Consider the following 72,089-nt stretch of genomic DNA (forward strand, 5'->3'; position numbering starts at 1 on the left):
TGGAGACATCATACACTGGATGTTTTGAACTTCCATAAAAGAATACTTTCCAGGCTTAGAATCAGATGTAATAACAATGCAATAGTTTTTTAAAAGCTTCAAATCTAATTTAATTGAGCTAAGTCCTGACATAATAAAGTTTCCCAGGTTCCTGTGTAGAAATAGAATGCCTTGATGTGGTTCACACTTTCATCTTTCAGAAGTTCTTCCATTCCAGCTTACCATGGCCTCAGTTTCTCTAATAGTAATCTGTCTTAGACATTCTCTGAAGGAAGATTTTAAGACAAAAGTTTCCATGTAGGTACTTGATCCATGGGTCACTGTAAAGCATGAAGCAAGTGATTCCAGAAAGCAAGAAGTGATGGATGGTTGGACAGGAAGGAGGAAAAGGCAATACAGGCACTGAGTTGGCCACAGTCAGTTCTGTGGTCCCTTCTGAAGAGCCTTCTGGTGTGTGTTTCAGAATTAACCAGCTGAATATCAAAAGGAACATCTATTCCTTAGCTTCTACCCTGCATTGGTCAAGGGAAGCCTTATTGATCCTCCCCTGCACTTTAGAATGACACATAAGTATTTACAGACATCCCAAGAAGGTGCAATGAAATCAACAAAATTTAAAACAAAAACCCAGGCAGGGATTGAGAGATATTAACACAGACCTGAGTCAAGTGCTGTCAGGTTGTACTGGTGGGAAGCTGGTTGAAACCTTCAAAGGATGGGCCAACACTGCAATTCTGGAATAGGATGTGGAGAGGATTTGAGGCAGAGCCCAAGAGGTATCTTTCATTCCCTTTAGAGTGCCCCTTTCAAGGTAGTGGCCAAACTTGCAAGGATTTACTGGGCACTTACCCTGAGGAAAACATAATTCAAAAAGACATATGTACTCCATTGTTCATTGCAGCACTGTATTATAATAGCCAGGACATGGAAGCAACCTAAATGTCCATCAACAGAGGATTGGATAAAGCAGATGTGGTACATATATACAATGCAGTATTACTCACCCACAACAAAGAATGAAATTGCATTATTTGTAGAAATGTAGATGGACCTAGAGATTGCCATACAGAGTGAAGTAAGTCAGAAAGAGAAAACCAAGTATGGGATAGAAACACATATATGTGGAATCGAGAAAAGTGGTATAGATGATTTTATTTGCAAAACAGAAATAGAGAAACAGATGTAGAGGACAAACATATGGACATCAAGAGGGGAAGAGGGAGTGAGATGAATTGGGAGATTGAGACTGACATATATACACTATTGATACTATGTATAAAATATATAACTAATGAGAATCTACTATATAGCTCAAGGAACCCTACTCAGTGCTCTGTGTTGACTTAAATGGGAAGGAAATCCAATAAAGAAGGGATACGTATACACATATAGCTGATTCATTTTGCTGTATGGCAGAAACTAACTCAGTATTGTAGGACAACTATATTCCAATAAAAGTTAATTTTAAAAAAGAGAATTAGCTGAGCGAGCTGCAGGCTTTACTTTTATAACTAGTTCTAAAGCCATAATGGTACTTCTTTCTCCTCTGTGATCCATTGTGAATTTCCCTTAAATTTGGTAAGACAGGCTAGTCATCTGCCTGGTGGAGTGACCCTAGACCTTTATCCTCAGGGTTCAGAGAAACAACCACATTTTGGAGGCCTATGTGCCATCCTCACAAGATGCTATGCCAATTAATACTATTATATTCTAAGTCAGCAATTCTACTCATGCCAAGTGCTTCTGAGTGATAAGGTGTGTAATAAGTCTACTGGATTCTGTGAATATGGAACCATTCTTCTATCTCTTTAGCTGTAAAATTGGTCTGTAAAAAAGATTCTTCTTTTCAAGATGAAGCCAGCAAAAGAGGGCAGCTGTGCTGTGTTTAGTCAATCAGTCATGTCCAACTCTCTGCAACCCCATGGACTGTAGCCTACCAGGCTCCTCTGTCCTTGTGGATTCTCCAGACAAGAATACCGGAGTGGGTTGCCATTCTCTTCTGCAGGGGATCTTCCTAACCCAGGGATCGAACCCAGGTATCCTTCATTGCAGGCAGATTCTTTACCATCTGAGCCACCAGGGAATATGTTAAATATATGTGCAGCTTTCTATGTAATTTAAATAATGATTTTATGGTGAATGCAACCCACAAGGGTAACAGGATTCCTTTTGCAAATCATTCAGTAAACCCAAGCTCATGTGCACATGTTATGATGGTTAATGGTGATCAAAGGTTAGGGATTTTTGGTAAGAGAGCCATTTAGACTGGCGAAGAGCTGCCTTTTGGTTATGGGAAGAACCTGGTTGATGTTGCCAAGTATGTGGGTATTGAAAGAAAAATAGAAATCCTTAGATGTTTGCTACCTTCTCCTCCCCTTCTTTCTCCCTGGAACAGCTGTCTTAGCTTCAGGAAGCTCAAGTACTGTGGGCCATTTAGAAAAAGAAATTGAAGGTTGAAATTCTGAGTTTGCAAAGTTCTGTTAAGAATAGTCATGAGTTTAAAAAGCAAACTTTTTATGGATTTCTCACCAGCTGCAAAGTGTTTTGTACCAGAAAAAAATGGGCAAGAATGCAGTATGGTACATTTTGCAACTTACAACAAAGACTACTTGAATTGTGTAAGAGAAAGAGAGAGAGCATGAGCAAAGTGTGTATACAGGCCCTGGGGCAGGCACTGCACAGCAGGTCTAGGAAACAAAAGAAGTGAGTCTGTGCGGCTACTGGAGCTCAGACATTGAGTGCTGTAGTTATTCATCAAGAATCCAAAGCAACAGCTGGTCTACAATGATCATGAAGTAGCCAAAACAGAGGCTGTATCATTCTTGATGAGAGAAAGTTTGTGCTAGGTAGTTCATGGATAGCCTCTGTCCCTGACACAGTGACCACGTCATTCATAATTCATTGCATCAGTACCACTGGGCTGAGTCAATAAAGTGATTGACACTCATGGGATGCGATGGATCATCTGGTCCAGTTGGTTACTGAGTATCTTTTTGGTGATGAACGCACATCAGTGGGCATTTATATGGGGCATAAATATTTGGATACTCTAAGGCCACTTCCATGTTCCATCTCTTCTCCAGACTTCCTCGTGTCTGAACATTGATTGCTGTGCCTTCAGGCACAGGAATCAGTGTACATTCAAACTCAAACCACTATCTTCTCCATACATGATAAGCAATAAGCTGTACTGTTCACAATTTTCAACAGAGAGAATTACTTCACCCTGGGTTTTTGGGGGGCCACCTCTGAGGAAGGCTGCAGGGTGACAGCAGTCCATGTCTTGCTAGTCTTGATGTAATACATTAAGATGTATTACATCTTCCCATCTGTGAACTGGACCCACATTCTTCCTCCTCTGTCAGTTCAGTTCAGTTCAGTCATTCAGTTATGTCGGACTATTTGCGACCCCATGGACTGCAGCACATCAGGCTTCCCTGTCCATCACCAACTCCCAGATGTTGGCAATTTAAGTTCACTCAAACTCCTGTCCATCGAGTCAGTGATGCCATCCAACCGTCTCATTCTCTGTCTTCTCCTTCTCCTCCTGTCTTCAATCTTTCCCAACATCAGGGTCTTTTCAAACGAGTCAGTTCTTCGCATCAGGTGGCCAAAGTATTGGAGTTTCAGATTCAACATCAGTCTTCGCAATGAACACCCAGGACTGATCTCCTTTAGGATGGACTGGTTGGATCTCCTTCCAGTCCAAGGGATTCTCAAGAGTCTTCTCCAACAACACAGTTCAAAAGCATCAACTCTTCAGCACTCAACTTTCTTTACAGTCCAACTCTCACATCCATACATGACTACTGGAAAAACCATAGCTTTGACTAGATGGACCTTTGTCAGCAATGCAATGTTTCTGCTTTCTGATGTACTGTCTAGGTTGGTCATAACTTTTCTTCCAAGGAATAAGCATCTTTTGATTTCATGAATGAAGTCACCACCTGCAGTGATTTTGGAGCCCCCAAAAAGAAAGTTTGCCACTTTTCCCCATCTATTTGCCATGAAGTGATGGGATCAGATGCCATTATCTTAGTTTTATGAATGTTGAGCTTTAAGCCAACTTTTTCACTCTCCTCTTTCACTTTCATCAAGAGGCTCTTTAGTTCTTCTTCACTTTCTGCCATAAGGGTGGTGTCATCTGCATATCTGAGGTTATTGATATTTCTCCCAGAAAACTTGATTCCAGCTTGTGCTTCATCCAGCCTGGCATTTCACTTGATGTTATCTGCATGTAAGTTAAATAAGCAGGTGACAATATACAGCCTTGATGTACTTCTTTTCCTATTTGGAACCAGTTTGTTGTTCCATGTCCAGTTCTGTTGCTTCATGACCTGCATACAGATTTCTCAAGAGGCAGGTCAGGTGGTCTGGTATTCCCATATCTTTCAGAATTTTCCATAGTTTATTGTGATCCACACAGTCAAAGGCTTTGGTATAGTCAATAAAGCAGAAATACATGTTTTTCTGATATTCTCTTGCTTTTTTGGTTATCCAGTGGATGTTGGCAATTTGATCTCTGGTTCCTTTGCCTTTTCTAAAACCAGCTTGAATATCTGGAAATTCATGGTTCACATCTTGTTGACACCTGGCTTGGAGAATTTTGAGCATTACTTTATTAGCATGTGGGATGAGTGCAATTGTACGGTAGTTTGAGCCTCCTCTGTCAGTTTCAGGGTGAGTTTCTCAGGATGCAGACTTTGTTAAAGGGATTTAATGTGAAGGTTTTTTTTTTTTTTTTTTTTTTTAGAATAATACCTGTGGAAGGGGAAGGTGGGAGGCAGGATTGGGCAGAGAGAGAAGGGAACTGTGATGCCCTCTCCCTCTCTGGAGTGTCTCCACCAGCCTTGCAAGAAGACTGAAGACCAGGAGACTCTTGAGAGCTGTCCTGACTGAGACAAAAGAACCAGGTCTTTAAAAAAATTTATTTTTGGCTGTGCTGGGTCTTCATTGCTGTGAGGGCTTTTCTCTAGTTATGGTGAGCGGGGGCTGCTCTTCATTGCACTGAGTGAGCTTCTCATTGGAGTGGCTTTCCTTATTGTGGAGCACGTGTTCTGGGTGCATGGGATTCAGTAGCTGCAGCTCCTAGGCTCCAAAGCACAGTCTCAATAGTTGTGGTACATGGGCTTAGTTGCTCTGTGGCATGTGGGATAAGGGATGGAACCTGTTTCTCCAGCATTGGCAGGTGGATTCTTTACCACTGAGCCACCAAGGAAGCCCCGAGAACCAGGTCTTTATATGCTTTTTCAGTGGTCACTGAAAGTAGGTGCTCAAGGAAGGGAGTGATCTTAGGAAAAGAAGCTCTGTCCAGCTAAGGCAAACTCCCAAAGGGCTGACAGCTGAGGGCTAGCTATTACAGTGTGTGATATAATGAATCCTTTATTCCTGAAGGGAGACCTGGGTGGTGAATATCAACATATACAAGAGCAGTCAACCTCTAGAAGGTATGATCTGAGGAAAGGCATTGATACAGGAAAGACAATTTTCAAGGGAGTCTGTTCTCATAATTTGCTTGTTCTTTCTGAACCTGCTCAAGTCTGAGCCCAAGTAAAACATTGTCCCCATTCATACACAGGATGGCTGCTGTGCCTAGTGGACCTTATGGCTTGGTTGATTATATAATACCCGGCTCATGGTGGGCAGCTCTGGCCCGATAGTCATCTGATGTCCTAGGGAAGGCTCCAGAACTGAATATTCACATTTTAATTTATAGGAGACAAGCAAGCTAAATCACCATTAGGAAATTTATCACATTTGTGAAGACCTTGTCCTTAGAAAACATCCGGCTCTGCTTTCAGTCTCTATGGTTTATTGATGACTATAGCAAGTCCATGGAGCACTGGGTTATTAGAACACTAGGGTACACATTAAAGTTGAAAGATACCATATGGTGGAGGAAAAAAATGATATACATGGTATAAGATATAAGATATCCTTACAAAATATCTTTGTTCTTTTGGAAACCAATATCTGAATATAGTCACAATTGAAGCTTCTTTGTTTATAATGTTTTCTTCTCAGGATGTAGTTTCATATAATCCTGAGGTTACTACAGATCTTAGTATCTTAATATCTAAATATCTTAAGGTCTAGTTAATGCCTTTATCTATAATTAAACATCTATGTTTAAAAATATTAATCCTCTAGAAGATATACCAATCTTTTAATTATCTGTTTTAATACTTGACACCTGTAAGTGGAAACTCTTAATATCTACATCTGGCCAATAGATGCAAATATTAGGAGAATTTATGTATAAATTATATATATAAAATAAGAAGGATATATATATATATATCTAATATATTATATATACCTGATATATAAATATGAAAACTTAAGAGAAAATTAATGTAAATAGCATGGACTATGTATAACTCAAGTCTGCAGGACTACGTGGTGATTTTAAGAGAAATCGTTTGAACTTCTTCCCATCAAGATTTGGGGGCTAAATTTCTCTCCCTTTGAAACTGGACCAGCTTTAGCGATTCTCTTACAATTTGGTAGAATTTAGTAGACGTGCGCTCTGTAACTTCAAGTTCAGATCAGAAAAGACTATGAAGCTTCCATCTGGCTCTCTTAGAAAACTCACTCCAAAAGTATTTAGAAACCATGTAAATATGGTTATGCTGATATCTCAATGCTGGAGAAGACAGAAGTACACACTTTAGTCAAGAGCTAGGCCTCCAGCCTATAATCACCCCCAAGTGTCAGCATTTGAGAGTCTTATTTCACAGCCAGCCTTTTCAGATGTTTTTTTGACTGAGTCTCCCAGCCAACATCTGAGAGCGTCTATATCAGAGACCCTTAGGATGAATGTCTCAGCTAAGCATTCCTCAAATTCCTAATATATAAAATGAAAAGAAAAGTGAAATTTTGATTTCTATAGTTTTTTTTCAAGAAGCATTCCATTGTATGCATGCATTAATTTGTTTTTTGTTTAATTTTTTTATCATTATTATTATTTTTTTACTTTATAATATTGTATTGGTTTTGCCATACATCAACATGTATCTGCCACGGGTGTACACGTGTTCCCCACCCTGAACCCCACTCCCACCTCCCTCCCCATACCATCCCTCTGGGTCATCCCAGTGCACCATCCTCAAGCTTCCTGTATCCTGCATCAAACCTGGTCTGGCGATTCGTTTCTTATATAATATTATACATGTTTTAATACCATTCTCCCAAATCATCCCCCGCCTCCCTCTCCTACAGAGTCCAAAAGACTGTTTTATACATCTGTGTCTCTTTTGCTGTCTCGCATACAAGGTTGTCGTTACCATCTTTCTAAATTCCATATATATACGTTAGTATACTGTATTGGTGTTTTTCTTTCTGGCTTACTTCACTCTGTATAATAGGCTCCAGTTTCATCCACCTCATTAGAACTGATTGAAATGTATTCTTTTTAATGGCTGAGTAATACTCCATTGTGTATATGCACCACAGCTTTCTTATCCATTCATCTGCTGATGGACATCTAGGTTGCTTCCATGTCCTGGCTATTATAAACAGTGCTGCGATGAACATCAGGATACACGTGTCTCTTTCAATTCTGGCTTCCTCAATGTGTGTGCCCAGCAGTGGGATTGCTGGGTCATATGACAGTTCTATGTCCAGTTTTTTAAGGAATCTCCACACTGTTCTCCATAGTGACTGTACTAGTTTGCATTCCCACCAACAGTGTAAGAGGGTTCCCTTTCTCCACATCCTCTCCGGCATTTATTGCTTGTAGACTTTTGGATCACAGCCATTTTGACTGGCGTGAAATGGTACCTCATAGTGGTTTTGATTTGCATTTCTCTGATAATGAGTGATGTTGAGCATCTTTTCATGTGTTTGTTAGCCATCTGTATGTCTTCTTTGGAGAAATGTCTATTTAGTTCTTTGGCCCATTTTTTGATTGGGTTGTTTATTTTTCTGGAATTGAGCTTAATTACTAGAGCTAATCAATGAATATAGTAAAGTTTCAGGATATAAAGTCAACACACAGAAATCCCTTGCATTCCTACACACTAACAATGAGAAAATAGAAAGAGAAATTAAGGAAACAATTCCATTCACCATTGCAATGAAAAGAATAAAATACTTAGGAATATATCTACCTAAAGAAACTAAAGACTTATATAGAAGACTATAAAACACTGGTGAAAGAAATCAAAGAGGACACTAATAGATGGAGAAATATACCATGTTCATGGATCGGAAGAATCAATGTAGTGAAAATGAGTATACTACCCAAAGCAACCTATAGATTCAATACAATGCCTATCAAGCTACCAACGGTATTTTTCACAGAGCTAGAACAAATAATTTCACAATTTGTATGGAAATACAAAAAAACCTCGAATAGCCAAAGCGATCTTGAGAAAGAAGAATGGAACTGGAGGAATCAACCTGCCTGACTTCAGGCTCTACTACAAAGCCACAGTCATCAGGACAGTATGGTACTGGCACAAAGACAGAAATATAGATCAATGGAACAAAATAGAAAGCCCAGAGATAAACCCACGCACCTATGGACACCTTATCTTTGACAAAGGAGGCAAGAATATACAATGGATAAAAGACAATCTCTTTAACAAGTGGTGCTGGGAAAACTGGTCAACCACTTGTAAAAGAATGAAACTAGAACACTTTCTAACACCATACACAAAAATAAACTCAAAGTGGATTAAAGATCTAAACATAGGACAAGAAACTATAAAACTCTTAGAGGATTACATAGGCAAAATACTCTCCAACATACATCACAGCAGGATTCTCTATGACCCACCTCCCAGAATACTGGAAATAAAAGCAAAAATAAACAAATGGGATCTAATTAAAATTAAAAGCTTCTGCACAACAAAAGAAACTATAAGCAAGATGAAAAGACAGCCTTCAGAACGGGAGAAAATAATAGCAAATTAAGCAACTGACAAACAACTAATTTCAAAAATATACAAGCAACTCCTGATTCCTATAGTTTTGAGATTATTTGTTAGACAGCAGTAATAACTAATTGGGGCTTAGCAGGTGGCTCAGTGGTAAAGAATCCACCTGCAAATGCAGGAGATGCGGGTTCAAACCCTAAATGGAGAAGATCCCCTGGAGTAGGAAATGACAACCCACTCCAGTGTTCTTGCCTGAAAATTTTCATGGACAGAGGAGCCTGGTGGGCTACAGTCCATGGGGTTGCAAAGAGTCAGACATGACTGAGCATGCACCCAATACTAACCGACTGATATTATCTGTACTACTATTCTGTTTTGCACACTCAATTAACTCCTTTAATCTTGACACAAAGGCAAAGTGAGTGTTATTTCATTTTAAAAGTGGCGGTGTTGGAAATGGTCATTGAGAAAAACATGACTGTAGGTTGACCCACAAGCTGCAGTTGGAGGCTCCCCATCCCTTCCCCATCCTCAGAATGTATGTTCTGTACATCACACCCTAAATGGGAGCCATTTTCAAGGTTGGACCCTTGAGAGAGCACTGTGTTTGTAAGTTTGTCTGGACAGAACACATGGCTGAACCCTGGTAAGAACTCTATATAAGTTTTTAAGATTTTGGCATGTGGTTGTGGACATTTACTCTTGCTGTGGCCACACAAGACAAATCTTTCACATAAGTTCCCTTGCTTCTTAAACTGACCACCTATCAATATAGGTTCCCTTCTTTGGTCCCTCTCTGCCCTCCCTGGACAGGGGATAGTTTCAAATCACGCCTGAACAACTCTGGAGGTTACAAACTGAGATGACAAAAGTGAGATTCAAAGAGGTTTGCACTCTCCTAATGGCATCCAGCTAAGAAGAGGCAATGTTGAAAGTCAAACCCAAGTCTGCCTAACTGTAAGCTAAAAAATACGATTGAGTCTTCTATTTGTAGAGTAGGTCTATTCTTTAAGTGGTGGTTTCCAGGGTAGGGGGAGGATGGGGAACATATCTGATATTAATTGAATTAGAAATATCCATATTTAAATAAAACAATTAAAACATTTTCTGGAGTTCAGCATGTGCAGGCTGGAAATGAAAAATTTGGATGAGAGGGCCCTAGTGAAACAAATTTAACTATTACCATATGAACATTGTTGCCTGAATAGTGATGATGCCAAATGGCTGAGCAAAAGGTATTGGAAATAATCTGTAACAACTTTTGTAAAGATGTTTTGGCATAAAAATGAAGAGCAATTTTATTTTGAAATACTGAAAAGCATGAGTGAAATTATAATTAGTATCTATAAAAAGTGAATAATTATAGTGCTTTGATTTAAATGACCTTTGATGAAATGCTAGTTCTTCAGTATGCCATTACCCATTTAACCTAACATAAGAAAGGAAAAATCAGGGGTTTTTTTTTTTTTTTTTGTCTTTCATCTCCTTTATAAGTCTACTGTCAAAACAGAAATATCAACCTTAAACTACTGTATCATATGCCAAGACTGGTTGAGGGACTGTAATTATTCTTGTTCACACACTAAACATATTTTTCATTTGTTCTGATTATGTATGTGGTTTGTAATTCATTTATACCAAATAAAAGCTCTTTTCTATGTCTATATTCTGCTTTGCTTATGTAGTTTTTTACATATTAACTCTGAATACTGGTAAATAAATTTTCATCAGCGATTACCCCTTCACCTCTGTGATTGCTCTCAAGTCTCCTTCTGAGGTCTTATCCCTGTATGACAGTTGATATTCAGGGAATAAGTGGAATGTCTAGATTATCTTTACTAGGATTCAGTTGTTTAATCCATGGTTCTTGAGTATTCATACGTGGAAGTGTCACCCAGGGTGTATATGATTGACACTATAGATTCCTGGGTCATGTCCCCAGAGATTCTAATGTGAAGGATGCAGAGTGGGGCTTAGAGATCTACACTGATAAGATCTTTTGCAGATGGCCTGCGTATCCTATTTGGATAAATGCTGTCCTGACTGTAATGCCAGTAATTTCAGGAACTCCTATCAGATTGTAGGGTGCCATTTATTATAATTTACTCAGTGCGTCAGGCTTCCCTGGTGACTCAGATGCTAAAGAACCTGCCTGCAATGCAGGAGATCCAGATTTGATCCCTGGGTCGAGACGATCCCCTGGAGAAGGGAATGGCTACACACTCTAGTAAACTTGCCTGGAGAATCCCATGGAGAAAGGAACCTGGCGGGCTGTAGTCCATGGGGTCACAAAGAGTGAGACATGACTGAGTGACTAACATTTTCACTCTTTAAGTGTGTCAATCTCATCCATATAAGGTATATAGGTTCTTAAACATTTCTTTTTAAATTTTTCATACTTTAAAAAATATTGCTCAAAATAAATAAAACCAAATATATATATTTTGAATTATTAATGAAAATATATACAATTCAGCAAGGGTTACAGTATACAACAAACTTACCACAGAATGTATCCTTTACAAAACTGATCATAAGTATATGTGGTTGTATATTTTATTACATAAAATAGAATATATATATATGTATAAGATATATATTCTATGACATAATTATCTACAAAACAAGTGCTCAGTTGTGTCCAACTCTTTGAAGCCTCATGGACTGTAGCCTGCCAGGCTCTTCTGTCCGTGGGATTTTTCCAGTCAAGAATAGTGGAGTGGGTTGGCATTTCCTTCTCCATGGGATCTTCTCCACCCAGGGATTGAATCCAGGTCTCTTGCATCAAGATATATATTCTATGACATAATTATCTAGAAAACATAATAGTTATAAGTGTATGTTAAGAAAAACAATCATTGTTTAATTTAATTTTACTTTCTAGAGTAATTAAAAGTTTCATGACAATTTGCAGATAATAAAAAGTATCAAAGGTTTCAAGCTGGCTGCTTATTTATTCATATGCTTGCCGTTGTCTTGAAATATCAAAGGTTGATATAAAACCTATGAATGATCTTACTAACTGTTCTTAGACTTGATTTATCTTTACTTGTATACTCTTGTTTTTCAGATTATTTACTTCCAGTGTTTCTATGTAGAATTTCTCCTCATAATCTACAAATTGCCATATCTTATCTTAAAATTATCACAAGGTGAAATTAAAAATGAAAAGGACAAAGCTAGTAAAATTTCCTTCATCACAATTCATTTTTGTATTAATTTGGCAACAAGCTTATTAAGTAATCTGTACTACCAGACACTTCCTCGGTACTCAGAATATAAAACAATACAAGTTTACTGCTCACTAACAATGCCTACAATAATAGGTAACAGGTTTCTGCATTTCAAAATCTGTGTTTTCCCAAAGTAATCATTTATCTTTTATATCCCTTCTTTGCTATTAAATTAGTTAGTGTAATATATTAAGAGTAGGGGTTTTGAAGTCTGCATTTGTAAGAACTCTATTCGAATTCTTGCTCACGGATGGATTGTGATATGAAATAAGAATACTTTCTTTATAAAATAAGGATAATATTTAATTCAGTGTTTATTTTCAAAGTATTTCAAAATTTCCCAAAAAAGCAAGGTAATGTGGAGGCTTTACCTTCAGTATGACAGTGTGGGGGGTTCTGTGAACCTGCTTTTCAGCAAAAATTAAAAAAAAATGTAAACACACATACAACTGTTTAAAGTTTCTGGAAATGGGCCTAAGGGCATACAGCAAATGAAGAGTATTCATTCAAGAAAACCTGCTAAAATTTGGCAAGAACCATAAGAATCAATGGTATTTGAACCAAGACTCACTCCCTTCTTTGCTCTCCCATCTTAGTGAGATAGAAACTCCACTCCAAACTTGTGTGATCAAGAACACAGGACTCCCTCTCATTCAAGCTCCAAGTTAGAGGGCTGTTCTCTTAGAAGGGGCAGGACCACAGCATTTCTCATCCTGTTCTGTTGTTTCTTGCTGAACCTAAGTTACCAGCAAGTCTGACTGACAGGGGTGGGGGCTCCTTTCTTCTACTCAACCCCCACTCACGGGACAGGGGCTCTACCTTGAGTAAAGCACCACTGAGAACCCTGAAGCCTGTCCTTTCCTTTGACTGTAAGGTGGAGATTCCATACTGAGAGACGCAAGCTGAGAAGACCCGAGGTTACTGTTTGCTCACCAGCCCCCACCTTCCATTCAGCATGCAGCTCTAAAGCCGTATGTCTTAACATTGTCCTCACATTCAGCTCCAGAGCCATGGCCTATATATTTTTTTTTCTGGAAGGAGAATCAGGCTGTGTGTTGCATGTGTGCTAAGTTGCTTCAGTCGTGTCTGACTCTGCAACCCCATGGGCTATAGTCTGCCAGGCTCCTCTGTCTATGGGATTCTCCAGGGAAGAATACTGGAGTAGGTTGCCAAGCCCTCCTCCAGGAGATTTTCCCCACCCAGGGATCGAATCCTTGTCTCTTATATCTCCTGCAATGGTGGGTGTGTTCTTTACCACTAGTGAGATCTGACTTCATTTGCAAAAAAGTGTGAAAAAATTTAAACCCAGAGGTGTTCTCAAAACTAGCAGGAGTTGTGGCAGTAAACATTTGATGAGATTGTTAGATTCACTGGGAATACAGGCAAAACTGTTGGCTAACTGTTTGCCAGGGAGAACCAGGGAAAAAGACAGCTGTAAAGAGTACTCCTTGTGTCAGAACAAACCTCAAACAGTGATTTTAGGAGCTATCCTTTCAAAGCAGCTTAAATTTCATTGGCCTGTTAAACAATTCATCCCCAGGATATTGTTGAAAACAATAAAGCAATTAGCTGGCAATTGTTGCAGTTTAATAGGTAGGTGAAGGCAGAGAAAGAAACAGTTAAAGAAAGTGCTGCCAAACCACTGTCATCTGAGAATGATCTGGGCTCTCCAAGCCTGTGTGCCTGGATAGCATACGAGGCTTGACAGAGTGCTGGGTGGGGTGGGCTGGGTGATAGACTTCACAAAAACAGCATGGTCAGTAACAGTAACAAGCCCCAGAGGGAAGGTACTGTTGCAGGAAGGAGGATCCCTTCCAGGCCCCAAAACTGGGCTCTTGTCTAACACTTGGAAATGAATTGTCTGAGGAGACATATGTGTTGACAAAGCAGGAGATTTTATTGGGAAAGAGCACATGGGCGGAGAGCAGCAGGGTAAGGGAACCCAGGAGAACAGCTCTGTCACATGGCTTGATGTCTCGGGTTTTATGGGGATGGGATCAGTTTCCGGGTTGTCTTTAGCCAATCATTCTGACTCAAGAGTCCTTCCTGGTGGTGCATGCCTTGTTCAGCCAAGATGAATGCTAGAGAGAAGGATTCTGGGAGTGGTCGGACATGTGGTGTCTCATTTTGACCTTTCCTGAACTCTTCCAGTTGACGGAGGCTTATTAGTTCCGTGTTCCTTACCAGGACCTCCTGTCCTAAAACAACTCATGCATATGGTTACTATGGTGCCTGGCCAGGGTGGGCAGTTTCAATCAGTGTGCTTCCTCTAACAGTAACAGTACCAGAATTGCTTCAATGTATTATCTACAATGTCATTTCCAACAAATAATTCTGAGACACGCAAATAAACAAGAACATATCACCTATACATTGGGGGGAAAAAAGCAGACTGTAAGTGACTAGATGTCAGGTTTAATAGAGAAAGACTCAAAGTAGCATTATAACTATGCTTAAGAAACTAAAAGGAAACTGACTAAAGAGGTAAAGAAAGCCATAATGACAATGTTGCAACAAGTACAACGTATCAAGGAGCTATAAATGATGAAAAAGGAACTACATGGAAATTCTGGAGTTGAAATTTTCAATGAAAACTTCATTGGAGGAGCTCAACAGCAGACTTGAGAAAGCAGAAGAAATAATTAGCAAAGCTGAAAATAAATTGATGGAGATTTTGCAACCCAAAGAGCAGAAAGAAAAAAAATGAATGAAGAAAACTAGACACTCAGAGGAATATGAGACAGTACTAAGTACATCAATGCACACAAAGTGAATACCAGAAGGAGAGGAGAGATAAGAGCAAAAAAAGTGTGAAGAAATAGCAGTTGAAAATTCACAAAGTATATTGGAAAACATTACACATCCATGAAGTTCAGCAAACTCAAAGGATAAATGCAAAGAGATCCACAGACAGACAAGTCAGAGTAAAAATAGTGAAAGTCAAAGGCAAGGAGAAAAATCTTGAAAGTAGCAAGAAGAAAATAACTCATTACTTACAGGGAACCCCACTAAAATAAACAGGCAAATTCTCATTAGAAACAGTGGAGGTCAGACATCAGGGAGAGAACAACCAAGAATCCTAAATGCAGCAAAGTTATCATTCAAAAATAAAAGTAGAAAAAAGATGTTAAAAGATAAGCTAAAAGTGAAAGAATGCATTAATCTCAGCCCTATCTTTGAGAAATCTAAAGAATTTAGATCTATCTAAAGAAATCTAAAGGCTAAAAGCAAATGATCTTTTTTTTTTCAAATCCATACAAGAAAACAAAGAACACTATAAAGGTAATTATGCAGTTGTGGAATTACATAATATAATTGTAAAAGAGAGTATAAAAGTGTATTTCTTATCTCTTCTTGTCTTTTAACTAATTTAAAAATCAATTGTATAAAGCAAAAGTGAAGTTGCTCAGTTGTGTCCAACTCTTTGCGACCCCATAGACTGTAACCTACAAGGCTCCTCTGTCCATGGGATTTTCCAGGCAATAGTACTGGAGTGGATTGCCATTTCCTTCTCCAGGCGATCTTCCCAACCCAGGACTTGAACACGGGTCTCCCACATTGTAGACAGACACTTTACTGTCTGAGCCACTTGTTGAACTTATGATATATAGAAATGTAATATATTTGCCATTAACAGCACAAAGGAGGTGAGTGCGAACACAGCTTAGTTGGGCTTAGGAAAATTCCAAATGCTAACTCAAATTTGTAGAAACAAAGCAATACATCCAGAAGCAGTAAAGGATGATGATTCATGGTCTTTCCCGTAACCCCTCTTTGCTAAATGTGATACTGATTTTATGTGCTCTGTTTTTTACCCTCTCCTGGAATCCTAGGTAGTTCCCCTGCTTGTACTCTTTTGTGATGCAGGAGGGAAAGAAGAGAAAGAAAATTAAGAGGCAGGAGCCAAGGATCAACAAGGGGTCCCTCTGCTGCATTTCCCAGGGGAGCTGAACCCTGGGAGTTAAGAGAAGTTATATGTAAGAAAAGAGAACTTAAAGAATGGCAGTGGAATTTCATCAGGATATTCGATCAATTTACATAGAAAGGAGAACTAATTTTGACATTACCTTTGGTTTGCTGATCTGTGCTTTGGATAGGAAGCTTTCTGAGCTATACTATTTTTAGGGAAAAAAATACCTACTACAGTCTCTACTAGCTTTTCTCACATTTGCTTCAAGTTTTCCATCAGTGATTTTTTTCCCCATCTTATATTTTAGACATTTTACCACTTGGTCCGAATGATACTTTTTATTTTTTACATCAGTGATGTTAATGCTGATGCTGAAGCTGAAACGCCAATACTTTGGCCTCCTAAAAGGAACAGCTGACTCACTGGAAAAGACTCTGATGCTGGGCAAAATTGAGGGTAAAAGGAGAAGGGAGCAGCAGAGGATGAGACGGTTGGATGGCTTCATTGGCTCAAAGAACATGAATTTGAGCAAACTCCAGTGGATAATGGAAGACAGAGGAGCCTGGTGTGCTACAGTCCATGGGGTCACAAAGAGTTGGGCACCACTTAGCAACTGAACAACAACAAAGTTAATTAATAATCTTCTTTATTATTTCATTAATGATATTAATTGTTAACATTTCCTAGCCAAATAAGAGGCAGTTTGAAATAGAGTAGTTAAGTGAGAGATTGTGTTTTAGTATACTTTCTGTCATAAATACCCTGGTGGCTTTGGATTATGTATTTAAATCCTTTGAGTATCAAGTCTTTAACCTGTTAAATGATGGGGATGAATTGCTCAGAAGTTGCAGGGGTAGATTTCAGTAGGTTTGTGAACACCCAGAAACTGTATGTACAATTTTCTCAGTGTATATGTTTAGTTTTTGTTTGGTGGTTTTAATCAGGAAAGAGATTCTATAACTTTCCAATGATTTCCCAATGATGGAATGATTTCCCAATGATAGAATGATTTCCTTAGAAAGGTTAAAAAAAGCCCTCTGGACTGTGTTTCAAGATCTCTTATAGCTTTAAAATTATGTAATAACATTAACTAAGCATTGCATTTTTCCAATCTTGAATATTCTAACTTTGTTTACCTATTGCCAAGCAAAATGTGATTGCTTCTCAGTTTATTCAGTGTCTCATTATCTGTGAAAGGACTGGTTCAAAAATGAAAAATATTTTGTTGGCCTCTCCTATTATGTATTCCTACGTCAATACTCCTTGATTCACAAAGGCTGTGTGACTGCTTTTGTATTGGAATCAAAAGAGAGGTGTCACCAGTTCTGCTTTTTGTTTGTTTAAATCTATCTTTTCAGCTGGAGTCTTAACAGATCATTTAATCCAGCCCATTCCTGAATGTTGAAAATAAGGAGCATGAAGGGAAACTAAGCATTTCACTGATTTAATTAAGACTACACTTCTAGTCCTGAGCAGCCGTGGGGTGAGTATCTTTCCACCAGTCTTTCCAGTGTTTTTAGAGCCTTATCTTGCTTTTTAGGTTGTTTGTTTTTTGCTTGTTTTTCTTTTTTTCCAATCTTTTAGAGCCTTGTTTTACTTTATGTTGAGATTTTACACCTCTATTTTATACTCCGTCATGAACTATACTGTCCTTTTACAAAAGTAGAAGACAGTGGGAAATAGTCTCATGTGATTCAATCAGTAGTGGATGAAGCATGAAAAAAAAGATTCCTTTAAAAGATGTTTGAGGAAGTATAGCTTTGTTTCATTTCTAGTGAAAGGGGTAAAGTAATTTAAATGGATCTTGTTTATTAATTGACACATAGATTGAATTGAACTTAAGAGCACACACTGCAACTTTAATCACAGTTTAATTCTTGCCTTTAGAGTCTTAGCTATTAATAACACTTTTTCTATAGATGATCGGGATGTGACTCAGTACACAAAATGAGGGAAAGTGAAAAGCCTATTTTATGTGTAATGTTAAACACAGAGAACACACTTATTTTCCTTGATGTTTGTGAGCTAGTCAAAATCATCTCACCTTTATTTACCCCAGAAGAAAGCTAAATGACATTCCTTCAAGAACTGGGGGAATACACTATTTGAATCTTGTTTATAGAAAACAGTGGAATATTTTCCAGGTGACTGTTTCTAATAAAAGCATGTAAAGCTCATTAAAAAAAAACAATGAACATACATAAGCAACTTTACAAGACCCGCTATGGAAGGATATAGGAAAATTTCATATCCTAGAAAATAGTTAAAGAAGGCACATTGGTCAGGGTCCTGCCAGAAAAAAAGAAATTATTTGAAGTCCTTCAAACACAAGAAAGTCGATAAAAGGAATTTCTGATACATGAATAGAAGAACAGCTGAACTGGTTTTGATTGGAGTAACCCAGAAATTAGGTACAGCAGGAAGCCCTTACTTTCCCAATGGAGAGTAAAACAAAGGGAGAGATGATATTACTAGAACCCAGAAACAAGGGCATCTGAAGAAGGTAGAACCACAGCAGTGGCTGCCTAGCAAGAGATAAGCCATGGATAAAATACAGTACCTGTAAGAATAGTCTCTGGAAACAGAAACACCCCAGCTTCTCCTCCCCCTAAACTTCCATGAGTTTCTCTCAATGCTAAACTTACTGGGAAGCTGAGAGTAGGGAGTCTGGGAAATATAGATTAACATAATGCAGAGTAGAGAGGAGAAAGAGTGGTGAAAGACTCTGATAGCAGACAGGGAGAGGACAAACAACTGGAAAGGTAGTCTATTTGCAGAAACAATACCAAATATTCAATGATTATATGGCAGTGTAAGAAAATATGTAACCAGGTGCTTAAAATTAGATGGATACTTAACTTTTCATTAAATATGAGACATGTCTCTGGTTGGAAGGTACATAGAATCAAGAGAAGCTGAGATGAGATGTGACTTGTCCTGTGACAAGATTTGATGTGCAGAAAAAGTAGGGAGCTATAGAGGGAAGAGATGTAGTGAAAAAAAAAAAAGGCAATGAATTATCTGGAAGTATATATATGAAATGGGGGTGGAGAAGGAAATAGGTGGTGTGCTCAAGTGAGGAGACCAGGAGAATAATTCCTTCCTCCTCTTTCCCTTCCTTTTGTCCTTACTTCCTTTCTCCATTAAATCAGTAAGTGTTTATTGAGCACCTTCTATTTGCCTTTTAAAAAACTTTTTAGTTTATATTGGAGTACAGTCAATTGTATTAAATAGATAGCATATTAAAAAGCAGAGACATTACTTTGCCAGTAAAGGTCTATCTAGTCAAAGCTATGGTTTTTGCAGTAGTGATGTATGGATGTGAGAGTTGGATAATAAAGAAAGCTGAGCACCGAAGAATTTATGCTTTTGAACTGTGGTGTTGGAGAAGACTCTTGAGAGTCCCTTGGACAGCAAGGAGATACAACCAGCCCATCCTAAAGGAAATCAGTCCTGACTATTCACTGGAAGGACTGATGCTGAAGCTGAAGCCCCAATACTTGGCCACCTGATGTGAAGAACTAACCCATTGGAAAAGACCTTGATGCTGGGAAAGGCTGAAGGTGGGAGGAGAAGGGGACGACAGAGGATGAGATGGTTGGATGGCATCACCCACTTGAAAGACGTGAGTCTGAGCAGGCTCCAGGAGTTGATGATGGACAGGGAATCCTGGTGTGCTGGAGTCCATGGGATCGCAAAGAGTCAGACATGACTGAGTGACTGAACTGAACTGATAGTTAACAATGTTGTGACAGATTCAGGTGGACAGCAAAGGCACTCAGCCATACATATACATATATCCATTCTCTCCCAGACTCCCCTTCCATCTAGGATTCCAGATAACATTGAGCAGAGTTCCCTGTGCTATATAGTCGGACTTTGTTGATTATCCATTTTAAATATAGAAGTATACATGTCAATCCCAAACTCCCTAACTACCTTTCTCCCTAACTTTCCCCCTGGTAACCAGAAATTCAATCTCTAAGTCTGGGAGTCTGTTTCTGTTTTGTAAATAAGTTCATTTGTATTGTTTCTTTTCAGAGTTCACATATAAGGGATGTCATATGATATTTCTCCTTCTCTGTCTGACTTACTGCACTCACTATGATAATCTCTAGGTCCAGCCATGTTCCTGTTAATGGCATTATTTCATTATATTTGCCTAGTGTCCCATCGCTCAGTCATGTCCAGCTCTTTGCGACCTCATGTATTGCAGCACGCCAGGTTTCTCTGTCCTTCTCCATCTCCAGAAGCTTGCTCAAACTCATGTCTATTGAGTCTGTGATGCCATCCAACCATCTCATCGTCTGTTGTCCCCTTCTCCTTCCTTCAATCTTTCCCAATATCAGGGTCTTTTCCAAAGAGTCAGCTCTTCGCATCAGGTAGACAAAGTATTGGAGCTTCAGCTTGAGCATACAATAACCTATAGTAGGCACAAGATACACAGTGAATAAAAAAGCCTGGCTCTTGCCTTTGCGAGGTTTACAGTTTAATTAAATAAATAAATAATACATCATTAAACAAAGAAATGTGTCATTTCAAGCTGTGGAAAGGCTATAAAGGAAACAAACATGATGACATTAAACATAAAAATGTTCCATAATAAGAAACAGATCAGATCTTTTGACCCTTCATGCAGAAAGTGTTAAATAATATTTTGGTCATACTTCCTGATACTATGGAAAATGAATGATTCATTGCAGATTCTTGACCAAGGAAGTGGCATGGGGGAAAAAATGCTGTTTTTTGCTTTTTGTGATGGAGTAGACTCAATATACTAGGCTATGACAGCAAGATAAAATATAAATTTAAACTGTGTCAGCAGTTGTGGACAGAAAATAGCTAGCCAAGATATCTCAACTTAATGACAACTTTGATTTGGGATTTAAGAAGAAGTCAGTTTGATGAATTTAACTTGGATGTTAGTGTTAGCTGCTCAAGTTGTATCTGACTCTGTGCGACCCTATGGACTGTAGCCCTCCAGGCTCTTCTGTCCACGGAATTCTCCAGGCAAAAATACTGGAGTGAGTAGCCATTTCCATCTCCGGGGAGCTTCCCGATCCAAGGATCAAACCCTGGTCTCCTGCATTGCAGGCAGATTCTTTACCGTTGGAGCCACTTGGGAGGTCAGAATAATAACGATGTCATTAATATGAAAAGAAATGTTGGGAAAATAAGCAAATCTACAGAAGAAAGAACTGTTTTGAACACATAATCTTAAAGATGATTTCCATTAGAAAAGTGATGCAGATAATTCACCTGATGTGAGTGATTTATTTGTAAATAGTTAATAAAGAGAAACTTCAGTGCGGGGATGGTCAGGGTATGCTCATAGAAATTTGGAGTTTTGTAATATGCTTTTAAGACAATCACAGAGTGTAATACCAGCTACATGACCATTGCTTTTATGCTGTCTTCTAGACTTCCTAGGCTTGAAATAAAGATAATGTACTACTGTACTAGACACAGTATTGCACAGCAAGGTCCACAAACGCACAACCACTTGCAGAGCTGAAAGGAAACAAATAAATAATTTTTAAGAAAGCTTGTGGTAAGAAAAATCAGACTGTTTTCTCAGACCAGGCACTATTCTGCCCTGCTCAAACTGTTGTTAGCTTCTGTCTTTTTGAAAACTGGAGGCCCAGAAAAAGTCACATTAAGATAAATTACATCTGTTTCTGACTTGTTTGGTCAATCTTGCTTCTGTTAATTATTTGTGTCCTTGGCTAATTAAGTTTGAGATTTAATCTAATCTACATGTATCTGGGGAGGGTAGGGAGGTCTATTTTTGCTTATCCACAATCCCAACACAAAAGACTGTAAGTTCAGCAATGAAAACTGTAATACACTATTTTTTTTTTTTTCAGCTTGGAAGTTAAGAATAAAAAGTGTGAGCAATACTTCTTTGCTAGTGATTTCTTTATCTCAGTGTTCAAGAAGAGGTTGCATGGCAACTGCTTGAGGATATTGCAAAAAGAATTCAAAGTGAAATTTGAAACTAATATCATATTGTATGTTAATTATAACAATAAAAAAGAATTCAAAGTATGATGAGGATGAGAATTAGAGGAGATTGTGTCTAAAACATCTTCTATCATATGCTTTATTGTAATGATATCAACACAATGAAGTTAATAATAATTTGAGAGCTGTCTTTACATTACAGTATAAGTCAAACAAGTTGCCATTGGCAAAGTAAAAAGATGAGTCTTATCTGCAGCAAATATTTCCCACATCCTGACCAATGAAATAATGGAAAACAGACTGGGAAAGAACAGAATTCTGAATCATATTACAAAGGAAGCTTTAAAGTTTCCAGGAAAGTTTGGACAACTCTCCTTGGGAGACTCTTGTAAGGTGTACAGAGCTATGAATTAAGTGCTCATGAGAAAGAGGATTTTTAGAAGCCAGAAGATAGATGTTTAAATATGCTTATGCTATTTTATTTGAAGCCAAAAAAGGAGACACTGGGATTGTTTGTCATATCTTAACTGTTGCTGAGAAACTAAGAAAGGTATTTCCAAACTAAGATGCCAGCTAACGCTGGAAAACCTTGGGGGCTGCTTGCCAAGACTATAAACTCCATTTGTCACAGAGCCTGTGTAGTACAGAGCTTCTTCTAAATTTATCGTTTCCATTTGTTTTTGTCATGGGATTATAAACAATGTGAGGTTAGACGCATGAAATTGCTATATGTGTTGCTTCTTTTAGCTCTGTCAGAAGCAGCTTTGTTTAATATCAACTGCACTGTTAAAATCTATAAGGACTCAAATCCACTAGATCCTAAGGTTTTAAAAGGTTTAGGGATGGTTACCTTGTTCTTTTCTGTAAGCTCTACATTGCTACGGATGAATGAATGAAAGAAGAAAATGAATAAATTATGGACTAAAAATCACCTAGAGGTGTTTATTCAATGTTTTGTGAAATGTGCTATTGAGTAGTATGGTAAATAGGACAATATGAAATTGCTGATATATTATTATTGATCTATAGAAGTGGTGATTTCCTGTGGTTCATCTGACTAGTTAGTAGTTCATTTTCTTTCCTTCTCCACAGTATCATAATCAGGATAAATCAGTTTGTTAGGCCTCTATTAAGGGCTGGATATTCAGATAAGTGTTTTTCCATGTTATCTTGTTTCTACTGCTAAGTTGCTTCAGTCATGTCCGACTCTTAGCGACCCATGGACTGCAGCCTACCAGGCTCCTCTGTCCATGGGATTTTCCAGGCAAGAGTACTGGAGTGGGGTGCCATCGCCTTCTCCGCCATGTTATCTTATTTAACCCTTAAAGCAACCCTCCATGAAACCTCCATGAAGTTGCTCAGTTGTATCCAACTCTTTGCCACCCCATGGACTGTATGCATCCTCCATCCTCCATCCATGGGATTTTCTAGGCAAGAATACTGGAGTGGGTTGCCATTTCCTTCTCCAGGGGATCTTTCCAAGCCAGGGATCGAACCCGGGTCTTCCGCATTGTGGGTAGACGCTTTACCGTCTGAGCCACCAGGGAATCCCTAAAGCAACCCTAGTAGACAGAATTCTAAAATGGCTTCTGAGATCTCCACCCCAGTGTACATTTTTGTATATTATCACTGGAACTGTGAATCTTGTAGATTTTATGTATATAATTAGATTGTGTTATGTAGCACCGTTGACTTTAAGAAAGTGAGATTATCTTGGTGGGCCAGACCTAATCAGACAAACCCCTTAAACAGTATGGGTGCATAGATGGAGCAAAGAGGAATTCAGAAGTTTAGAGCAAGAGAAAGATTTGATGTGAGGGAGATTTTTCCATTGCTGGCTTTGCAGATGACCAGATGTCCGGGAATGTGGCAGCTTCTAGATATTGAATGGTTGTCCACTGATAGACGAAAGGATAAAGAAGATGTGGGACATATATATATATAATGGAATATTAGCCATGAAAAGAAATGAAAGTGGGTCATTTGTAGAGATGTGGATGGGCTTAGAGTCTATCATCCAGAGTGAAGTAAGTCAGAAACAATAAAGCAAATGTTGTATATCAATACACATATGTGGAATCGACAAAAATGGTACAGATGAACCTAATTGCAGGGCAGGAATAGAGATACAGAGGTAGAAAATGGATGTGCGAACATGGGGCAGGGGAAGTGGAAGGCAGGATGAATTGGGAGATTAGGTTTGATATAAATACACTACCACATGTGAAATAGATAGCTAGTAGAGAGCAGCTTCCAGTACAGGGAGCTCAGCTCAGTGCTCTGTGTTGACTTAGATGGGTGGGATGGGAGAAATGGAGGTCAAAGCCGGTGGAGAGGGGGTGGTCCATGTATATATATAGCTATTCACTTCATGGTACAGCAGACACTAATACAACATCATACAGCAATTATATTCCAATTAACAAAAAAGGGTGGTCCTACACCTACAGTAATAGGAAAACAAAAGACTCAGTACAGCAAGAGCAAGGACATACATTCTGCCAACAGCTCGTGAGCTTTCTGCACGCTCGTGTTTAGTCACTCGGTCCTGTCTGACTCTTTGTGACCCCATGGACTGTACCCCACCAGCCTTCTCTGCTCATGGGATTTTCCAGGCAAGATTACTGGAGTGGGTTGCCAGTTCCTCCTTCAGGGGATCTTCTCGACCCAGGGATGGAACTCTCATTTTCTACATCTCCTGCATTGCAGGCAGATTCTTTACGGCTGGAGCCTAAACCCCAGATGAAAATTATAAATGTAGCTGAAACCTGGGTTTTATCTGGTGAAGCACTGAACAGAGAACCCAATCATGTGCAATCCACAGAAAGTGAGAGTATTTGTGTTGTGTTTCAGTTCAGTTGAGTCACTCAGTTGTGTCCGACTTTTTGCGACCCCATGAATTGCAGCACGCCAGGGCCTCCCTGTCCATCACCAACTCCTGGAGTTCACTCAGATTCACGTCCATCGAGTCAGTGATGCCATCCAGCCATCTCATCCTCTGTCGTCCCCTTCTCCTCCTGCCCCCAATCCCTCCCAGCATCAGAGTCTTTTCCAACGAGTTAACTCTTCGCATGAGGTGGCCAAAGTACTGGAGTTTCAGCTTTAGCATCATTCCTTCCAAAGAAATCCCAGGGCTGATCTCCTTTAGAATGGACTGGTTGGATCTCCTTGCAGTCCAAGGGACTCTCAAGAGTCTTCTCCAACACCACAGTTCAAAAGCATCAATTCTTCAGCGCTCAGCCTTCTTCACAGTCCAACTCTCACATCCATACATGACCACCGGAAAAACCATAGCCTTGACTAGACGGACCTTTGTTGGCAAAGTAATGCTGTGTTTAAGTCCATATGTTTGTAGTGTTGGTTTTACAGCAATAGAAAATGAAGGCAAATCGTCTAAACCTTTTCATTTCATGTTACAAAAAAGGAATGAAGACTTGATAGTAATGCCTAATTTTCTCAAGGACAAACATAAAATGTTTTAACACGAAGATTTTTGATTATGTGGCTAATATATATATATATATATATATATATATATTTCTAATGTGCCCTTATGCAAGAGGTTTGGAAGAAGTGAGAATTAGAGTTCTGTCAAGTTCATGGTAAATTCTCCATAGATGAGAGGGCACAAAAAAGTCCTAGGGAAGGTCCCTTACTTGTGACTCTACCACGCATTTGATATTTCTGGGTGTTTTTATGAGGAAGGTAAAGAGCCTCTGTGAACGCAGTTTGGGTCGAAAGATATTTGGCAAGAAAGAATCGCATGTGTCAGGTGAGCTTTAATATCTTTTTAAAGTTGAAGATGCATTTGTGGTTTGTGGCAACTTGCAGAGTTCATGTGATTCTTGCTGAGAAAACAGCACACCAAGTCCAGCATGTGATGAACTATTTTCTTATAAATCACATTATGCCATTTCATCACATGTTGCTATGTTTTCTGTGGATATCCAGGACTAAGAAAAGCAGCATTTAAAAAGATCACCCAGTAAGCTCCGTATCTTATTACATTAAACATTGTGTGTGCATGGGGTGGGGTGGTGGGGGGTTGTGTGACTATGTGATATCATTCTGATTTCTAAAACTGTGGCATGGGATGGTCATATTTCATATAAATCATGTAACTAAAAAAAAGTCCTAAGGAGTTTTTTTTCCAAGTTACTTATAATCCCAATATACAGAAACTTACTGTTTTTTTTAAAATCAGCTTTCTTCTAGACATAGAGTATTTATTTGCAGATAAAAGGTAGAACAAAGATTAATACACTATAATACCATTTTAAAATAAATAAAATAAAATTTTACTTGGGAGAAAAGAAATTAAAGGCATGCTGAACTTTAGATAATTGACTTACTAATCCCATGATATGTTAGTTCTAGAAGAACTCTCTGAAGCAGAAATGGGAAAACTTCTTATGTAGAAGACCAGTTAGTAAGTATTTTAGTCTGTGAGCCACACGTGTTCTCTCACACATATCCTTGTGTGTGTTTATAGGGGAAGGAGGGCATGTTTTACAACCTTTTATATATTTAAAAACCATTCTTAGATCTGGGGCTGAACAAAACCACAGGCCATAAGCCAGAACTAGCCCAAGCAAAAATAAAATATTATGACAAACATTAAAAGATTAGAGTGATTTTTTTAGGTAAATTCTTTTATTAAAGCACAATATGCTAAGAAAATACACAAATCATGAGTGCACAGCTCAAACCATTTTCACAAAGTGACCTCATTTGAGGAATAAACTGAATTGGAGTAAAGAAAAGAGACATTTTTAGCAGCTCAGAAGCTACTCTTCTGCCCTGGCAGCCGTGGAGGTGTGGCCAATGTCTGTCCTCGAGAAAAGACTTGCTTTTCAGCCGCCTGCAGTGTCAACAAGCTGACTGCCCTGAGCTGCAGCTCTTTCATGTGGCCACTGAGGCTCAGGTCTTCTAGGGCAACCTCGGCTAGTAAACAAGTCCAGGGGGTTGTTACAGCCTGACCACTTCTAGCCAAGGTATTGATGAAAGTGAAAGTGTTAGTTGCTCAGTCATGCCCAACTCTTTTGCTATCCCATGGACTGTAACCCTCCAGGCTCCTCTGTCCCTGGAATTTTCCAGGCAAGAATACTGGTGTGGGTAGCCATTTCTTTTTCCAGGGAATCTTCCTGACCCAGGGGTCAAACCTGTGTCTCTTGCACTGCAGGCAGATTCTTTACTGTCTGAGCCATCAGGGAAGCCCCAGTGTAATGATAGAACTCCTATATTTGACAATCATTTTGTGGAACTTCCCATTGGATTGGCTGAGACTTTCTCTAGCCTGTGTTATACTTGGAGGATTTTTTTGCTCCATTTTGTTTTCTTGCACAGATGTCAGAGCAGCACAGGGTACAGAGACAGTCATTTCTCAATAAGGCTTTCACCCACTTGTATTTTTCAACTGTTACTTGTTAAGAAATTTATTGCTGTCTTAATCTGTCTCAGCACCTGCTTCTTAGAGGACTCAGAATGACATCTGTCCCCTTCCATCCTCTCCTCCATGGTGTCAAGCATAACCACTACCCTCACTTTTAAACCTTAGGTAGTTCCCTGGATTGAATTGAGTATAAGTTGAATCATACACTAGATAGTCGTTTGTAACTGGCTTATTTTGTTCAGTATTTTGTTTGTGGGATTCATCTTTCTCATTCTTAAGGCTATGGATTGTTCATTCTTATTTAGTTTTCCATTGTATGAATGCACCATGATTTATCTACCCATCCTACAATAGATGGACATTAGTTGATGGGGTTATTATATAGAGAGATGTCACAAACATGGTTGCATGTGTCTTTTGGTAAACACTAGATTCATACCTTTTGCTTGGGTTTATACCTAGGACTTTATTTTTTGGGCTCCAAAATCACTGCAAATGGTGACTGCAGCCATGAAATTAAAAGATGCTTACTCCTCGGAAGGAAAGTTATGACCAACCTAGATAGCATATTCAAAAGCAGAGACATTACTTTGCCAACAAAGGCCCGTCTAGTCAAGGCTATGGTTTTTCCTGTGGTCATGTATGGATGTGAGAGTTGGACTGTGAAGAAAGCTGAGCGCCAAAGAATTGATGCTTTTGAACTGTGGTGTTGGAGAAGACTCTTGAGAGTCCCTTAGACTGTAAGGAGATCCAACCAGTCCATTCTGAAGGAGATCAGTCCTGGGATTTCTTTGGAAGGAATGACACTAAAGCTGAAACTCCAGTACTTTGGCTACCTCATGCGAAGAGTTAACTCATTGGAAAAGACTCTGATGCTGGGAGGGATTGGGGGAAGGAGGAGAAGGGGACGACAGAGGATGAGATGGCTGGATGGCATCACTGACTCGATGGACGTAAGTCTGAGTGATCTCCGGGAGTTGGTGATGGACAGGGAGGCCTGGTGTGCTGCGATTCATGGGGTTGCAAAGAGTCGGACACGACTGAGGGACTGAACTGAACTGATACCTAGGACTGCGATTACTAGGTCATATGGTGCACGTATGCTCAGTTTTAGTCAATTTCATCAAACAAATTTCCAATGTTCTTATATAAATTTACAGTTTCATCAGCAATGGTAGCTCCAACTGCTCCATAAAAAAGTCTTTCATATTTTAGCCATCCTAGTGGATGTAAAGTTAATTACATTATATTTATAACTTGAATGTTATTGAGAATTGAATGCAGTTTGTATGTTTATTGGCCACTTGGATGTTCTCTTTTGTAAAGTGTCTCCAAGTATTTTGCATATTTCCCCTTCTACTGTATTCCATTGTACACATTTTTCATATTGATTTTTTGATGTTCTTTATATATTCTGGATAGTAATTATTTGTTTAATATATATATATTTCAAATATATTCTACTGTTTTTACTCTTTCAATGGTGTCTTTTCATGGAAATAAGTTTTTAATTATGATATAGTCTAATTTATTACTTTTTCTTTATGGTTAATACTTTTTGTGTTTATTTGCCTGCCCTAGGAAATAATGTCATGAAGATGTTTTCCAAAGTCATCTGCATTGTTTCAACAGTTAGCTTTTGACTATATTTTTTGTGTATAAATGATGTTGTGGTCATTATTCACTTTTTAATAAAAACATTCAATTTTCTAGCACATTTATTGAAAAAGCATCTTTTCAGCAATGCATTAAATAGACATCCAGATCATAAAATGAAATGATGCTTTCTCTACTTTCAATTCTGTTTCATTGATCTGTTTCCTCTTCCTTGTCTTATTATAATATTTTCCTAATTATTAGAGCTTTGTACTGTATCTTGATATATAGCACTGCAACTTTCAGCTTTGTTCTTCTTCAAGAATGCTTTGGCTATTCTTGGGCCTTTAAATTTCCTTAACTATTTTATCACCATCTTGTCAATTTTCACTCAGTTCAAGAAATTAAATCTATGGATCAAACTACCGCACAATTGTACTCATCTCACACGCTAGTAAAGTAATGCTCAAAATTCTCCAAGCCAGGCTTCAGCAATATGTGAACCGTGAACTTCCTGATGTTCAAGCTGGTTTTAGAAAAGGCAGAGGAACCAGAGATAAAATTGCCAACATCTGCTGGATCATGGAAAAAGCAAGAGAGTTCCAGAAAAACATCTATTTCTGCTTTATTGACTATGCCAAAGCCTTTGACTGTGTGGATCACAATAAACTGGAAAATTCTGAAAGAGATGGGAATACCAGACCACCTGATCTGCCCCTTGAGAAATTTGTATGCAGGTCAGGAAGCAACAGTTAGAACTGGACATGGAACAACAGACTGGTTCCAAATAGGAAAAGGAGTCGTCAAGGCTGTATATTGTCACCCTGTTTATTTAACTTCTATGCAGAGTACATCATGAGAAACGCTGGACTGGAAGAAACACAAGCTGGAATCAAAATTGCCGGGAGAAATATCAATAACCTCAGATATGCAGATGACACCATCCTTATGGCAGAAAGTGAAGAGGAACTAAAAAGCCTTTTGATGACGGTGAAAGTGGAGAGTGAAAAAGTTGGCTTAAAGCTCAACATTCAGAAAACGAAGATCATGGCATCTGGTCCCACCACTTCATGGGAAATAGATGGGGAAACAGTGGAAACAGTGTCAGACTTTATTTTTCTGGGCTCCAAAATCACTGCAGATGGTGACTGCGGCCATGAAATTAAAAGAGGCTTACTCCTTGGAAGGAAAGTTATGACCAACCTAGATAGCATATTCAAAAGCAGAGACATTACTTTGCCAACAAAGGTCCGTCTAGTCAAGGCTATGGTTTTTCCTGTGGTCATGTATGGATGTGAAAGTTGGACTGTGAAGAAGGCTGAGTGCCGAAGAATTGATGCTTTTTTTTTTTTTTTTTTGAGTAAAAAAATTGAATTGATGCTTTTGAACTGTGGTGTTGGAGAAGACTCTTGAGAGTCCCTTGGACTGCAAGGAGAACCAACCAGTCCGTTCTAAAGGAGATCAGCCCTGGGATTTCTTTGGAAGGAATTATGCTAAAGCTGAAACTCCAGTACTTTGGCCACCTCATGCGAAGAGTTGACTCATTGGAAAAGACTCTGATGCTGGGAGGGATTAGGGGCAAGAGGAGAAGGGGACGACAGAGGATGAGATGGCTGGATGGCATCACTGACTCGATGGATGTGAGTCTGAATGAACCCCGGGAGTTGGTGATGGACAGGGAGGCCTAGCATGCTGGGATTCATGGGGTCGCAAAGAGTAGGACACGACTGAGTGACTGATCTGATCTGATCTGATGGATCAAATAGATATTTTTACAATACTGAATCTTCCACACCTTCATCATGGAATAGCCTTGCATATATTAAATCTTCTTTAATTCCTCTTACTCCTTTTTTGGTGTGAAGGTCTTCTACATGTTTTACTGTATCTATTTCTAGATGTCTATTATTCAAATACTTTTTCTGCCTTTATGATGCCCTTCCTGCCTTCCCTTTCCCTACTTGTAATTGTTAGTCTGTTCTCTATATCTGTAAGGCAGTTTCTGTTTTGTTATAGTCATTCAGTTGTTTTATTTTTTTAGATTCCACATATACCTAATAATATAGAGTATTTGCCTTTCTCTGACATTTCACTAGGCATAATACCCCCCAGGTCCATCAATGTTGGTGCAATTGGCAAAATTTCCTTCTTTTTTTGGCTGAGAAGTATTCTATTGTGTGTGTATGTATGCATTACATATATATATATAAATATACACACACATACCCACAAGATTTTTATCCATTCATCTGTTGGTGGACTCAAGCTACTTTCATATCTTGGCTGTTGTAAATAATGCTGCCGTGAAAATTGGGGTGCATTTATCTTTTGAATTAGTGTTTTCATTTTCTCCAGACATACACCTAGGTGTGGAATTGCTGGATCACAGTGTAGTTCTAATTTTAGTTTTATGAAGAGCCTCCATACTGTTCCACAGTGATTGCATCAATTTACATTCCTACCAACAGTGTACCAGAGTTCCCTTTTCTCCACATCCGTGTAAACATTTGTTATTTGTAGACTTTTTGATGATAGCCATTCTGACTGGTGTGAGGTGATATCTCAGTGTGGATTTGATTTGCATTTCTCTGATGATTAGCAATGTTGAGCATCTTTTCATGTGCCTATTGGCCATCTGTATGTCTTCTTTGGAAGATTGTTCAGGTCTTCTCATTTTTAAATAAGGTTACTATTTTTTATATTGCATTCTAGAAACCACATATATTTTAATATTACCCCCATATGAATATTAAATATAATATTTAATGTTTAATTTTAATATCAAATGTTGACATGATGTGCAAATATTTTTTCCCTTCAGTAAGTTAGACATCATCATTTTGATGATAGTTTCCTTTGCTATGCAGAATACTCTGATATAAATCATACCAATATTTCCTTGGATCTGTCTCTGAGGCAAAGGAAACATAAGCAAAAATAAACAAATGGGACCTAATTAAACTTAATAGCTTTTCTTCTTCTTATTTTGAATGAAGCTAATTGTTTGTTAAAGAATCATGTGGGGATAAATGGAGGTAGTGAAATAAACCAGTCAGCTTCTTCATAGAATTACTATTGCAAATGTACTCAATAATTTGCTATTTCCTTGCCCTAGGGACAACTTTCTTGTCACAGTTATTGTTGTTGTTAGTGTTTAAGAGGGTTGTTGAGGAAGTCTTTAGGTCATAGCTCTCTGTGTTGCTACCAGACAACCACTTTATGCTTTTTCTCCTTGATCCTGTTTTACCCACTAGTGGCTCCCCAGGCAAGCATGATGTTCATACAAATACTTAATCAACACACTTGCTCCTCTAGTTTCACTTCCCTTTACATTCCTTGCTCTCACACAAGGGCTGTAACAGGGTCTCATCCATTTCATCATGTAATACACATACACCCATGGTTCTTGTGTCTATCAACAAGAGATATTTGTATAGGTCACTTGCCATAATGCTGCTTAACTTTAAGAAAATTATTAAAAAATTGATCAAATCTCATTTTTCTTCTGCATTTTGGTCCAGATATTATAGAAATTTGCAAGTGTGCTTTTATTTTCAGATTTTATGTGTTTTAAATATTTATTATTTTTCATGAATTAAAAAAAGAAATTAGAAAAAAAATAATAAACTTCATTCTGCTATATTTAAGGGTCCAGCCAGTACATTTTGAAGTTCTCAGGTTACATTATACCTTTTAGGTAAATGAGATGTCAAAGATTTGTGATGCTTCCTTTGTGCTTTGGGTATTTTAGGATTTCTTGAGTCCTATAATACAAATGTTACTGCATCTTGAATAAAACCCTCAGCTAAGTGGTACTTATTAAAGGGGATGAAGTAGTACAGAGGCTAATGTCATCGAGTTGAAGTTGCAAAAGCCTGGGCTAAAGTATTAGATCTACCACCCACATGTTGTACAATAGCTGAGAAAATTGGTTAATCTCTGTAAATTTTAATTTCTATTTCTGTATGTTGATGATGAAAATACCCACCTCACAGAGATGTGGCAGGAATTAAATGAGATAACACAGACAGAACGATTGTTACGTAATTGTTGCTAAATAAACTACTGACAAATGTCCGTTGTCAAAGTTATGTTTTTTCCAGTAGTTATATATAGATGTGAGAGTTGGACTATAAAGAAAGCTGAGCACCGAAGAATTGATGCTTTTTAACTGTGGTGTTGGATAAGACTCTTGAGAGTCCCTTGGATTGCAAAGAGATCCAACCAGTCCATCCTAAAGGAAATAAGTCCTGACTATTTATTGGAAGGACTGATGCTGAAGCAGAAGCTCCAATGTTTTGGCCACCTGATGCGAAGAACTGACTCATTGGAAAATATCCTGATACTGGGAAAGATTGAAGGCAGGAGGAGAAGGGGATGACAGAGGATTAGACAGTTGGATGGCATCACCAACTCAATGGACATGAGTTTGAGAAAGCTCTGGGAGTTGGTGATGGACAGGGAAGCCTGGCAGGCTCCAGTCCATGTGGTCGCAAAGAGTTGGACATGACTGAGAGACCAAAATGACTGAAACAGTGACAATTATGATTATTATTCTACATAAAGATGTTTGACTGAATCAAACTGTGAAATTGTTATGAAGTTTAATTGCAGAATTCCATTTTCCATAATCCTTGGATAGAGAGATACATGTAATTCTCCATATACAAGTAAAATCATGTTGCTGGAGAAATAGAAACTGGTAGGCAATGATTCCTATGTTCTAGGACATTCATATCTGAGGGTTGAGCTTACTGGGAGAAAAGTTTTGCACATGGAAGTGTATGCCAGCTGGTGGCATGTTATCTTTGCCTTGTCTACACCCTGACCTTTCAGCTTTATAACTTCCAAATGTTTATATAATGAGAACTGCCCTTTTAAAATTGACACAGTGATTAAAATTGAAAATGAGAGCTGAGACTGTTCTCTAATAAATAGGCTGGATCTGAGCATACATCTGTCCAGCAAAAATCTTCTAAGCAAGCAGGCACACATTTCTTTGCTTGTATCTAAAAAGTGAAGGTGACATTTATACCGTTCAATAATTTTTCTCTCCATCTGTTTATTCAATGGTGAGATTTAAGTTGGCAAACGCTACATTCACATTGATACTATTCCTAGGCTATCTTTCAAGTATTCAGCTTTTAGAGGGATGCAGCCAGAGCCTTGTTGACACATACATCTCATAAATTTCAACTTATAAGAAAACACTCCTTCAAGAAGAGAACTGTAGTCCAAGCAGAACCTACCCTACTCTGTTGGCAGTTCATCTTGCCAATGGATCTCCCAGTTCCATCAGTTTCCCAGATCCTCTAATGGGTTGTTTTAATGACTTTCCACTCATATATATAGCTTTCTTCATACCTGAATAGAGATGTACTGCAATTATGCAAAACCATCTTTCTCAGTGACTAACAGGTGAATTCCCCAAAGCATATTAAGAATATCCACAGTAACTTCAGCTTTATACTTTTAAAGGAGAACAAACATGAATGAATGAATGAATGAATGAATGGTATTGTGCTCAGTTGTGTCTGACTCTTTGCTACCCTTTGGACTGTAGCCCACCAGGCTCCTTGGTCCAGGGGATTTTCCAGGCAAGAATACTGGAGTGTGTTGCCATTTCCTCCTTCGAGGGATGTTCCTGACCCAGGCATTGCACTCGCATCTCCTGTGTCTCCTTCACTGAAGGCAGATTCTTTACCTGCTGGATCATCAGGAAAGCCCATAACGATTCATGTTGCTGCTGCTGCTGCTGCTGCTGCTAAGTTGCTTTAGTCATGTCCGACTCTGTGTGACCCCATAGACGGCAGCCCACCAGGTGCCCCCATCCCTGGGATTCTCCAGGCAATAACACTGGAGTGGGTTGCCCTTTCCTTCTCCAATGCATGAAAGTGAAAAGTGAAAGTGAAGTCGCTCAGTCGTGTCCAACTCTTAGCGACCCCATGGACTGCAGCCCGCCAGGCTCCTCCATCCATGGGATTTTCCAGGCAAGAGTACTGGAGTGGGGTGCCATTGCCTTCTCCATAGATAAGAATAAATACAATAAATATTTTTATTCAAATATAACTAAAATCAAGTCACAGACGTCAATTGGATAAAGGCATTTTATTTTTTTTATTTTTTTTACCCAGCTTTCCTCTACCTAAATTCTAGTCACAGTGGCCTTCTGATGCCTTCATCAAGTTAGATCCCTTTAACTCGTTTGTAGGGCCATTATCACTAGCTGATTACTTTCCTGGGAATACTCCTCCATATTTTCATATCTCAATTCAAAAGTCACTCAATTCAAGAGGTCTTTCCTGACCATACTGTTTAACCTAGAACCTTGTTTTATTTTCTTCAGAGTGCTTAACATTATATAAAATAATTTTATGTTTCTTTCCTATGAAAACATCCTCCCTCCACTAGAGTGTAATCTACATGACAACAGGTACTTGTGTTTTGCAGTGTTTCCTCTTGTAGAAAAGCTTGTAATACAGTAGGTACTCAATAAGTATTTATTGAATAGGTGAATGAGTGACTACTATCTGCCAACCAGATTTCAGCTTTCTTCTAAGCTTCACTGAGGTTTGATTCCAACACATTTTGTTTTAAGCTAGGATCCCAAACTAATCAAATTAAGTCATGGTGACCACATTATATTATATTCCATGATACATTTATATCCCATGATACACACTGTTCAACTTTATTTCTGGTTACCAATATCATTTTTTTTACATTCCTATTGTGAAACAGCAAAGACCTTTTCAATTAATGTATGCTTAGTTGTGTCTGACTCTTTGCAACCCCATGGACTGTAGCTTGACAGTCTCTTCTGTTCATGGGATTTTCCAGGCAAGAATACTGGAGTGGGTTGCCATTTACCTCTCCAAGGCACTTTCTGCATCCAGGGATTAAACCTGGGTCTCCTGCAATGCAGTATATAAAAAATGACTCCATCCCCTAGCTCTACTCTCTAGAAACATCCACTATCGAAATTTTCTTGGGGATTCTTTGAGAAAACTGTCACCCCCCAAAAAAACTATATATATATATCTTATATAAGTTATGAAGATTAACTTATAAGTTATAGATATTTTATAAGATTCAGATATAAGTTATAGAGGTTTTAAAGTACAGATTGCAATGTAAAATACTCACTACTGTGACTTGTTTTTTATTTTACAATGGATTTTGATTTTAAAATGTACAGATCTACTTCATTCTTTCATTAGGTTCAGAGTATCCCATTGGAAAAATCCTGATTGGTATCAGTTTACATGCATTTATGGGACTGTATAGGATACATTGTCAATAAAGGGTTTATTGGGGCAATTTTTCTTTTATTTCTGGGCAAGAATTTTGCTCTTTTAAAAGATAGCTAATTATTTCTTTGTTCTAAAGTAACATAAAATAGTTACTTTTTTTCAAGTTTCATAGTAAATCTTCTCTTTGATAGGAAAAAGCATGAGATAAGTATGGTAACTTCTTTCAGTTTTAGAAAAACAAGATGGTATTTTTAACATTGCTTTTGGTTAGTACCTTTAAACCTAGCAAGTGAATATATAATATATATCTATGTATGATTTTACTTTGAGAATAATAGCATGTCTTTACAGTAGAATTGTGAGAGATTAGTTGTTAAGGAAGTGACTGTGTTATTTTATTGAACTTCAAAGATAAATGTCTAGAAATACATCTACCTACTGTTCTATAATAAAACCTTTTTATTTTGAAATAACTTTAAACTTACAGAAAAGTTGCAAATCTAATACAAAGAATTCATACACACCCTCCACTTAGATTTCTGGTGGCTCAAATGGTAAAGAATCTGCCTGCAATGCAGGAGACTTAGGTTTGATCCCTGGGTCAGGAAGACTCCCTAGAGAAGGAAATGGCAATCCACTCCAGTATTCATGCCTTGAGAATCCCATGGACAGAGGAGCCTGGCAGGCTACAGTCCATGGTGTCTCAAAAGACTCAGACATGACTTAGTGATCAAACCAACACCATCCTTGAGGATGTCAGTGCATTTCAGATTCCCATGATGTTAAACCATAGTTCAATGATCAAACCAGGAAATTAACATTAGCAAGCTCTTATCAGCTGAACTAAAGACTCATTCAAATATTAGTTTCCCCGTTATACTCCTTTTCACTTTAATAATCCAGTTAGGATCCCAAGTTACATATAGTTGCTGCATCCTTCATCTTCTCTAAGCTGTGACAGTTCCTGAGTCTTTCCACTTCTATTGTGACTTGGTACTTTTCATCTCATGGTTAGTTATTTTGTAATTCTGATGTTTTCTCATGATTAGAATGAGGTTTTATATTTTGGCAAGAAAACTGCAGAAGTGATGTATCCTTTTCACTGCAGTATACCAAGGGGAAAATTATTTTTATAATGTATGCATTATAGCTAGTGCTATAAACTTCAGTCACACGGCTTATGTGGTGTTTGCTAGGTTTTTCCAATGTTTACTACGTTCTAGGTTTACTATGTTCCCTTGGAAACTGATAAATATCTTGGGAGAGATATTTGAGGTTATGCAAATATTCCATTTCTTCTCAAACTTTCATCCACGGCCTTCTTTATCCATGGGTGGATTTTGCTTGATTCAATTATAACTGTGGTGTTTACCTAATGATAATTCTACATTCCCCTCAGTACTTCTACATTTATTCATTGAAACTCTTTGTAAAAAAGAGTTTCTACTTCATTTATTTACTCAATTACTTATTTATATTAATAAGACTTATGGATATTTATTTTATTCTACAGATTTTAATTAAACATTGTCATTATTTTTTTATTCGAATTGTTCCAAATTTGGCTATTGAGAATGTAACAGAATATCATAGATTGGGTGACTTAACAGAAATCCATTTCTCACAACTCTGGGGAATAGAAATCCATCAAAGTGTAAGCAGGTTTGATTTCTACCAATACCTTTCTCTTGGGATTTGCAGATACCTATCTTCTCACTATATGCCTACTGTTTGTGCATGAACATCCTTTGTGTCCCTCTTTTTATAAGGACAACAGTCTTAGGATCCCACCCTTATAATCTCATTTAACTTTAATTACCTCACTAAAGGTTCTATCTTCAAATGTAGTCAGATTGGGAATTAGAACTTCAAGATATGAATTTAATACATAATAGCCTTTATTTAAGTGCCTAGTAGTCCGTTGGCGGCCACCCACAGCCTCTCCTTCTATACTTGCAATCTGCTTCTGCTGAGGCTATCATGGTGTTTCCTTGATTCTTCATTCTGCCTTTTCTTTCTGTTTCTCTAGTATGAAAAGGGCTATGGTGAAGCTTGTACTTGTTCAGTCTCTTAATTCTTACTGCAAGTATGGTCATGGTTTGAGATCTTCAGGCCTGGCTAATTATAGGGAGACTGCATATGAAAGGTCATTAGCTGTCAACATCCTTTCAGAAACCTTTTAAATTTGCTATTAATTCCATTGGATTTGATATCTCTTAGTCATAATCTCAGAGAAGGCAATGGTACCCCACTCCAGTACTTTTGCCTGGAAAATCCCATGAACGGAGGAGTCTGGAAGGCTGCAGTCCATGAGGTTGCTGAGGGTCAGACACGACTGAGCAACTTCACCTTCACTTTTCACTTTCATGCATTGGAGAAGGGAATGGAAACCCACTCCAGTGTTCTTGCCTGGAGAATCCCAGGGATGGGGGAGCCTGGTGGGCTGCCATCTATGGAGTCACACAGAGTCGGACATGACTCAAGTGACTTAGCAGCAGCAGCAGCAGTCATAGTCTAAGATCTACTGTGTGGATCACAACAAACTGTGGAAAATTCTTCAAGAGATGGGAATACCAGATCACCTGATCTGCCTCTTGAGAAACTTATATGCAGGTCAGGAAGCAACAGTTAGAACTGGACATGGAACAACAGACTGGTTTCAAATAGGAAAAGGAGTACGTCAAGGCTATATATTGTCACCCTGCTTATTAACTTACATGCAGAGTGCATCATGAAAATTGCTGGGCTGGAAGAAGCACAAGCTGGAATCAAGATTGCTGGGAGAAATATCAATAACGTCAGATATGCAGATGACACCATCCTTATGGCAGAAAGTGAAGAAGAACTAAAGAGCCTCTTGATGAAAGTGAAAAAAGAGAGTGAAAAAGTTGGCTTAAGGCTCAACATTCAGAAAACGAAAATCATGGCATCTGGTCCCATCACTTCATGGGAAATAGATGGGGAAACAGTAGAAACAGTGTCAGACTTTATTTTTTTGGGCTCCAAAATCATTGCAGATGGTGATTGCAGCCATGAAATTAAAAGACACTTACTCCTTGGAAGGAAAGTTATGACCAACCAAGATAGCATATTAAGAAGCAGAGACATTACTTTGCCAACAAAGGTCCGTCTAGTCAAAGCTATGGTTTTTCCAGTAGTCATGTATGGATGGGAGAGTTGGACTGTAAAGAAAGCTGAGCACCGAAGAATTGATACTTTTGAACTGTGGTGTTGGAGAAGACTCTTGAGAGTCCCTTGAACTGCAAGGAGATCCACCCAGTCCATCCTAAAGGAAATTAGTCCTGAATATTCACTGGAAGGACTGATGTTGAAGCTGAAACTCCAATACTTTGGCCACCTAATGCGAAGAACTGATTCATTTGAAAAGACCCTGATGCTGGGAAAGATTGAAGTCAGGAGGAGAAGGAGACGACAGACAATGAGATGGTTGGATGGCATCACCAACTCACTGGACATTAGTAAACTCCAGGAGTTGGTGATGAACAGGGAGGCCTGGTGTGCTGCAGTCCATGGGGTTGCAAAGAGCAGAACATGGCTGAACAACTGAACTGAACTGCACTGAGTCATAGTCTATGGTTTCTCTGTGCTTTTTAAATTTTCCTGAAGTTGTTTCCCCCTCTGTTTTCCATCCTCTTTATTTTTTTTAGTTGGCTTTGAGAAAGTGAAATGGGATGCCTTTCTTTGGCCATTATCTTTAATTACAGATAAACTACTGGGGAATTGGGAGAAAATGGAGAAGGGCATGGCAACCCACTCCAGTACTCTTGCCTGGAGAATCTCCTGGACAGAGAAGCCTGATAGGCTACAGTTCAACAGGTCACAAAGAGCAGGACATGACTGAGTTACTAAGATCTCAAATAAACTAAGATATTCATTGGTATTATTAGTATTACAGAAGTTCTAAAAAGAGAATTGTGACTGTTAATGGAGGCTACATTCTGATCAATTTTAAGACTTTTCTCAAAATATTTGTCTGTGCTCTTTATAATAATAAGTAAAATAAGAGCCACCAACATGTATTGAACTCTTACACCATGCCAGGTATTGTGCTAAGTATTCATAATAAAATCTAATTAACTCTTATAACCACTCTAAAACAGAGATAACAGTGTTAAATTTTACAAATGAGAATACTTGTTCAAGGCCACACAAGTGATAAATATGAGAGCTGGACATCAAAAGCTTGTCTATCAACATAAATTATATATTTTCAACTACTATTTTGTAGAGATTATCTTTGGAAGAAAAAAAAACACAAAGAAACAAATACAAAAGAAACAACAATATCAACAAAACATACCTCAATATCTTATAATACCATTTCATTTACTGAATATTTCCAATAACTTCCTTACAATGTACATTAATTCATAAATGTACTCATCAATTAAAGCAAACACATATATGCCACGGTCATTATTATGTATAATTTTTCACTTACAAAAGCAACATATTGCCTCTGTTCTGAGTAGCCCATTTGTTTCATAGTTACTTACTTCCTTATACACCAGTTCTACATAGGAAATGAGTCCTGGCACTGGTTACTTTGTACTAATATGGCCAATACAGATTGATGCAGTTTTCTCTCCATGCCCAAATATCTATTAACATGGAGAAAATCTGGATTATCTGGTACTGAATGTGCAAAAATGAGTTCAGCTTTCTGTGCTGGATGATTGAATGCATCCCTGGATCAGCCTATCAAGGTTTAATTGAACTACAAATCCAGTGATAATTGGAATAGAACTTGGGTCCAAATCAGGACGCAAATAGTCTAAGCTTTAGTTAATGAACAGAAGCAAATAGAGACTTCTGCTTGCATTCATGGCATCCTTTGATTTTATCAGCCACTCAGGAACCATGGCATTGTAATATTTAAAATGAGCAGTTATATAACAATAATTTTGAAGTGGTCACTTTGTGCTCATAAATCAGATCAGATCAGATCAGATCAGTAGCTCAGTCATGTCCGACTCTTTGCGACCCCATGAATAGCAGCACGCCAGGCCTCCCTGTCCATCACCAACTCCTGGAGTTCACTCAGACTCACGTCCATCGAGTTAGTGATGCCATCCAGCCATCTCATCCTCTGTTGTCCCCTTCTCCTCCTGCCCCCAATCCCTCCCAGCATCAGAGTCTTTTCCAATAAGTCAACTCTTCTCATGAGGTGGCCAAAGTACTTGAGTTTCAGCTTTAGCATCATTCCCTCCAAAGAAATCCCAGGGCTGATCTCCTTTAGAATTGACTGGTTGGATCTCCTTGCAGTCCAAGGGACTCTCAAGAGTCTTCTCCAACACCACAGTTTAAAAGCATCAACTCTTTGGCGCTCAGCCTTCTTCACAGTCCAACTCTCACATCCATACATGACCACAGGAAAAACCATAGCCTTGACTAGACGAACGAGGCTAGAGAAATACAATATAACAATAGGACATTTAAAAATACCTTCATCTGTATCTTAGATTCCTCAAGACTATACATTTCTTCCTACAATATTAAAGCAGCATTAGGTGCTTGTGCTGTGCTTAGTCACTCAGTCCTGTTGACTGTTTGCGACCTCGTGGTCTGTAGCTCGCCAGGCTCCTCTGTCCATGGGATTTTCCAGCAAGAATAATGGAGTGGGTAGCCATGCCCTCCCTCCTCCAGGGGATCTTCCCAACCCAGGGATCCTACAATATGAGTGGATTCTTTACTGTCTGAGCTATTATGCACCAGGTGCATAGTAGTTGCTAAACACATGTTTGATTTGCATGTATAAATGGTTAGTCTTTGGAGGAAATAGATTAGTAAGTGAGATATAATAGAATCCATTCATCATGGAAGTTATATCTGTCGATAAAAAGATTTGGTCACTGAATAAGAGGATGTATATCTAGTTAGTACAGTAGTTACCACTGTCAACATTTTCAACTGACATTTTGAGTGAGTTTATTGTTTTAAAAATTACCAAAACTAGATAAGCTGCAGGCAAATTCACCTAACATTGTCACCTTCTCAAGGTTTGAGAGCTGTGATGCTTGGTTCTGAAATACTTTTGAAAATGTCATTACTTTAGAAATGCACATTTACAAATGCCCAAGGAACTAAAGTTAAAAGTGATTGAGTAAATCACAATGACAAAATTGTAAAGATGGAGAAGAGATTAGAGGTTGCTAGGGGTTAGACATGGAGAAGGCAATGGCACCTGCCTGGAAAATCCCATGGATGGAGGAGCCTGGTAGGCTGCATGGGGTTGCTAAGAGTCGGATACTACTGAGCGACTTCACTTTCACTTTCATGCATTAGAGAAGGAAATGGCAACCCACTCCAGTGTTCTTGCCTGGAGAATCCCAGGGAAGGGGGAGCCTGGTAGGCTGCCGTCTGTGGGGTCACAGAGTTGGACACGACTGAAGTGACTTAGCAGCAGGGGTTAGACATGAGCTGGAAGAGGGAGAAGGGTGTGACTAAAGAAATCTCGTGTAAGATGGTTGTGGTGATGGAACCTTGTGGTAGCTCTAAGAATCTGCATCTGTAATACACTTTTTAAAAGGCACTTGTAATAAAGTGGTACAGACATATTGTATCAAAATGAATGTTCTGTTTTTCATATTTTTCTATTGTTACATAAGATGTAATCATTCAAAGGAACTGGGTGGATGGGAACCTCTTCACTATGTTTGTAACTCTTTGTGAATCTATAATTATTTCAAAGTGAAAAATGTAAAAATGATGGGGCTGAATTAATCTTGACTTAGTATAATAGCTGTGAGTTGTTTTCCCTCACTGCTTCCATATAAAAGTTTTGTACATTATACTCTGAATGATGCTATTTACAAGCTGTACATACTAGAGCTTTTGACAAGCAGTTGCAGGTGGCATATCAATGTACCAGCTGCATCATAGACTCTTGTTGTTAAGTGACAAACGCGTGGTATTCAACATGATAGTTCTCTTTAGAGGGCAGACTATCTCAAGTGTTTGGTTCCAGACATTGTTGTGACACTTACTGGTTTCTACCTTTATTGCATATATGGTTTTATATATTTCACCAGTATAATAAAAAATGTGAAATACTGGAGTTGTATTGATTTTATAGGTTTCTCTGTCATGTCAGTTATACTTTGAAGCAATATATCAATATTCTGTTATTTGCTGATTCTTTCTTGTGTTCATATATACATATATTATGCTTAGCTGAGTGGTGTAGATCTTTCTTATAATACGTAAGCAATGCTGTGAGACGCATAGCTGGAATCTTAGTATATATGTATGAAAGTGGATGAGAAGAATATTAGAATTCTCTTTCCTTGTCATCAATGCTGCTGCTGCTGCTGCTAAGTCACTTCAGTCATGTCCGACTCTGTGTGACCCCACAGACGGCAGCCCACCAGATTCCCCCGTCCCTGGGATTCTCCAGGCAAGAACACTGGAGTGGGTTGCCATTTCCTTCTCCAATGCATGAAAGTGAAAAGGGAAAGTGAAGTCGCTCAGTTGTGCCCGACTCTTTGCGACCCCATGGACAGTAGCTTACCAGGCTCTGCCATCCATGGGATTTTCCAGGCAAGAATACTGGAGTGGGGTGCCATTTCCTTCTCTGGTCATCGATGCTAGGAACCCCTAAAAGGCAAATATACCATCTCATTGTTTTAGTTTGCATTTCCTTAAAAATTAGTGAAATTGAGCATAATATTTACTTCTGTTTGCGTTTCCTAGTTTATGAATTGCCTCTTAGCGGTGATTTGTCCATGATTTTTCTACATAGGTAAGATTCTTTCCCCAGTTGACTTAAGAAGCTGCTTTGTCTACATGGAGCTTTAGTTGTATGTGTTGAAAATATTCCTCCTAAGTGTGTCTTCAATGGGAGGAAGGTAAACACTCTGTATTCAAGAAATTGATGAAAAAAGAAAGTAAACAAACAAGCAAGCTGGGTGTGGCTGATAGAAAAAGAGTGAAAGGCAGCAGGAGTGAAAAACAGTGAGAAGTATAGAAATATGGAGGCTATGTAAAGGATTTTAGCTTTTATCCTGAAGGAAGGAGAAGCCTCTGAAATGTTTTAAGTTAGGTGTGGGTAGGATGAAGTATGGAGATGATGGTGATTTTGTAAATGAGGTTTCTTATAAGAATTCTTTAAAAATAATCAATCTAAAACTCTTAGCAAAGAATGGAACATGGTAAATATTTAACAAATGTCTGTTGTTCATTGTTAATATGAATATAATGATGACTATTAACATTTCCGTCAGAAGGAGACTGAAGTCTGGTGAGGCTAAATGATTATTCCAATGACATGGCTATAAAGAATCACAGATAGATGTTTCTAGGCTAGATCTCATTCTCATTCTGATATCCAGAGTGTGAGTATGTCTACAGCAAGCAATTCAATGAGCTCACAACACAAATCTAGGCAAGAGAGTGATCCTGTTACAGAGTAAACATTAGGAGTATTAACAAAAGCGCAATCGTGCATTCGGTCACTCTCACAGGAGTCATACCACATGAGTGTGATCAATGTATTGGAGGCCAAAAGACTCAGTTACAATAATATTTACACAGAAGAGGTCTTGGGAAACAATATTATCCTCATTATAGAGTTAGTCGGCCAGGATTTACAAGTGCCATTTTTTAAAATTAAATAATCTGCAAGCTTCGTGTTCACAAACACGCACATACTCTGTGGGCCCTCAATAAATACTAGCTGACTGACTGACAGATAAACATCCCCATAAACAGATAAACACTTCTAAGTGAAGTGCAGCCATATATTTAAAGAGGCAGTATCAGATCTACGTGTATAGAGATTAAATATATGAGGAACAGAGCGAAAATGCAATAGTGAAAATCTCTTTCTAAATTGTGATCTGCTTAAAGAGCAAATGAATATACACTACAGCAATTATTCACGTGTCCCAGATGAAAGTTCTATTAAAATAGCATTAGTCCACAAAATAGATGCTCTTCACCAACTCTAATCAAATCCATTTTTGTTACTTAAAATCTTTACTCCATCTATCAATTAACTTGCAAATAATGCTAACAGTGACCTTGTTAATATGTGTGGTATATCTTGAGAAGGAGATATAGTATAAGGAAACAGGAGAGTCAGAACTAAAGATCAGGAAGTGGGCATTTCATTGGGACCCCCTGGCAGTCCAGTGGTTAAGACTTTGCCTTCCAATGCAGACAGTTGGGGTTCCATCCCTGGTGAGGGAGCTAGATCCCACAGGCTTCATGGCCAAAAAACCCAAACCCAAAACAATATTGTAACAATATCAATAAAGACTTAAAAAATGTCTCCATTAAAAAAATATTTTAAAAATTCTTTTTTTAAAAGCAGGCATTTGATTATATCATCTCCTCTCAGTTCTTAGTATGCTAAAGTCCTATTAAATATCCTTACCTAAATTAATGAATAGATCCTTAATAATATAACTGAAATGCAGCAACACAGACTCACAATCTTGATGTTAGTACTTAACTAGTTCAATGATCTTAAGCAAGATTTAACCTTCTTTAATATTTTTAATTTCAATTGGAATAATTTAGTAAACCATTTCTTTACATGTTTCCTTAAATATGTGTAATATCTGGTACAGTGCTTGGCTTTTAATAAGCAAGATATGTCTTCTTTGCTGATATTAGTTACTGACTGATAGTGAAAATGACAATTTCCCCAGTAACAAAGGTCTATTTAGCATCAGTCTCTCCTGATGATGGGACCGTAGTGAGGAGTTCCAGGTATGAGAACTGAACTCACAGGATCAGACTGCTGATGGATCTCTGGAGGACAGGACAAGTCTGGTCTAAAGATGGGTCCTGCTCCCCGGGTTAGCATAGGTTTGATGCTTGAATTGTGTAAGTTATTCTGGCCAGACCCAAAGGAGAAGCTGAAGACCACAAGCTCACCTTAAGAGGGAAGATAAAGGATATAAAGAACAGTAAGTACGAGTGAAGAGAAAACTCTAAACCCTGGAATAAGGACATGAGCCAGCCAATTGGATTAAAGGGCCAAAAAAAAAAGGGTCTTGTTGTGGTGGCCATTCGTTTGTTTTTTTGTTTTAAGAACTTGTACTCCCCATTCCTTCAAGTTATATGGTGTATTGATTTCAGTCATGCCTAAGACTAACAATATTTTTCAGCAGCCCAGTCACGGCTTCATTTTTTTTTTAAACTTTATTTAAACTTAAATGCATATTGTCACAAACATTACTTCTCATCATTTTATTTCTCAACAAAGACAAGGTCTTGCTCTAACTTCTCCTTCCCCTCACCCAAGCTTCTGCTAATTTTTCAATGTTTAACTGAAATGGTTGCGTCATTTGCTTATTAGAGTGTATGGTCTAATCTCTGGGCTTTTGGAAAGCTAAATTACTGTGAAAATAAACAGTAGTGAGTCTTGGGGTTGGCAACGGCTTCATTTTTTGCAGAGGTTAGAGGTTCTTTGTAAGAAGGACTGAAAATATATAGTGACACATTTTAAAGATTCCAAGTAGTACAGTTTCTGAACACTGTATTAATAGGGTACTAATGAATACTGTTGATAGTGTAGAAAGTGGCTTATAAAATGCCTATAATTATGCTCTTCCTATACCTATTTCTTCACTTCCCTCTTTTGCTTGAAAGGGGGCTAAGATGGTCTGCAGTGCTAGGTATTCAATTTATCTTCTAAAATGACATCGAATGTTTTCTTCTTAGAGTTTTTAGTAATCCTGTAAGAAGCTATTTTTAGGCCAAATTTAACTGAGAAAATGTTTACAGGACAAAATTAATGAGCCTAATATTAAATAATAAGAGGTAGAATTTGAAACTAAGAACGTTTAAAATTCAGGAAGGCATACCACATTTCTGATGGGAAAGACAATATTATATAGAAGGATGTAAAACAATTCCAACCTATATACACATTAAAAAAAAATTGTAGTCAAAACTCCAAGGTAGCTTGCTTTAGCTGATCAAATAATTTTTGAAAATATATGGAAATATAAGAGTGTACGAATTGACAAGAAATTTTGAAAAAGAAGAATATGAGGGAAGAACTTCCCCTATTAGTTAATAAAACATTATAAAGCTGTAAACAAAACCATATGACAGGGGCATAAGAATAAGTGGATAAATGACTGATTTTGGCTATAAACTCCTACTAAAATTACACAAAGAGTAAATTTCCTAAGGACTGAATACCTCTACTTAGCTCTTTATCTGTATCTATTCCTAACCCTCTCACTGCTCCTACTCCACTCATAACTCTAGATCTCTATTTTTGCTTCCTTTTTCTTGTTTTTGGCCACACCATGTGGCATGTGGGATCTTAGTTTCCTGACCAAGGATTGTACCTTGTTTTGCCCTCTGTTCTGGAAACACAGAGTCTTAACCACTGGACTGCCAGGGAAGTCCTGCTCTACTTTAGGATTCTCTGCCTCTCTCTCCTTACCTATTTATGTCTGTCAGGCTATTTATCTATCTATACATATATCTATTTATATCTATACATAGATATGAAGCAGGCAAGAACATTTTACCCAAGATAACACAGATATATTGAAAAAAGCTGAGAGGTTCTATTACAGTGAATATTTTCAATGTCTTTAAAGAAAATATATCAGCAATAGAATCAAAAGATAAATAATATAATTGAAAACATCTCCAACACATATGAGAATGGATTATCCCTAGACCACAAAGAGCTTTTACTAATGAATAAGCAATAAATCAATTGTAAACTGTATAAAGGAAATAAATAGGCACATCACAATCTACATGGGATGTTACTACACAGTAATGTCTGCCAGGGCTTCTCAGGTGGCACAGTGGTAACGAATCCACTTGCCAATGCAGGAGATGCAAGAGGTGCGGGTTCAGTCCTTGGGTTGGGAAGATCCCCTGGAGAAGGAAATGGCGACTCACTCCAGTATTCTTTCCTGGAATATTTCATGGACAGAGGAGCCTAGTGGGCTACAGTCCATGGGTCACAAAGAGTTGGACACTAATTGGACCAACACACACACACAATGTTTATTATTCACTAAGACACCTTTAGAACCTCTGTTGAAAATTAAGTAGTCAAAGTTCTCACCTCTACTCCTTACAATTTTTGTTTAGTTTCTCCTCTTAAACTATAACTAGAGAACTCAGTACTCTACAAAATTTGTTCTTCCTTAAAATTCTTTCTCCTCCAAAATTTCAAGACCTTCCAATTAAAATCCTCAGTTGATTTGAGCTATTAATATCAGCTAGATACTGATTTTTTAAAAAACATATACTAAGGTAAAAGGCTTATGTCTTCTAAGGTATCTGCATTTGTACAAGTAAAAGACACAACTGTTTGATATTGTTTTATAGACTGAAGATGCAGAAGGCTTCTACTGATTGGTGTTAAAAGATTCTGGAATGGGCTACAATTAATATTAGAATATTAGAATTAGAATACAATTAATATTAGAATTAAAATTCAGAGATAATTGTGTTCTGAAGAGGTTAATCCTTATCTTCAGATATATAAATACTCAATATGAAGTAAGTCAACTTATCTTTTAAAAACATCCAACAATTATCAGAGAAGCCCCAAACCTAGAGTTAATATATATACTGAAGTTAATCCTATATTCTGGATTAACTTAATACTGTCACCAAGAGGAAAAATGCCACAGCAGTGATAAATGATACTGCAGATGATAGTGAAGTTAGAAGAAAGCAAATAGTAAAAAACTATCACTAGGAGTTGGGCACGACTGAGTGACTTCACTTTCACTTTTCACTTTCATGCACTGGAGAAGGAAATGGCAACCCACTCCAGCGTTCTTGCCTGGAGAATCCCAGGGACAGAGGATAGAGGGACAGGGACAGTGGGCTGCCGTCTATGGGGTTGCACAGAGTCGGACACAACTGTAGCGACTTAGCAGCAGCAGCAGCAGCATGCAGTTAGAAGGCTTCCCAGGTGGCACTAGTGGTAAAGAACTCGCCTGCCAATGCGGGAGACATAAGAGACCCAGCTTTGATCCCTGGGTCAGGAAGGTCCCAGATCCCTGATATTGGGAACGATTGAAGGCAGGAGGAGAAGGGGATGACAGAGGGTGAGATGGTTGGATGGCATCACTGACTCAATGGACATGAGTTGGAGCAGGCTCCGGGAGGTGGTGAAGGACAGAGAGGCCTGGTGCTGCAGTCCATGGGGTGGCAAAGAGTCAGACACGACTGAGTAGCTGAACAACCACAAATGGGTGGGAAAAGACTGAGTGGTGAACAAGGCACATAGACAATTTTAACGGCACAACGAATTAGAATTTAATTTTATTCCATATTTTTTGTCAAAATACTTTTATGAATTTCCCCATAAGCAATAAACCACATATCATCTTAAAAGTCTGAATGTGTCAATGACCTTGTTGTTAAAAAGAATAAGCACTTTTACATGACACTTATCTTCTAACCCAATCATCCATTTCAAAATATTGAAGTGAAAGATGTACAAACTTCCTCTACCTAAGAAAAACATTATTTTGAAAATAATTCCTGTTGATAAATGCTGATTTCTTCCCTCCCTAACTCTCACTTCTCTCCCTTCCCTCGTTTTATCTTTTCTTCTCATTAGTAGTTGATGGAAAAAATATTTTTTTTTCCTGGTTTACTACTGTTGCTATCTTTTGCTATCTTTAGGAACATCCTAAAAACATATTTACTTTAGTTTTTCTTTACTGCTGTCTTACATTTTTTGGTATCTTTGACATAATGGATATATAATTAACATCATTGGTGAGTAGAATGGGGAGGGAGGAGGGAGGAGGCTTCGGGATGGGGAACACATGTATACCTGTGGCGGATTCATTTTGATATTTGGCAAAACTAATACAAATATGTAAAGTTTAAAAATAAAATAAAATTAGAAAAAAAAAAGAAAATAAACTTTATAAGATCAATAGCCAGTAATAATCTTAGAGAAATTATTTCATGCTCACTGTATGCCAGGTTTTATGTCAAGGACTTTATGTTTTACTTTTATCACAGTTTATGAGCTTAATCTTATGACTACCCTATTTGTAAAGGAGGAAACTGAGGCTTAGAGAGATTAAGATTACAGGGTTAGTCACAGCTAAAGATGAGCGATTCCTGAAGGCAGAGATGTCTGAGTCTAAACTAGAACGTACACCCTACCCCACTGCGAGATGGGTCCTGGAAACAAGTTTTAACTCTGTGGGGACACCATATTTCAAAAATAGTTTCGAACAATTTGAGGCATTTAGAAATAACATGACATTGTGCAGTCCAGTGGTGAGTTAGTAAGTGTGCCAAGTCCTGGGAGAGAGGCAGAGGTTTTCTATCTCTCTGCCTCCTGTTTCTCATTTCCTTATACCTGTTTGTAAGATCAAAGGTAAATTTATGAAATATTTAGTGAACAACCCAGCTTCATAAAGAATATGCACAGCCTGCTGGTTTTGTAGATTTTTCCAGACAATAATTTTTTTAGCGTATTTACTTTTTGCTATTATAGTGGATAAAAGTGACCCGATTGAAACTCAGTCCTCATCTTCATCTCCTGGTTGCGACTAGGGCAAATATACGTTCAGGTCTTATTCAACAGAAAAGACACATCCAATCTCATTCCAATAGATATCTGAGCAACTATCAAAGATACATTATCTTTAGAAGGAGAGGGAAGAAATGAGTATCAGGTTACTAAAGACATGACATCCTAATTAAAAGAGCCTGCGTAGAGCGCCAGAGTGGGTCTAGACAGAGCCAACGTGATTGTGAAATCTTGTCGCTGAAGATGTCAGTAGCCTCAGAGCAGTTCCTTTAATTAGAATCTTCTTTTATTTTGTTTAAGCTCAAGACACAAAACTCATTTCAGTCACCCTGCCTAGAAACTGGGTTGCTTAGAACAAAAAGACTAGTCCTGGAAAAGAGAAAATCAGGGTCGTAACAGTCCAAGTATATAAATATGTATATGGACCATCACTTTCTTGTAACAAATGGTAAGAAGATATGTGGGTGACAGTGAGAGAGGCATGTGGAGGGTCTGCTTTATCACCTACCTCTGACTATGTTTCCCAGCACAGCTCCTCGCCAATCCCAGGCCCCGGGCCATCATTAGTCCTCGCGCATGGAGGCAATGAAGGTGTCTCTTCAAGTAAATCATCTGAGGATTTTTATAATCTCAAATAAAATTTTCTAATATTTTTTTCTAAGTTTTCCAGGTTTAAGGTTTTAATCTTTTATTATTTATTGAGCAGCAGTTTGGAAGAGCATGGTGAGAAACCTGGGATATATAGTTGGATACAAAATCTGTGCTGTCCAGTGGTCTATTAAAAACTAATAAGTTCTTTCTTTTTCATATTATCACTGTTCTCTCCTCCGGTGCTTAAAAATTAATAGCATGTGGGTTTATAAACCTTTGGCTGTCGATCAGTAAAATTGTTGATAAATGTATTTTAGAGATTATATGGGAAATTCTACATATAAATTTTCTCTTCAACCTCTAGAAAGACCATAGGCAACTATTTCAACTGAACATATTTTCCAGTGTTTTTTTTTATGATATCAGGATAAAGAAAATTACATGTCAACATAACCAAATAAAATAAATCTATTTCAAACTGCAACTTTGAAAATTAATCAGAAAAGATGTAAATAAGTAAGGTAAATGCTGTGGAATAAAGGTAAATGTTTCTTACTTACTAATGAGGGTCTGATAAAACAACAAATCATTGCAAATAATGTCTTCTTGTTAAAATTAATGAGAATAAAATCAATAAGGGGACAGGACACTGTTCTGACTTCTTTTTGGCAAGTCTTAAGTCTCTGTGTTTATTTCTGGTATTAAGTAGAATTGATTTGCATCTGCCTGTTAAGTCTTAGCTATGGATGTGGTTAGAAATTTATAAAACCTGAAAGGGTCTGACCCTTATCTAATGAGGGAAAAATAGAAAGCAGGCACACTCGAATCAGTTCAAAATGTGAAGTCATAATGACATTGACTATTGAATTATTATTCTTGTATTATTTATGCATCTGTAAATCCAACATATATAAGAATACAGGGAGGAAGAAGAAAAGAAGGCAAGAATGAAGGGAAAAAAGGAAAGGAAGGAAAAAGGGGGAGGGGAATGATTAATGGTGAATGTATGATGAGGACTAAATCAAATATAAAAAGGCTCTAAGTCCTATGCTGTTTATTTAACGTGCTTCTAGCTGTATTTTTTTTAAATCAGTTTTATTCTTTCAAGATAAGCATCATTCTTCCTTATCTTAGACTATGATTTTGAAAAAGCTTTACTCTAATTTTGGATTGTGTATGCCATTTGGACCTTCAATTTATTTGTGGCAGCAAGCACTCTGATGAAAGTACTGTTTGTCCTGTAATTGCTGTCTTCCAGAGAGCGTTTTGTTCCACTAGGATCTCCTAGAACAGTTTATTCTCAAAAAGATGTGGCACAGACTGATTCTTCATTTTAAGGATGCTCCTTTAACTTCTCCAGGTTTTAAACTAAAATATTATCTTGAACAATAAAAAGTCGGGGGAAAAATGATCAGGACCGGGGACACATTTCAAAATTTATACTGAATATTTCTTTTATTTTGGAAATGAAAATATATTATGATATACAACCTAACGCTTACAGACAACTCACTCATGGCATGGATCAATACTATAACTATGTGGATGAAAACAAATTTTGTTGTAGAAATATAGAGTGCTTTTTAGCAAACTGTATTTTTTAAAAACTTTCCTAATGCAAGCTTCATCATGAATGCAGTAATGCTGATTTTTAATAAAGACTATCAGTGTAAAGTATTGCTGACTTTTTGATAAGCAAAGAATAATGACTTTATATGTTTTATGAATGCCATATTGTTGCTCACAAACTATCTTTGTGACTTTTGAAAACTAGGAATGAATAATCAGGAGAATGTGCATTTTATTTCAAGTATATTAAGTAATCTAATTCTCAGTCTCTCTCTCTTTTTTTTCTTTTCATTAGAAAAGACCCTGTTCTGGGAAAGATTGAAGGCAGGAGGAGAAGGGGACAACAGAGGATGAGATGGTCGGATGGCATCACCAACTCGATGGACATGAGTTTGAGCAAGCCCCAGGATATGGTGAAGGACTGGGAAGCTTGGCATGCTGCAGTCCATGGGATTGCAAAGAGGTGGAAAGGAATGAGGGACTGAACAACAACAAATTTTCAGTAACGTTGTATCAAGGCCCAAGTGATAATATCTGGTAGGAATTTACTAAGGAAATAAGTGTTTACAATATATACATACTTGTAAAAAGATGATCTGAGGTGACACAGAGCATAGCAGAATGGTTGGAAATAAAGTTAGAGAGGTCAAGAAACATATTCTTCAACAAAACGTGGTTGATGAAAAAAAGCTTGTAACAGGAGCATATGACAAGGTCCAACGATTTAGCTTTAAATATAGCTCTGGGCTTGCAGATTGCCAAATCAAATAAGAGTATATTTCTCATTGTATGACAAAGAAAACATACCAAATCTTCTGACAAGAAAGAGTATCACTATGCAAATAATATGGTAAATAATTCTTTGAAGAAGAAGCCAATTTTCAAGACACAGGTTAAAGATGGACTTTCAGCAGTATTTAGATAGAAATTTCCTAGATGTTTCAGAAGGAGGAAGTGTTACTGTTTCTCATGACTTAACTTTTCACATCCATTTACAAATATAATATTACAAAAACAGTGTTGTAGAGTGGGGCGGGCAGCATCTTTGTCACTTGCAGTTAGTTTTCTGCCTGAAATGCTCTCCTTTTATAGCAAAGCTTTCTCATAGCACCCCAGTGTGGTGCTTCTCATTCTATATTGTAATAATTGATCTACTTTCTCTCACTAAACTATAAGGGCCTCCCAGGTGGCGCTAGTGGTCAAGAACCTGCCACTGGCGGGATGTAAGAGATGTGGGTTCGATTCCTGTGTTGGGAAGATCCCCTAGAGGAGGGCAGTGGCAACTCACTCCAGTATTCTTGTCTGGAGAATCCCATGGACAGAGGAATCTTGTTGGCTGCCATTCACAGGGTTGCAAAATGTCGAAGACAACTGAAGCGACTTGGCACACACTAAGCTATAAACTTCTTGAAGGTATAGATGATTTGGTTAATATTTTATTCCTATTACTTAACATGGCCTCTGACACCTAGTAGATTCTCAATAAGTCCTTGGTGGATGAATGAATGGATGAACGAGTGAATTTGGGGTTGCACTGAGGAGTCTTCCTCATCAAGAAAAATCCTTGTCATCAAGGGTTTGGGGTCAGACAATCGAGTGGGGAGAAAGGAAAGGGGAGAAAGACAGGACTATATATGGAGAGGCGTGGGTGTGTCTCAGCTCAGAACTCAGGTGTCACCTGCTCTTTTGAGCAGCTTCCCAATCATTAAAAGTCAGCATGGATATTGATTCTTCTGAATTAGGTGAGGGATGAGAAAAGGTGTTGTTTACTCAGAGTTCCAAAGCTCGAGCTGCTGTACACTTGGGGGCTGAAGGAGAGAATCAGAGAAAATCTTGATACAATTCTATTCTAGAAAATGGCTTTTCCATGCATTCATTTTTAATAGTATATTTATCATAGTTGCCTTTGAGGAAGGCAATTTATATTTAGCAAGAACTGCTATTAATTAGTATTCATGGGCATAGCCTTTCTTTCTGTTTGTTCTGGTGTTCCAAAATTGCAAGGAAAAAGTGCCTGCCATTTAATTATATTAAATCAGATATGTGAACAACAGAATTCTGGCGTCAAGGACTGTATTAGCAAATTGTGCCAATTAGAAACACACAGCAAGTACCATGCACTTTCCTTTCGCATTAGTGGCTTTTAAATCATATAGTGGCATAGTAACAAATACAGCTAGCATGGTATGACTGTCACATTTTCCACACATTCATTTTTAGCTACTTTGCCTTTTAAAGAAAACATACAGTAGGCTGTAGGCCTACACATAAAATGCTTCCCAAAATATGAGATAATTATATGCTTAAGGAGTAATATGCAAACACTCTTCTTCAGATAATTATGAACACTTATTTTTCCACATGGGAAACTAGCCAAGAAGTAACGACATACTGCACTTTGGGAAGTCATCCATTTTTAATACATGAAGCAGTGCCCCATCAAGTATTACAAAAAGAAAGTTAACAGATTTCTTGCGATCAAATGAATAACCAAAAGTAAAGAAAAAAAAAAGAATTCTAAAGTGATAGTATCCATCACTCAGTGCCCCATTAAAAAACAATTCTATGAAGGGACAAAAATCTGCTATAAGAATAAATGTTGGCAGTCATAAATAAATATTCGATTTTTAGTAGATTCTGAAGATATACCTTCCTCCCGGAGTATTCTTTGAAAATTGATAGAAATCAAAAAGTAAGTTTGTGTAAGCTGTAATTTGGGGTATTTTTTATTTACAATTAAGTAAATCTTGATTAATTATGGTAATCATAACATCAAATGAAGAAGATGGATAAGTGTTGCTTCAGTCGTGTCCAACTCTGTGCGACCCCATAGATGGCATCCCACCAGGCTTCGCCCTCCTTGGGATTCTCCAGGCAAGAACACTGGAGTGGGTTGCCATTTCCTTCTCCAAACTGAAAATATACAAGATGCTAAATTATATTTTTGTCCATTGCTTAAGCATTCTAAAATCTAAAATTTTGCCAGGTCTCCATAATGATTTTAAACTAATTTTAGTATTAAGAAACTTTAAATTATATTGCCTTTGAAATTTAATTTATTTGAGGGCAAAACAAAGTGATGATGAACTTTAGTTTCTTTTAAGGTGTTTTTGTACATATTATTAAGAATTTATTGTCTATTTGCTAATACTGTAATATTATCTGCTAAAGAAATTTTAAAACTTCTTTTATTATTTCAGGTAAAGTTTACACAGATTCACAGCCAGTAATTGTGTACTTTAGGGAGTCTGACAAATTCACACAAATATATAACTGACACCCCAATCAAAGAACACTCCTCTAACCCAGAAAGTTGCCTCATCCTCCATTCCATCAGTCTCTATCACCCTCAGGCAAACACTGCTCTGTTTCTGTCACTAAGAGTATAATATGTTCTTGAACTTCAAATGGAACCACCCAATATGTGTTTACTTGTTTTCACTGCTAAGTCGTGTCTGACTCTTTTGCAACCCCATGGACTGTAGCCTGCCAGGCTCCTCTGTCCATGGGCTTTCCCAGGCAAAAATACTGGAATGGGTTGCTACCTCCTTCTTCAGGGGATCTTCCTGACCCAGGGATCGAACCTGTGTATCTCCTGCATTGCAGGCAGATTCTTTACCACTGAGCCATCTTATGCTATTTTTTTTTTTTTTTGAGAGATTTATCTCTGTAGTTGCATGGAACAGTAGGTAATTCTCTTTTTTTATTACCTACTGGTGTTGCTTTGTATAATATGTAGCTATTTATCTATCTTCCTTCCTTTTGGTACATATTTAGATTGTTTCCAGTTTGGAACCGGGAAACCTGGCGGTCTACAATCCATGCGATCACAAAGAGTCAGTCGTGACTGAGCACTGAACACACATGCTGGTTTGGAATTATTATTAATGAAGCTGCAATAAAAAATATTTTTACAGGTTTTACTAGACTTATGTTTTGATTCCGTTTAGGCAAATACTTGGAGTTGAAATGCTGGTTCATGTGAAAAATATTTAAGAAACTGCCAAGCAGTTTTCCAAGTTTGGGTCAGTTTACACTCCCACCATCAGTATATAAAAGGGATTTCTTTGCTCCACACCCTTGCCAACATTTTGTGTTTTCAGTCTTTTCAGAAGTATGTTGCATACTTTTCAAATATTGGAGCATTTTCTAGATTTCTTTCTGTTACTAGTTTAAATCCGTTATGATCTTAGAACATTTTTGTATGAATTAGTTTGTTTCATTGCTTACCTTGATGAAGACTGAGTTTATGTTCAAATATTAATATTAATAATACTATACTCCCCTCACACTTAGCAGGGCTTCCCTGATAGCTCAGTGGTATAAAGAATCTGCTTGCAGTGCAAGAGACTCAGGAGATGCAGGTTCAGTCCTTGAGTCCTGAAGATTCCCTGGAGCAGGAAATGGCCATCCACTGCATTATTCTTGCCTGAAAAACCCCATGGACAAAGGATCCGAAGGGCTACAGTCCAAAAGGTCGCAGAGAGTCAGACACGACTGAGCGACTGAGAACCGCACACGCTGTAAGTTCTAACAGTGTGTTCCCAGTCCCTTCCTGCCATCCTTTGTTGCGCTGGCATAGATTTTAACGTTTGCGTCTGCTATGAACAGAAAATATACTATTATCTTTCACTCCAAACAGTCATCTCTAGAGCAGTAAAGAAAAACATACATTTAATTTCCTTAATTTATTCCTTTTCAAATGCTCTTCATATTTTGTGTAAATCTAAATTTCTTACATCCTCGCTGCCTGAATACCTTTTGAGTATTTCTTCTCAAGATAGTCATATACTCATTAATTTTAAAAACTTCACAGTTTTTTGCTTGTTTGAGAAAATAATTTATTTCTCTTTAATTTTTGGATTATACTTTACTAGGTATGGAGTTCTAAATTGGTCGTCTTTCTGTTTCTCTTTCTTCCAGTACTTGAAAGGTATCACCATTGTCTATTTTCCCACATGGTTGCTGATGAGAAGTCTACTGTAATTCTTGTCATTGTTTCTCTATAGGTAATATGTCTTTTTTTCTCTGCGAGATTTTCCTTTTGTCTCCAGGTTTTAGCAATCTAAATATATATAGGTGTTCCCTTGCTGCTGCTGCTGCTGCTAAGTTGCTTCAGTCGTGTCCGACTCTGTGCAACCCCATAGACGGCAGCCCACCAGGCTCCCCCATCCCTGGGATTCTCCAGGCAAGAACACTGGAGCGGGTTGCCATTTCCTTCTCCAATGCATGAAAGTGAAAAGTGAAAGTGAAGTCGCTCAGTCGTGTCTGACTCTTAGCGACCCCATGGACTGCAGCCCACCAGGCTCCTCCATCCCTGGGATTTTCCAGGCAAGAGTACTGGAGTGGGGTGCCATTGCCTTCTCCGAGGTGTTCCCTTACCCCTCCTAAACTAAATGTTTTTCTGAGCTTCTTATATCTGTAGTTTAGTGTCTTGCCACTAACTTTGGAAAATTCTCAGCCATTATTTTTTTCAAGTCATACTTTGGCCCCGTTTGCTCTCTGCTCCTTCTAGGATTCTATGGATGTTAGACTGCTTGATATTGTCCTGCAGCTCATAGATACTCCCTCTGCTTTCACTTTTTTCTCTTTGTATTTCAGATTGAGTGATTTTATTGACTTACCTGTGAGTTCACTGATGTTTTCCTTGACTGTGTAAAGTGTACGGATGAATCCACTGAAGGCAGTGTTCATCTCTGTTATTTTATATTCCTAGCCTTTCAGTTTGATTTTAGTTTTAGTTCCATTTCTTTTTAGTTTGATTGCAGTTTCTCTTTCCCTCATGAAGATATCTATCGGATCTAACATGTGGTATACCTTTTCATTAAGAGTCATTAACATAGTATAGTTATTTTAAATCCCTTGTCTGATATTTCCAACATTAATGTCATATTTAACTCTGGTTTTGATGATTATGTTGCCTTTTCAAACTTTTTTGCATTTCATAGGCTTTGTATGTTTTTGTTAAAAGCTGGACATATTCTATAGAATAGTTTAGATATTGAAATAAATACTTTTCTACACTTGGGTATATATATGCCTGTCATTAGTCTGACAGACTTCCCTGGTGGCTCAAATGGTAAAGCATCTGTCTACAATATGGGAGACCTGGGTTCGATCCCTGGGTCGGGAATATCCTCTGGAGAAGGAAATGGCAATCCACTCCAGTACTATTGCTTGGAAAATCCCATGCACAGAGGAGCTTGGTAGGCTGCAGTCCATGGGGTCACAGAGAGTTGGATAGGACTGAGTGACTTCACTTTCACTTTTCATGTATATGCCTGTCATTAGTCTAGCCTGATTGTTCTTATTTGAGGGCATACTGAAGTTGGAGGGTGTTTTATGTTGTGGTGAGGAGAAATTGGGAGTTAAGATTCATAAGTCTTGTATCTGTTTCCGTTTCACTAGCTATGAAATGAAACCAAGATTTTAAACATTCTGAGCTCTTCTACCTCCTCTCTCTCCCTTTTTCTTCATTTATTTTCTTTTTTCCTCTTTATTTATTTTAGAAATTAAAGTACCATATCCATCTTGCCTACACAGGATGTAAACACGCTTTGAGAGTGTTGTTCCATACAGAGTTATAAAGAATTTTATATTTGCCTCATGTGAAAAGTTGTGAGTACTTCTTTAGAAGCTTCAGATTTTTTATTTCTGATTTTGACTTAAAAACAAGGAGAACCAGGGACACAAAGCCATAGCAGAATGACTGTTGTATTTCAATTAAAATGGGGCCTCTTTTCTTCTTATCAGCCAATATCTCTATCTATAGTCAGGCAAAAAACCCAATTAGTTATTAATTGATGTGCATTAAAATTCATTAACTCTGCATGTGAGGCCTGGGCTATAATTAACTGTCTTTCTTACCTTTTGTTCTGAAATCTCTAGGTAAAAATCCCATTGCTAATAAGAAGGAGGGAAACACTATTGCTATCTGTAGTTAGTTAAAAAGCAAGGTCTTCAGAAGGCTGGATGACTGAGTGCCCGAAGGTCTGAGCATAACCAAGGAGCATTGTTAAATTCCCCAGAACTATTGACCTGTTTGGAAAGCGGACAAGAAGTAGTAGTAGTTCACAGTCTTCTGCTCTCAAGATATTTGCACATTAAATTGCACTTTGTATATGTCTTCAATCAAATACTTACATTCAAACTCAAGATCTCAAAAAAAAAGTATTCCTTGAATGTTCAATTTCAAATAAATAGCTTGAAAGTCATCAATTTTAAACTAAATGTATTGAAACCACTGTGTTTTCTTAAAACACACCTTACAAATAAATGATAGACAAAATAAATTATCTCAGACTCAAGTAAGAATTTTCATAAATAGCTTTCATTAGCTTCTCAGCATGACATTTGGATAGATCTACAGTCACAGTTATATTGACACTTTGGTATCTGTAATCTATAAAAATAACCAAGAAAGTAACTATTATTTCCTGTGATCTCGAGCTCCATAAAAACTAATTATGCACAGACTTTAAGTGAAGATTTTAACCCATTTACAGTGGTTTCCATCCACTTGTAGACTCAAAAGAAAGAAAATCATGTGAAATGAGAAATAAAGAAATCTTATAATTTATAACATTTGGAGAAAACCAATAGGAACTTTTAGTCCTTTCACTTCTTCGTTCTTTAAATTGGATAGCTGGGACCCCATAATTTTAAAATACTTTTGCAAAGCCACAATTATTGTTATATATGGGTTCGATCCTTGGGTTGGGAAGATCCCGTGGAGAAGAGAACGACTACCTACTCCAGTATTCTGGCCCAGAGAATACCATGGACTGTATAGTTCATGGGGTCGCAAAGAGTCAGACACCACTGAGCAACTTTCACTTTCATAGTATATTATGGTATATATGTGTATTGTATCTATATATACACATACACACACATACATACCATATGTATGTGTATGGTTGCACAGAGTCAGACATTACTAAAGTGATTTAGCACACACTCATGCACATGACTTCACTTTCACCTTTCACTTTCATGCATTGGAGAAGGAAATGGCAACCCACTCCAGTGTTCTTGCCTGAAAATCCCAGGGACGGGGGAGCCTGGTGGGCTGCTGTCTATAGGGTCACACAGAGTCAGATATGACTGAAGTGACTTAGCAGCAGCAGCAGCAGCATGCATATGTATATATATATATATGATATATTATGATAATTATTATGATAAGTATCAGAATTGTAAAACACATATTTTCTACCTGGTTCACAACTAGTTCTCTCAAAGACATAGTAAATATAACTCTCAATTTATGTTTGAATCTAGAAAACTGTTACTCATTTTTACATTAATTTGGATATACTGTAGATGGCTCAAGAATATGGCTCCCTGAAGATAACTACATGTGATGCTCATCAGATCAGATCAGATCAGTGGCTCAGTCGTGTCCGACTCTTTGCGACCCCATGAATCACAGCACTCAAGGCCTCCCTGTCCATCACCAACTCCCGGAGTTCACTCAGACTCACTTCCATCGAGTCAGTGATGCCATCCATCCATCTCATCCTCTGTTGTCCCCTTCTCCTCCTGCCCCCAATCCCGCCCAGCATCAGAGTCTTTTCCAATGAGTCAACTCTTCACATGAGGTGGCCAAAGTACTGGAGTTTCATAGCTGATATTTATTTCAGTGCTATTTTGTTCTAGGCATTGTTCTAAGTGTTTCAGTTCAGTTCAGCTGCTCAGTTGTGTCCAACTCTTTGTGACCCATGAATCGCAGCACACCAGGCCTCCCTGTCCATCACCAACTCCCGGAGATCACTCAGACTCACGTCCATTGAGTCAGTGATGCCATCCAGCCATCTCATCCTCTGTCGTCCCCTTCTCCTCCTGCCCTCAATCCCTCCCAGCATCAGAGTCTTTTCCAATGTGTTTACATCTACTAAATAATTTAACCCTTAGATTAGTTCTCTGAGATAGGTTCTATTACTATGATCTCCATTTCACAGATGAATACAATGGGGCTCTGAGAAGTAACCTGCTCAAAATCCCAAAGCTAAAAGGTGAAGTTCTGATATCTATGCTCATAACATCTGCCTGCTACAGCTGCTGTTCAGTTGCTTCAGTTTGTAGGCCCCTTTTGTGACCCCATGGACTGAAACCCACCAGGCTCCTCTGTCCACGGGATTTTCCTGGAAAGAATAGTCGAGTGGGTTGCCATGCCCTCCTCCAGGGAAATCTTCTCCACCCAGGGACAGGGCTAGAACTGGCGTCTCCTGTCTCTCCTGCATTGTGGGTGGATTCTTTACCTCTGATCCACCAGGGAAGCCCAACCTCTGCCTACAAACCTTCATATATGAGAATGGCCTGTCATGGTTAAGTAATACATATGCATCCAATTCCAAAGTATCAGTATTATGAGAAATTCCTCCAAACTTTGAAAATATTTTCTGTGAATTACAAATATCTTCTTACGTCTTGCTGCTTTAAGTTCTCACTAGTGCCGAGATAAATGGTTGAAGAACAGGCTCCTGTTTCACTACTCGTGTATTCAAAATGTTGAGAAATTACTGAATAAGATGTATTTTCATTCTTCTGGATCTCTTTGCTGGCTCCTCCTCAATGTCACTTACCCAGAGCTAGGTTGTGGGTCCTTATTTTTCTTCTGCAGTCTCTCACTAGGTGTTTCCATTCAGTCACTGGGCTTTAAATCCATGTATATGCTCATGGCAACTAAATTTGTATTTCTAGCCATGACCATTGAGTTCCAAATTTCAATATTTGTTGGTCGCCTTTTGACATCTCCACTTCAATCCACAATACCTTAGATTTAACATAACCTAAACAGAATTATGTAATCTCTCCTGTTCTCAGGCACAGATCAGAAAACAAAAGCAAAACTGAAACTTAGTTCAATATTCAATACTTTTTTAGTTCAATATTTTCCATATCAGTGAATACCACCCTCATTGATCCCCCAAATTAGAAGTCATTCATAATCTCTGTCCCCTCATCTTCCACATTCAGTCCTTTAACACATCTTCTCAGTTATTCTTCCAAATCATACTTCATCTCCATTTTTTGGAGGGGGAGGGAAGGGGCGCTACGCTGAGGATTCCTTGCTGTGTGCTGGACTTCTTTAGGTGTGGTGCCCAGGCTTCTCATTGTGGTGGCTTCTCTTGCTGCAGAGCATGGGTTCTAGGGCATGTAGTTTTATCCAGTCATTTTTAAAGACCCAACTCACAGCTACTTTTCTTTCTGTAGCCTGTGAAGTGAAAGTCATTCAGTCATGTCCGACTCTTTGCAACCCCATGGACTATGTAGTCCATGGAATTCTCCAGGCCAGAATCCTGGAGTTCTGAATACTTTCCCTTCTCCAGCATATCTTCCCAACCCAGGGATCAAACCCAGATCTCCCTCATTTCAGGCAAATTCTTTACCAGCTGAGCCACAAGGGAAGCCCAAGAATACTGGAGTGAGTAGCCTATCCTTTCTCTAGTGCATCATCCCAACCCAGGAATTGAACTGTGGTCTCCCGAATTGCAGGTGGATTCTCTGTAGCCTGCTGCTGCTGCTAAGTCACTTCAGTCGTGTCCGACTCTGTGCGACCCCATAGGCGGCAGCCCACCAGGCTCTCCCGTCCCTGGGATTCTCCAGGTAAGAACACTGGAGTGGGTTGCCATTTCCTTCTCCAATGCATGAAAGTGAAAGTGAAGTTGCTCAGTCGTGTCCGACCATCAGCGACCCCATGCACTGCAGCCTTCCAGGCTCCTCTGTCCATGGGATTTTCTAGGCAAGAGTACTGGAGTGGGTGCCATTGCCTTCTCTGTCTCTGTAGCCTACTGACCCAATTAATTCATGCTTCCCAGTTGGGTCAGTAAGGCTACAAGGAGAAAAGTGGCTTTGAGCTGGGTCTCTAAGTTCAAAGTTATATAAATAAAATGTCTCTTTAAAATCACTTAGGGGAAAATGTTGACCTAGATTTATTTACATTTGTTAAAGGGCAGATGTTTAATTTTTATGTTGACTATAGCCTATGTCCAGGTACCTGTCAAATCAAATGTTTATTGTCTGATTCATAATAAATTAATCACACTGGAAAAAAAAAATGAATGGATAAGTCTGTTCTCTGTGTCTGTGTCTCCATTGCTGCCCTGCAAATAGGTTCATAATAGCATGGAAACCTATGCATTACCATATGTAAAGTAGATAGCAGGTGGGAATTTGCTGTGTGACACAGGGAGCTCAACCCAGTGTTCTGTGACAACCTAGGGGGTGGGATGGGGTGGGAGGTGGGAAGGGGTTCAGGATGGAGGGGACTTACGTATACCTGTGGCTGGTTAATGTTGCTATATGGTAGAAACCAACACAATATTTTAAAGCAATTATCCTACAATTAAAAAAAATGGATAAAGAAGATGTGGTACACATACACAATGGAATATTACTCAGCGATTAAAAGGAATGAAATTGGGTCATTTGTAGAGATGTGGATGACCTAGAGTCTGTCATACAGAGTTAAGTAAGTCAGAAAGAAAAAAACAAATATATATTAACACAGATATGTGGAATCTAGAAAAATGGTACAGATGAACCTACTAGCAGGGCAGGTATCTAAACACAGGTATACGAGAATGGACATATAGACATGGGTGAGGGAAGGGGGGCGGGATGAATGGGAGATTATGATTGACATATATATACTACCATATATAAAATAGATGGCTAGTGGGAAGCTTCTGTATAGCACAGGGAAAACAGCTCGGTGCTCTGTGATGACCTAGAGGGGTGGGATGTGGAGGGGTTAGAGAGGTCCAAGAAGGAGGGGATACATGTTTACATATATCTGAGTCACTTCATTGTATAGCAGAAACTTACACAACATTGCAAAGCAATTAAACTCCAATAAAAGAGGTAAAAAAGAAAGACTTTAAATTTTTTAAAAATGAATAGAAAATTCTAAGATATAAAAGGAGGGAATAAGATAAAGACATCATAAGAGGGGCAAATAACATAGTCAAGGAAGAGAAACTTGAATGTCCCTGAGGACTCAGGGAATGGTACTTAGTTAAACAAGCCTAGAGAATTAGGTGCTTGTGAAAGAGCAAGATGGAAATAGTTCTACCACGGTAGGCTGGGGCCACCTGTGCCTTGTTAAGTAAATTAAACTTGATCAATAGATGTAATGGTGAGTCACCAAAGATATTTTAATGGAGAAATGACTTTGAAAATTATGTTCAGATAGTAGCAGAAGATATGACTAATGGGACATGCACAGAGAAATTAAAATGTGAGGACTGAGAATGGAACTTGGGGAAAACTCTCCTGTATATGGTGAGCAGAGGGAGAGGATCCAGTGAAAAGTCAAGGAACAGTCATAGAAGGAGAGAAAACCCAGATATACAGGGTCATAGAAACCCAAGGAGAAGAAGCCCAAGTGTGTTTAAGAGGGGAGTGGACAATTTCAGTTCAGTTTCTCAGTCATGTCCGACTCTTTGTGACCCCATGAACTGCAGCATGCCAGGCCTCCCTGTGCATCACCAACTCCCGGAGTCTACCCAAACCCATGTTCATTGAGTCGATGATGCCATCCAACCACCTCATCCTCTGTTGTCCCCTTCTCTCCCTACCCTCAATCTTTCCCAGCATCAGGGTTTTTTCAAATGAATCAGCTCTTCACATCAGGTGGCCAAAGTATTGGAGTTTCAGCTTCAACATCAGTCCTTCCAATAAACACCTGGGACTGATCTCCTTTAGGATGGACTGGTTGGATATCCTTGCAGCCCGAGGGACCCTCAAGAGTCTTCTCCAACACCACAGTTCAAAACCATCAATTCTTCAGTGCTCAGCTTTCTTTATAGTCCAACTCTCCCATCCATACCACTGGAAAAACCATAGCCTTGACTAGACGGACCTTTGTTGACAAAGTAATGTCTCTGCTTTTTAATATGCTGTTTAGGTTGGTCATAACTTTCCTTTCAAGGAGTAAGCGTCTTTTAATTTCAATCACCATCTGCAGTGATTTGGGGGCCCCCAAAAATAAAGTCAGCCACTGTTTCCACTGTTTCCCCATCTATCTGCCATGAAGTGATGGGACCAGATGCCATGATCTTAGTTTTCTGAATGTTTAGCTTTAAGCCAACTTTTTCACTCTCTTCTTTCACTTTCATCAAGAGGCTCTTTAGTTCTTCTTCACTTTCTGCCATAAGGGTGGTATCATCTGCATATCTGAGGTTATTGATATTTCTCCTGACAATCTTGCTTCCAGCTTGTGCTTCTTCCAGCCCAGCATTTCTCATGATGTACTCTGCATATAAGTTAAATAAGCAGGGTGACGACATACAGCCTTGATGTAAGAGACCACAGGTTCCAAACTTGTGTTTTAATTTCCACATTTAGAAAATAAAGAACATACTTAAGGTAGTTCAGTTCAGTTCAGTCGCTCAGTTGTGTCCGACTCTTTGCAACCCCATGGACTACAGCACACCAAGCTTCCTTATCCATCACCAACTCCCACAGCCTACTCAAACCTATGTCCATTGCGTCCGTGATGGCATCCAACCATCTCATCCTCTGTCATCCCCTTCTCCTCCTGCCTTCAATCTTTCCCAGCATCAGGGTCTTTTCCAATGAATCAGTTCTTTGCATCAGGTGGCCAAACTGCTGGAGTTTCAGCTTCAGCATCAGTCCTTTCAATGAATACAATGAATATTCAGGACTGATTTCCTTTAGGACTGACAGGATGGATCTCCTTGCAGTCCAAGGGATTCTCAAGAATCTCCTCCAACACTACAGTTCAAAAGCATCAATTCAGGTAGTTGAGATATTGCAAATCATACAAAATAACACTCCAGAAAACTAAACACCAAATTCTAGTAAATCCAGAGTTTTAAGAGTGACTAATGAAGATTTAAATTACTTTTTGCCCTCCTAGAGAATCATATCAGCTAATATGCTGTGAAACTCATATGCTTTTTTTTTTGTCTTGTGTTAGATTTCCTCTGGTTTTAAAGAGTTTTCCTAAGAGTTGATAACTGAATATATAATGAATTTTTTTAGTCATGCAAAATTGTCCAATTTCACCAAAATTTACATGAAAATGGTAAAAACAAAGTCATTTCATTATAAGTAAATAGAGCTGAAATTTTATAGCTGAGGGGACCTTCATGTCATCTAGTACATCCCCCCACCCGGTACCCCCACCTCTGTTTTGCAGTTGAGGAAACTGAATTTCAGAAAGGCCCAAGGACTTCCTCCATGTTACTTGGATAGTTATTGGCAGAAATGGGAATAGAAATCAAGTTTCATGATACCTCTTTAAGGGTAGATTTTCACTGTATTACACTGATACTTCTTAAAAATTAGTGACTGGAAAGTAGAGAATGATCATTAGCAATGGAATGGAGCCCAAGCAGATGCTCTGGTGAAGTAAAGCTTAAGGCTCAGAGCAAAGACACAATTAACAAATACGTTGGATTTGTCATGGAGGAGGTGAGTTTTATGACTCATAACGAAACTCCACAAAGGAGGATTTTGGCAGTTGCAGGTCAACTTTCAGCAGCCCTTGCTTGAGACTCAGCTTGCTTAATGGGCTGAGTTACCCTAGGTCCTCCAGGGGCTCATTAGATAAATGACTACAGTCTTTAGACCTTGAGATTTGGAGCTGAAGCTGCTTGTTCTGCAAGAGCTTGACTAGCAATGACTGTTAATATTAAAAAGCAATAGATCATTGGGATTTAAATTAGGGGAAGCAATGCCAGTTCTCTTCTGAGGGCATAGAAATATCGTGCAAGCCATGAGATAAAAATATGCTATCAACTCTACTTTAATCACAGAAACTTGAATCAGCAAAGTCATATATCAACTCTATCTTCTCATGGTTTTGCCCCATCATTCTGGGTCATGCCAATAAAAGTATTATTTTCTGCCAATGCCAAGAGATAAATATTGCATTAAAACATAAAGTAAAAATAGGGGAGTTATTTGTTTCTCTGAATAGCACAAATAATCATGAAATTGCAACAAAGTCTAACTTGCAAATCTACAGGGCAGGTAAATCCCCCATAATTAACTCAGGCTGCCTTTCTAATGGCTGCTACCAATTTAACATCCAAATGACAGTGCCTCAAATTTCTGACTTTCTTCTAAAGACCTCGAGGACTTCTGGAAAATTCAATAATAAAAATTTTAAATGCGAAAAAGTCTTCTTTAAAACATATGAATGCGTAAATAAGTGAAGGCATCTTTCATGAGCCTTGTAACTGGTGGCGATAAGATGTTCTGATCCTGTGAAGGGGGAGGGTAACTTTGGGCTTGCTATCTGTGTGGATGACCTTTCAGAGTTTAATCAGTTGAAAGAAATTTTGCTGAACTTACTTCACTGTCAGTGATCCTTATGAGACTCGGTGTGCTTGACGGCATTCTCTTTCGCTCCAGGAAAGATTTCTCCTCAAAGGGGGATGCATTAGCCTGTATAGAACATTGCAAAAGTGATGGTAATTCGAGTAAGAGTTCATTTCTTACAAAGCCTTCTGGGGAACTTGGGTGGTTCAGTTTTCAATGAAGGTGAGAATTCGTGAAGTGAGATGTGACTAAGCCTTGCTGGTTTTGTAGTAAGGAATGAGACATGTGCATTAAATCGGCTGACCTATAATGCACTTTAGCTGTGAAAATCTCTTAATGAACAACATACTATCACAAGTTTGGTGCTTGTATTGAATTCTTTCATTGTGGTGGGGAATTTTCACATTGGACTGGGTTTGATATTTTCCTCTGCCAAGAAAAATTGCTGAAGAAAGTGGTGCATACAGACCACTGTAAATCATTTAAAAATATTAATCCTACAGTCTCCTTCGACTCAATTGTTTTTAAAACACTTGATAATATTATTTTCTCTTGAGTGATATATCCAATATCAGCAGTTTTGAAGGGGGAGGAAAAGCATTCTGGGAGAAGCTTTGAAAATGTAAAGCTCAACAAAAACCTTTAAAATGCTAATTTGTTGTTATTCTTATTTCACTAATCCTGAATTTTCTAGTATTGCCTGTAATGTCTTCCTCCTTTATGAAGTGGGAGGGGGCCTGCCAGAGTTAGAACAGTAATAAGCAAAGCGATGAAGCCGTAGTTTCTCATAAGTCTATCAAAATACACCCAACTGTTTTCTTTGGTTGCTTTTCTACACTCTTCATGGATTCTGAATCTGGAAGTTTGAGGCCAAGAGAGAGATCACATGGATTTGGTGGCTGACGTGAAAGGCACAGGACCACAGTGGGCAGGCACTTGCCACGTGTGGCCACACCGTGGGCTCTGGACAAGCGGCCCTTGCTCTTGGCTCTGTCGGCGTCCAGTGGGATGACCACAGCCTCTAATTCCCAATTACAGCTTGGTTGCTCTAAAAATGATGACAAAGTACTGACTCATGTTGATTGTTCTTCATTTGTGCTGTGACACATTTTATTAAACACACTTTCCCAACCTGTAAGTTATATTCCAAGAAAAGTGACCCCAGAAAGTCACCCCATTTGGAATGTGTCACTGGTATCTTGGGAAGAAAGCAAAGGGAGGGAAGAAAGGAAAGGGAGGGAGGAAAAATGAGCACTGCCTTCATTCCGTGATTCTCTGTGAAATCAAATTGCTGCCAACACGTGTCACTGATAATTTTTTAAGCAGATTTTAGAATTTAGTAGAGATGTTAAGAGGGCTGTGTTAGCCAGCAGCTGTAACAATCACCAGCAAGACTGAAAGATTCTCTGCATAAATTGGACTTAAGTCCAGTTAATGGAAAGATGGGAAGTGGGGAAACAGGCATTTTTATCCACACCTTTATGACTCCTTAGGGATTACTGTGGTACCATGGGAAGATGGAGAAGGTGCAGAGGACATGTTACTTTAGTCCTTACTATCAATAAATGATGGACAGTCCCAAACAACAGTCTCTTTCTGAATGAAAAAAAGCAAATTTGGTCTTTTCAGCCCACTGAAGCAATGCCATCACCAAGCATTTAAAAAAGAAACAACCACTAGTAATAAATAGTGATTATTCTAAACACGCAGAATGTAGAGGCTGCACATTACAGCCTTGAGAGCAGAAAAGTTTTCTTCTTTTCTGAAATCAGTGACCCCCAAACTTTGTCATTAGTAAAAATAATTAAGAGGTGCTCTAAGAGGGAATGGATGGATGATTGCCACTATGAGGCACATTCTCATTAATTTATTACTGATTTTTAACTTTGCTTCATTAGGACAGGTCTGTTGAAGGCCATTTAGGACTCAGGGGATTAGCCTGCACTTTACGTTGCCTCCATACTGGCTTCAGGGAAGGAGGATCATTTCAGTTTGTTGTCCTCTACGGACCTATATGTACAGGGAGGCGGAGGGAAATCTACTGCCTAGTAAATCTTCCAATCAAGGAAGTGGTCAATTTCTTTAGAATGTTCTTGAGACTGATGGAGTGGGCTTTTAGGAGTCAATTCTGGGAAAATGGTCATCAGCTAAGCAAATTGTAAAGCAGTCACATGTCATTTATGTTTCTGCCTCAGTGAGAAGTATGAATAAAATTTGATCCCATCCCAGATAAATCGGGCACCCGAAAGGATGCTAGGCTTAAGTTCCCTCCTTATCTTCAGCTCTGTCTGTGTTTCTAGCTGTCACATACTTCATGAAGATTGCCTCATGAAAGAGGGGGAGCTCTCCTAAGTGTCTGATCTTAAAGCCACACAGCAGATGCCACCACACCTGACAGCAGAGAGGTCATTGAAGAAATGTTCTCTGGATGAAGCTCACTGAGAAGAGAACATTTTTCTTTTTAAAACACTCCTGGCTGAATAAGTTATTCTTATCAAGTCTTTGCCTTAGGGCTAAACATCTAGATCTATGTCTCTTGGTTTCCCCATGGATATCTCTTGTGATGGGGATGTAAAGATATAAATTGATCTATCCCAGAGTTGGGTTACCACTAAGGAAATGGGAATTAGGCATTTATTGGCTGTCTATGGCATAATTTGCTAGAGCTTTTCTTTGTCTCCTATAAAATAGCAAATGCCATACCAAATACCCTTGAACTTTATTTGAAAGGATCAACTAACTACTTAGGAGTCTCTAGGGTGAAATTTTCCCCATCGTTATCATTTCTTTCATTTCCGCAAAGCCTAACAAAAACCTGGTATTAAAGTAGTCCCTGAATAAATGAATAGTGTTCATGTACAGGTGCAATAGCTTTTCCTATTATTTTCCCCATGGTGTTAGGTATGGAGAGTGTGATCTAAGATCATCTGAAATAAATTCTTGAAATAAAAACTGAAAATCATACTTTCTTTAGTCATGCAAATAAAAGAAAACATCATTTTGTTTAATTTTGTGGAAGGCTTGGAAATCTGGATTATGCTTTTCATAATTTTTTAAACAAACCTTTTAAAGATAAGAGAACATCCAAATTTCCGTGGTAAAAATAAGTGCACAAAATGAACCCATTACCCAATACTCATAGAGCACTGTTTACCAATGATTAACAAATCCAACTGATATTAAGAACTTAGCCCCCTCTAATGGGGCAGACCACAGGGAAATATCAAAGAAGTGCTAACAGCTGGCTTGTTAATATTCTGTCTTTTTTCTTTTATACAAGAAAACAAATGGGAAAGCACAAAAGTAATTACACAGTAGTCCTCTTTAAGATAAACCATATAAAGAAGAAGTACTGACTATATTGAAAGCATTATCATATCCCAGATCATAAATCCTAATATTAGATATCAGGAATATAAAGTGTCATTAGCTTAAGGAACACTAGTACACAAGCAGTTGATTTTATTCTTTAGTAAATACTTTACTAATAGAAAGACCCACTCACAGATCTTAATTGGGAGAAACATTTATCTCATTAAGTCACGACTATGCACCATCTGTTTCCAAGTCAAGCCCCTAGGAAGGAGCCCTTCAAATAGCAAAAGAACCATAGCAAATGCCAAATCTCACCTTTCCCTCATGTTTTAAAAAAAAAATCTCAGTTTATTTTGAACCAATGTGAAAATACTTATTTGAAAATAACTACTAAAATGTACTAAAACTAATAAAATAACTAGTAAAAATGAAATATAAACACAGAGCTAACCCTTTCAACAAGAAGGTGTTATCTTACCTTTTGAATTCTCTCTTCCCTTCCTCACGGCCCTCTGGGACACAGAAAATAGGTCCCATCTGAAAGGTCAGTGGGTCACAGAAGTCTTCTC

General features: G+C 38.3%; 1 long non-coding RNA gene across 1 annotated transcript; it reads left to right on the top strand.

Annotated features, from left to right (window-relative positions):
- The first annotated feature begins 17,295 nt into the window (after positions 1-17,295).
- On the top strand, positions 17,296-56,827 carry LOC147370404 (uncharacterized). Its single transcript, XR_015166136.1, has 3 exons — positions 17,296-17,508; positions 53,204-53,445; positions 56,686-56,827. It is a non-coding gene; the product is annotated as an uncharacterized LOC147370404 (long non-coding RNA).
- The last annotated feature ends 15,262 nt before the right edge of the window (positions 56,828-72,089 follow it).

Source organism: Bos grunniens, chromosome 6, assembly GCF_055505025.1.
Source record: "Bos grunniens cultivar Pamir isolate PY7600 chromosome 6, Bosgru_T2T1.0, whole genome shotgun sequence".
NCBI classification, from domain to species: domain Eukaryota; kingdom Metazoa; phylum Chordata; class Mammalia; order Artiodactyla; family Bovidae; genus Bos; species Bos grunniens.